This window comes from Taudactylus pleione, unplaced genomic scaffold (genome assembly GCF_031769625.1).
Source record: "Taudactylus pleione unplaced genomic scaffold, aTauple2 ptg000002l, whole genome shotgun sequence".
Lineage (NCBI taxonomy): Eukaryota > Metazoa > Chordata > Amphibia > Anura > Myobatrachidae > Taudactylus > Taudactylus pleione.
This window is the reverse complement of record NW_028284405.1, coordinates 98,324-170,412: the sequence shown is the minus strand read 5'-3', so window position 1 is coordinate 170,412 and position 72,089 is coordinate 98,324. Positions and strand designations below refer to the sequence as shown.

Genomic DNA, 72,089 nt, shown 5'->3' with positions numbered 1-72,089 from the left:
TGTATACATACCAAGGATAAACCATCATATTTGAAATAAAAAAATACCCCATACAAACTAGTATGGACCCACCCCTTAAAACACCCCCCACCCTGTATACCACACCCAACCTAGGCATACCTTGTACCTAAATACCCCTAACCCTTACAACTAAACTAAACTATGCAATATAAATAAGATATTACCTTACCTCAAACAAGATAAATGGAGCAAAATATATAATGACAACAAAGCATAACACAGGGAGGCCTCCGTACACGGAGTCATCCTCCGGGAGCAAATAACAAAACCATAAATATTGTGTTATAGAATAATCTGGTGAACAGTCAGCAAAAGAATAAAAAATATTCTACTCATAAAGGACTATATAGCCCAACAACAATATTAGCTTAGTAAATAGATTATACAATGAATATTGAAGAGCAAACAATAAAAGTATGAAATCTTAACTCGCTGAAAAAGCCATGAGAATACTGTAGGTAGATGACACCAACAAAGGTTGGCCCTCATTAGTATATACCCAGACTACATAGACAGCGGAAGCATCAAAACATAAAACACATTAAATATATCAGAAACAAATTAGACATTAGCCATATGGAAATGTAGAATTATTAAAGCTCAGGATATCAATCATTAGCCAATGCATCCCTGGCTGGTCTGTGGCGGTCAAGCCATAGTGCCGCCTCCCTCGGTGGCATGAAGAATTTGGTTTCACCATCGGCAACTACACAAAGCTTAGATGGATATAGCATTGCGTAGGAGATATTAAGATCACGAAGGCACCTTTTAATTGCAAGAAATTGGGCCCTGTCTTTCTGTATGTCTATGTCAAAGTCAGGGAATACAGAGATCCGAGTTCCGTTCCACTGTAAAGGACCATTAGTATGGGCCAATCTAAGAACAGAGTCCCGGTCACGGAAATGAAGGAATTTCGCTATGAAATTCCGTGGTGGCGCCCCAGGTGGCAAAGGTCTAGACGGCACAATGTGGGCTCTCTCGATTGTTATATATGTAGAAAAAGAAGTAGAACCATGTCTAAGGGCCATTTTTCCAGGAACTTTTCAGGATCAGTACCCTCCTCCTTCTCAGGTAACCCAACGAATCGCACATTATTTCGCCTGAGCCGTCCCACCATGTCAAACATTTTCCTCTGTATGGATGTAAGCTGCAAATCAAGAGAGTTAACTCGAGCACCCAAAGTTGTTACTTTATCCTCCAGAGTGGATGTACGGGTCTCCACCTCACCGGCTCTCTCACGAACACATTGCAGATCGTGATGTATAATGGATAGATCTGACTGCACTTTGCCAATCTTTTCTGAGAGCCTGGTCTCACAAGCAGTCACGGCTTTAAGAACTCGCTGATGTCCAGCATCAGAGGACTCAGCTGAAGTCACCAACTCTGCGGGAGATGCAGGAGGAGAATTACCTTTCTGATCAGTAGAAGTGGATTGAGCAGGTGGTACTCTAGAGAACTTCTCCAGCTTAGCCGCTGCAGCAGAGTTATGATGTTTCACCATCATGCAGTATATATGAGAGGCTCCAACAGAGTATATATATATATATATATATATATATATAGCAGACCACAGTAGTAATAAAGGAGGGTTAAAGAAAGTTCCTTTTGTATATAGCTCAGAGTCAGGTTAAACTGGTATCAACAGCAGCTTACAGGCAGGATATAGTAAGCACAGGCTCCTCATGCATGTCTGTACAGAATTGGAGGAGCGCAGCAGCAGCATGTAAAGGAGCCCTGCACATGACTACCACGGCCAGCAGGGAAGGACTCACCAGCAGCCCCGTATGGGAGATTCCAGTCAGCCCTCCCCCTGATCACCGGAGATGAGCTGAGAGCAAAGTGCGGAGGCGCCGCTCAGACATAGAAGATGGCGCCGGCATCTCACGTGGACAGCCCCCACCGCCGCGATCTCCAACTTTCCGGGTAAGCCAGTCTCCACAGCCGTGACAGGACGGGACAGCTCAATCTGCACACCAACTACCACCAGGTTGCCGAATAATAAGCCCGGGGGAGCAGGCAGGATGTGGAAAGCGGATATTTGGGTCCGGAGAGCGCACCAGAAAGTGTGCTATTCCATGCTCTCCGTGGCCATACCCCATCATGCCAACTGATTACTTCCTCCCACTCCTGCCTCCAAGATTTTGCACGCGCTGCTCCCCACCTTTGGAACCCTCTCCCTTTTCCCATCAGACTCTCCACCTCTCTAAAATCCTTCAAACAGGCTCTCAAGACCCACTACTTCATCAAAGCCTTCCAGCTCTCATCTTAACTTGCTGCTACAGACTCCTTCCTCCTTGACTACCCCATCTGTGTCACCCCTGTTTGTTTGCCCCCTCCCCTTTAGTATGTAAGCTCAAGCTAGCATGGCCCTCTACCCTCCTGTGGTTCTCCTTACTTTACTTTCATCTACTTCTTACTCCCCAGTAGGGAACCTAACACTTGGTTGTTTATGCTCTGTAGCTTATCTGGGTGTTATGGTCGGCAATGTAGCAATGTATATTATCCATGTCCTTGTCCTGTATTGTACAGTAAGTCACTGGTCAACCTATTTGTTTATGTACTTTGTAAGGCGCTGAGGAACACCTGTGGCTCCATATAAATAAATGATAATAATAATAATAATAATAATAATAATAATAATAATAATAATAATAATAATAATAATGGTTGATGTGATCCATTGTGGATCAGAAGATCGGCCAATATATATTGTATAGTCCAGAGTTTGCTAAACTCTGCCATCACAGTCCAGGTTTTTTGTTTTCAAAAACATTTTATTAAATTCTCTCAAAAGGAATCTTGTAATATATATAGAGTAATATATTTTACATAAAATTGTCAGAGTTTAAACTGAGTGTTGGTTACAAAATTACAGTATCAAAATCAGATATTCTTTTGTTATATAATACAGAAAGAAAAATTACACAAATAAACAAATATAGAAAATATCAATAAAAGAAAAAAAGGGCATAGGCAAACGTAGGGGGGTTTCCGTCTGCCTGGAAACCCCCCCTCTCTAGCACACACTATGACCACATTAGTAATATAATAGAATGTTACTAGTGCTGCATGTTCTTCTCAGTATCACAAATGAAATGATTAACACCAACTGTGGATCTTTCAAAATGTGTCAGCCAGTAATAAATATACCTGTGCACCAACTAGGAGATGTGGAAAACATGCACTGCTATAGACCGTCAATAGGGTTAATTATTAATACTGTATAATAATACACTATCCAGTACATAAGGAGACCAATATGTACATATATGTCCAGGGCGGTGCTAGGTTCCTCTGCTGCTTCCCCTGACTCCCAGACTTGCTCCAATGCTCTGGAATGATGCCCACATCTGAAAAAAAACATTCTGCTCAGACAGGATGGACCTTCTGCCGCATATAATAGCTTACTGTGATCGCTGGTCCTGTATATGCTGGAATTATGCAACACAATATACTTTGTATGTAACATATTAAAGCTGGATAAGTGCTATTTATATCCCCTTCATGGACTGGCCACACTCGCTCCAAAATCAAGTATTTGGAAACCCCCCTCTAGAAATCCTGCATTTGCCACTGTAGGGGTTGTATTTAGGAACACGCAAGAGGGAGGGGGAGGTATGTTAATAGACTATGAACATATGGTTTACTTTCTACTTCTTTAGATAGGGAATACGTGGGCAGTAATCACATTTTAATGTTTTGCGACTGAAAACATCTGTATGTCTCTGATTATGACACAGGAGAGGTCAGTTGTCTATGCAAGAACCACGTTGTGGATCCAAATAATTTATAGATATGTGTTTGAACTGACATTTCTAAAGCTGCAATATAGTGTTCCCATTTTTTGTGGAATTTAGTTACACCCTTTTCTATATGCGGAATTGTAGCTTGTCTTTCAAAATAAATGATGCGGAGAAGAATATTTTTCAGCTCAGCCAGAGAGGGTGTAGACCTCTTGATCCAGTATTTCAGTATCAACTTTTTTGCAACAGTGAGGATAACAGTTATGACAGGAATAACTTCTTTTCCCAACAAACCCAGGTCCCACACCGACAAATTTACCAACATACATGCTATTGGATCTCTAGATAAATTCAAATTGAATATCTGATTGATATAATTAATAATTTTATGCCAAAATATTGCTATCTTCCCACATTGCCAAAAATTGTGAAAGAATGTAGCTCCTTGCATTTTATACTTTGGGCATTTGCCGGTTTCATCTGGAACAATATGTGCTCTCTGAGCCTGTGATATAAATGCTCTGTGTATTGTTTTGAGATGTGTTTCCTGCAGTGAAGCAGTTTGTAGATATTTAAATACCATTAAATTATGACTTAATAAGGCATCTAAATCTGAGATATCAGCAATATCAGCTGTCCATTTTTATTTTTTTTTCATCAATAAATTTTTATTGAATATCTTGCAAAATGTTTATAGGGGTACAGAATAAAGAAAAGGGAAAATGCAGGTAAAAAGAAAAATAAAATACAAGGGGGGAAAGATTGACAGTACATTCATAGACATTAATCATAAACAACCATAAATATAAAAGCACATAATGTATTAGGTGTTGTGGTCCTACTGTGGAAGCTCATTAAGACCAAAAGGAGAAGGACTCTGCGGGTTTGGGGACGATATGGACACAGCCGCACTTCCTCCATTCGTAACATATAGATACCAGGGGTTCCACTTCATAGTGGAAGACGAAGCGGCCACAGAATAAGTGACCTCTCTCGTCTCCATCTCAAAATGGAATTGTGTTTTTGTTATAACCTTAGCAAATGGAGGAGGAGAAGGGGACTTCCAGTGCTGGGCTATAGTGGCTTTAGCGGATATCAGTATATGGCCAAGAACATACCGAGCAGGTTTAGGAACAGAATTTGGATACCAATAGAGAAGAGCAAGGGAGGGGTCTAAGGTCAATTGGAGGCCGAGTACGTCATTAATGAGACTGAATACTTCCTCCCAAAAGGGGCGTATAAGGGGGCAATCCCAGAAAACGTGGAAAATAGAGCCTTCAGAGTTACAAAGGCGCCAACAAAACTTAGAGACAGTGGGCCATATTCTATGTAACCTAGAGGGAGTTAAATATAATCTATTTAAAAGTTTTACATACATTTCAATATGGTTGGTACATGTGGATATAGAGAAAGAAGAAAGATATATACTCTCCCATTGTGGAAAGGTAAAGGTACGCTGGAGATCTGTTTCCCAGTGGAGTTGGGCAGGGGACTTAATTGGGAGAACTATGGGAGATAATAAAGAATACCAATAAGATATGGCTCCACTAGATGAGGGTTTAGAGAATTTACTCAGAATATGATCCGGCGGTGTTTGGTACAACGCGGGACCTGTACTCATCTTGGTATACCAATGTATTAATTGTTGGTAAAAAAAACCATGCAGAAGGTCCTAGTGAGTATTTAGCACAGAGATCTATGGGGGTCATTCAGACCCACTCGCGAGCAGCAGTACGCTCACAAGTGGGTCGATGTTCCCCACTGCGCATGCGCACGACGGAGGGAGCTCCGTCGTGCGCATGCGTGAGACCCGGCGAGCGAAGGACTTTCCTTCGCTCGGAGTTTCTCATCAAAGGGGGCGTGCTGTCGATGGTGACTGACAGCACGCCCCCTTTGGTGGGCGTGCCGGGGGCGTGCCTGCCAGATGGAGGCGTTCCCAAGGGAACGCCTACCGTCTGAAGCCGGCCCCACTGACATCACTAGTGATGTCAGTGGGAGTGATTTTGGCTCTGATAGAGCCAAAATCACTCCTGGCCTTGCGGTTGGGAAACCCAACCGCAGGCTTTCACTCGCAAGTCCAATGGTCGCGATGGTCAAGACCATCGCGACCATCTTTTTGCATGCTCGTATATGCTGTGGGTGGTGACCCACAGCTATACGAGCGTCCAGGAGGACGCTCCATTTTAATGGAGGTGGGCCCTGATTCAGAGCGAGCGCTCTGGTCAGAGCGTTCGGCTCTGAATCAGGGCTAATGTATGTTAAAATTGAGGATGGGGAGAAAAAGTCTGCCAAAGACTCCATACCCAGACTTATCCAGTAGGACATATGGAGATTGGGCAATACTATATTTAATGCTCGAAGGGAAACAGTTCTAGCAGGGAGGGTAAAATCGAAATGGGTTGAGAGGTTACAGTCCCAAACTTTTAAGGCATCTAGGATTGTTTTAGATATCAAGGGGAATCTCGGTCTATGCTGTTGGGGTAGCCAAAGAAGATCGGGGAGAGGGAATCGCCGGATAAGGGCATGTTCTAAGTCTACCCAAACTTTAACAGAAGGGGGAAGAAACCAATCACATATTTGAGATAGAAGGGCCGCTTCATGGTATCTATTCAGATCAGGTAGGTTAAGGCCACCCAGGGATTTAGGCCGAACCATATGGCTATAAGCGATTCTAGAGGGCTTACCCCTCCACACATAAGAAATCATCAGGCGGCGCATCTGCTGCAATAATTTGCGAGGAATAGCATAGGGAATGGCATGGAATAAATACATCAATCTTGGTAATAACATAATTTTGAACGCCGCTATGCGACCCAACCAGGATATCTCGTGACTCATCCAAGCAGTGGCCAGGGAAGATAGTTGGGTCAAGAGGGGAACATAATTTTCATTAAATACGGCATTAATAGAGGATGGTATGTTAAATCCTAAATAGGACATAGAAGAATTTTTCCAAACAAATGGAAAACGTCTCTTTAAAGAGCATAAGGATAAAGGTGCAATATTAATAGGTAAAGCTTCGGTTTTCGTAACATTCAATTTATAGAAGGAAGCAGCACTATAAGTATCTAAAATAGTGTAAAGAGGAAGCAACGAGATCTCCGGATCGGTTACAAACAGCAAAACATCATCTACAAACAGACATAACTTGTGGGAGGTATTGTGGATGGAGAGCCCTGGAAACTCAGATGATTGGCGGATTTTTTGTGCAAGGGGTTCGATGGCCAACACATATATCAGTGGAGAGAGAGGACACCCCTGTCTGGTACCGTTAGAGATCGGGAAAGGTAAGGAGAGAAACCCATTACTAAAAACACGGGCAGAAGGGCCAGAATAAAGGGCATTGATAGACCGAAGGATGTCACCCTGGATTCCATATCTACACAACACCTGGCGCATGTAGTCCCAATGTAGCCGGTCAAATGCTTTTTCAGCATCAAGAGAGAGAAGGAGGAGTTGCAGCTTATTAAACATCACCCATTCAACCAAGTCTAAAACCCTGCGGGTGTTATCGGGAGCCTGTCGCCCATGAACAAAACCCACCTGGTCAGGATGGATCAATTGTGGGAGCAATAGATTCAGACGATAGGCTATCAGTTTAGCAAAAAATTTTACGTCCGTGTTAAGGAGCGCAATGGGTCTATAGTTTTTACACACTGAGGGGTCTTTACCAGGTTTCGGAAATGGTGACAATTTGTGCCTCTACCATTTCGGATGGGAAAGAACCTTTATCAGAAGCTTCTGTGAAAAAATTTAAAAGAATCGGGGACAAGGTCTCAGTGAATACAGAATAGAAAGAATTTGAGAAACCATCAGGACCAGGGGCTTTGCCCTTGGGTAGATTCTTAAGTACTTCCTGAATTTCCTTCAAAGACCAGGGGGCATTCAGGGACGCCAGACCATCCGCATCTAAGGTAGGGAAAGATAAATCGTCCAAAAAGGAGGAAATTACATTAATCGAAGGCTGAGGGATTGAGGAGTCATCGGCATAAGTTATATAATTTTGCATAATAGTCCGAAAATAAGTTTGCTATATCAAGGGGGTTAAGACATTTCGAACCAGAGGGGGTTAAAAGGCACTTAATTCTGTTACGAACTTGATGCCCACGAAGCTTACGCGCTAAAAGACGAGAGGCTTTATTGCCTGCCGTATAGAATTTGTGGTGTAATCTGGTAAAAGCCACTTGCATTCGTGACAAAAAAAGTTTTTGGAGCTGTGATCTAACCTTTTGGAGTTGTTTGCGTAGCACTCTAGTAGGGCGAAGCTGATTTTGGGACTCCAGGGACCGTAAAGTGGATTCTAAGCCAGTTTGTAATTCGTGAGAGCGAGCCTTAAGTTGAGCTCCTTTTTGAATAGAGGTACCACGGAGGACCGCTTATAAGGCGCACCAGTGTGTGAAAATAGAGGTATCAGAGGGAGAGTTAGTCTGAGTATATAACATAAGGGAGTCGGTAAGGGCCTTCAAAATCTCCGGGTTTTTTAATTGATACTCAGGAAGACGCCAGGGATGGTTGGGAGTCAGATGATAACCTATATCCCAAATCCATAGGACCGGCGTGTGATCTGACCAAGTAATGGGGAGAATTTTAACCTTTTTTGTAGATTGGAGAATTCTTTTATCTAAAAGGACAAGGTCTATTCTGGAGTAGCTATTGTGAACTGAGGAAAAAAAGGTATAGTCTCTCTCGTCCGGTAATAGGGTGCGCCAGGCATCATATAGATCATACTCTGCCAGCAATTTCTTAAAAGCCAGCGAGGGGCCTATATCACGAGGGGTGGAGGAAAGGCCCTGGGGGGAAGATCTGTCTATTTTAGGGTCTAAGACCAAATTAAAGTCGCCCAACACAATAAGTGCTCCCTGTCTAGCTTTAGATATCTCCTCAAAAGTTTCTCGTAGAAAGGGGATCTGGCGAGAATTAGGGGCATAGAGGGAAACCAGGGTGACAAGAGTCTCTTCAATTTTACCAATAAGAATGAGAAATCTACCATTCCCATCCGCTATCTTCCTTTGTAATATAAATGGGGTGTTAGCATGAAACAGTATGGCAACACCATTACGTTTAAGTGGACTATTAGCCGTGTAGCATAAAGGATATCTGTGATCCTTAAATATGGGGGGAGCTAAGGATGAGAAATGCGTCTCCTGAAGAGCCACAACATTGGCCCCATGTTGGTGGAATGTAGAAAGGGCCAGATGTCTCTTATGAGGAGAGTTAAGGCCCTTGACATTCAATGAAAGGACTTTAACCATTAGGCGTAATAAGATATTGTGTAAGTAAAAATGCCCCAAATGTACCTGTCATATAACGAAAAAGAAATAAAATAAAAAGAAAATAAAACACAAAAAGATAAAAAAAAAAAATGGGAAGAAAAACCAAAACACGTAAAACAGAAGACAAAAACACATATAGAGAATATAGAACCCAAAAGACCCAGTATATCGGGTCTTAGTAGTTGCCGCGAAAAAACAATACGGCAAATTAGTTAACATGTGGGGGAGGGGGGCGTGGCTTGGAAGCCGAAGGGGACAGCTGCATGGAGTCGGGGCTCCGTCAAACCTGAGCCTGCTGAGACAGTTCCTCCGGCCGTGCGCGGTGCTTCCCGGCTTACCTACCGCCACAGACCATCTCTGCCCCCTGGGCGGGTGTTCCTGGTGCCTAGCGGGACTCTGGCTCCCGGATTCGGGCTGCCGGATCTCGCGGCCTACTGCAGCCGCGGTGCGTGGTGCTGGGTTCCGGCCCTCACCTCCCAGCTCTTGCATCGCGCCTGTTCCGCTGCCAAACCTCGCGGCGCTGGCTCACCAAGAATCAGCTGGTGGATCGCGAGCAGCGAGGGGAACATACGGGGACGCCGCTGGACGGGTCCTCGCGACCGCACACCACAACTGCAGAGGGCAGACGCTTGCTCCCTTCAAGACCATCTTACAGACGGCGCCATTTTGCAGACACAGGAGACAAGGTACTGTGTATTACCAGTTAAAGCCTTATACTGGTGAGTGTGCAGCTGCTTGTAACCAGAAATTCTGCAACTCTATACTTCTTTTAAGACCCCAGCTACAGCTGATGATATATTTGGCAATACCTATATACATATCCTTTACTCTGGGGAATTGTTGCAGTGTCAGCTTCTACCACCAGATGGTGCTCCAGCCCTATTCTTCAAGTTACTTCACAATCATTTGAAATGTAAAGGATCTCCTGTCTGTGATCACAGCCATTTCTAAGCAACATACTCCTTAGTATTATCATAACCTGGTGAAAATTAGGTCCCATCTCTACATGGATAAATTCATGGCTCCGCAGCCCACCCCCAAGGCAAATCGAGCCAGGGGTAGTAACAAACGTACAGATCAACCTACAGACTCTGTGGAAAACATGCCACATACACATAGTTCTGAATCCGCTACTACCCATAACACAATAAGCCCGGTTCCTGCTCCTCTCTCATACGCAGAGATAGTTAGAGCCATTAAAGAAACAGTGGAACCACTACTGCAAAATCAAGCGGATAAATTCATGGGAGCACTGGCGGATATTAAGACACAAATGTCTTCTATCTCACAACAAGTGCATGAGAATGAAAACAGGATCGGAGTCAACTTTCATGATCTCTCGGAACTAAAACAACAAGTTGCTACCATGTCGACCACTCAACAACAATTACTATCCAAGGTAGACGATCTGGAAAATAGGTCCAGACGCAACAACCTGCGACTTCTGGGTCTTAAGGAAACGATTAAAGGCACTGATCTCACTAAATTTCTTCAAACCGATCTCCCTGAGCTACTCGGCATCTCGGCTGAACTGAATAATTTTGAGATAGAACGAGCACATAGATTAGGTCCCTTTCGAGATTTTAACACCACACGCCCTAGAGCTGTTATCTTCAAGTGCTTAAATTTTCGTCACAAGGATCTTATATGGTCAACTGCTCGACAGAAGGGCCCTCTTCAGTGGGACGGCCAACGTATTCTCTTGTTCCAGGACTACTCCGCGGAGGTTGCCAGAGCACGCAGAAATATGTCCCCTGTCTGTTCTCAGCTCATCAAATCAGGGACTCGCTTCGCTCTCCTTTTCCCAGCTAGACTTCGCATTTTCTCATCTCAAGGCCCTAAAGATTTCACAGAGGTTGCTGACGCCCAAGCTTTCCTTAATGAAGAAAAAGAGTCCTCAGATCCCTCCACGATGGATCATAATGACTGATTCAGGGAAGGTGTCCCATATCTATTTTGATGCTTTTATCAGGTTTTACCTTACTCTTCAAAATATGTTTATAGTCCGATTTAGGATTATACTTACATATATATTTGTGATGTTGCTTTACAGTTATTATTAATATTACTGTTTTTTTTTTTTCAATAGGCTGAGATCAATGACCATAGTTTTGATTATATGTTTGCATTTGACTTGCAATCTTTGCACATATGTGTTTATTTTTATTTTCTTTTTACGTCTATGTCTATCTGTCTATTTGTTTTTTTACATTGTATGAATCACGAAGCTCATGACCTTTATAGCTTATTTATGACTCACACTAGGGCCGACATTCATATTATCATGAACCTGCCTAGTTCCAACCGGTATTATGGGGAGTACATTAACATTTATGCTACACTTTTTTACTATTTGCATTACCTAATTTCCACATCTTGCGATGCCTTCCCACCTTAGGTTTTGCACCTGGAACGTCAGGGGGATTCACTCACCAGTGAAAAGAAAGCGCATACTGACATATCTTAATAAGCTTAAATCCGATATCACTTATTTGCAGGAGACTCATTTAACTCCCATAGAACACGCCAAGCTAAACACACTACACCACCAGGTATTGGCGTCATCATCATATGGTTCTAAATCACGTGGAGTTGTAATCCTAATACGCAAGGGTGTTCAGTTTGATATTCATTCTTCTGATGTAGATCAAGGGGGCCGATACATTCTTATGGATGTTACGCTAGACGGCACTAGATATTGTTTATGTAATGTTTATGGTCCCAATATATATTATAAATCTTTTTTCCTAGGATTGATTAACAAATTATATTCTTTTGCAGATTCTAAGATTATTTTAGGGGGTGATTTTAATCTGGTCGCTTTCCCAACCTTGGATAGGAAAACTCTATCTCATTCCTCCCCCAAACAACCAAAAATAGGTTTAAATTATATGGCCAAAGAATTGAATTTATTAGATGTGTGGAGAATGAGACACCCCACTGATCTGGAATATACGTACTACTCAGCCACCCATAACGCCTTTTCTAGGCTTGATTATTTTTACTTATCTAACTCAATATCCCCAATGATTATTGATACATCGATTGAAACTATAGCTATTTCGGATCATGCACCGGTGTGGGTGGATGTACAGGGGAAATTCCTTTTGGGTTCTCACTCCCAGTGGCGATTTCCGGCAAAATTAGCCTCATCTCTTAAATTTAAGTCGATGCTAGAGTCAGTTTGGGCCAGTTACGAAATGAACAACCAAATACATAAAGATAACCCAGGTTTATATTGGCAAACTGCTAAGGCGGTGATAAGGGGGGAAATTATCTCCTTTATGACAAAATATAAGGCTGAACAGGACGCCACTTATAGATCTGCACAGACGGCCTTAACATCTGCATTTCAAGCTCTAAGAGCTTCACCCTCACCGGTGACTAGAGCCGCATATGGTGAGTGCAGGTTACACTTTGACCAAGTCCTCACTCAAATGGATGATAAATATGTATATTCAGGTAAATTACATTTCTTTAGATACGGCAATAAACCTAGCCGACTCTTATCAAATATGCTGAGAGGAACCAAGCCACATAATAACATTGCAGCGCTCAAAGATGAAAGCTCTGTCATACAATTCAATGGCAAAGATATTGCGAATATCTTCTTCCGTTATTACCAAAACCTCTACTCCCAAGACCCAATAGATATCACTAAAAAAGAGGCTTTTTGGGATTCACATACTCTGCCACAGATTTCATCTGTACAGGCTGATATATTGATTGGCAAAATTACACATGAAGAGGTAGACCAAGCTGTTAGATCTCTCAAGACGTTTAAAGCCTCAGGCCCAGATGGTCTGAGTGGGGAGTTTTTCAAAATATTACGTCCCCAAATCACAGAGACTTTAACCAATGTATTTAATTCTATAATGGATAGTAAAACAATCCCTCACTATTTTAATTCGGCCATTATAAAAGTTCTGCCGAAGTCGGGTAGAGACCCCCTTTTGCCTTCGTCATACAGACCAATTTCTCTACTTAACGTAGACTATAAATTATTGACAAAAATTTTAGCAGAGCGGTTGAAGTCGATTCTCCCGTCCATCATACACCCGGACCAAACCGGGTTTATTTGTGGCAGAAACTCTGTCACAAACATTAGGAAGGTCCTTACGGTGTTGCAGTCTCTGCATATCGGCGAGGCGGGTGATCCCAGGTTCTTGCTGTCTTTAGACGCAGAAAAGGCGTTTGATCTGGTAACCTGGGATCACCTGTTTGAGTCTCTGCGTCGGTTCGGCATGCCCACCCTTTTTGTTGAGATCATACGATCCTTATATACTTCTCCCCTTACTCAGATTCTCACTAATAGATATTTGTCACCTGTATTTTGTACACAGAGAGGGACGAGACAGGGTTGCCCGCTCTCTCCACTTTTGTTTGCAATTGCGCTAGAGCCATTGGCGATAGCAATAAGACAGGAAACAGAGGTAAAGGGTATTACTATCAGAAACCAAACATGTAAGTTGTCTTTATTTGCAGACGATATGATGCTTTTTATATCTGATCCCCTACGATCTATCCCTACACTTCTGGATCTAATTAACACGTTTGGATCATTTGCAGGTTATCGCATCAATGTGAGTAAATCTGAGTTGCTCCCTATTGATGCAGCTACTTTTTTAGCTACACATCCCCACATAGCCTCTCTTTTCACAATTGCAACACATAAATTAAAATATTTAGGTATATTTATACCAGCCCAATTATCCTCCCTATATGCTTTTAATTTCTCTCCATTGCTAAATAGATTAAACTCCCAACTCCAGAATTGGAAAGATCTTAAACTCTCTCTACTCGGACGAGTAACTGTAATAAAGAGTGTGGTGTTCCCGAAACTAGCCTATCTTTTACAAACTTTACCCATTACTTTAACAAGGGCGGATGTACTGAAGTTTACGCAGATCTTCTTTAAATTTATTTCGCAGTACAAGAAACCCAGAATGCCGCGTTCCCGAGCTTATTTACTGAAAAAAAATGGAGGGCTGAGCATCCCATGCATCTCTGCCTTTGCAAAGGCTGCAATATTCCGATATATAACTGACTGGCTATTACATACCGACCACTATACTAATCCTGACTTGGAGGAAGCGTTATTTCACCCATATGCCCCAGCAGCCTTGTTACACACCCCCAAAATACACATTCCTAAGATATTTCGCTCTAATATTTTATTCTGGGACACTTACACTACGTGGCTGAAGGTTAATACACATCTGGGGAAAAATCCTTTTTCGTCCCCGTACATCCCCTTATGGGGTAACCCATGTTTTCCCCCTTCACTTGACATTCCTCTTTTTAAAATGTGGAATCAAAAAGGAATCATGTCCATCAAAGATGTATTTGATCCGGGTGGCAATTTGTTCTCCTTTGTACAATTACAGGATAAATATGACATCCCTCGTACACAATTTTTTATGTTCCTACAAGTACGTCATTTCATTCAATCCTTAGATAATCCTTTATGGGTCTCAGTTAACACAGACACAATGGGTCGCATTCTACTTTTATGTCGCTCAACCAAATTCAGAATAGCTCATTTATATAAATACCTGATTGAAATTCCTATACATGCTTGGGCAGCAGTTGCGGAGGCTTGGCACGCAGAGATACCCGAATTGTGTGACTTGGAGCCATTTATTGTGAATCTGGATTGTGTTTTACCCTGCCTTAAGTCAGCGAGACTTCAAGAAATTCATCTTAGAATTTTAAATCGTACATATATGTCTCCGGCCCAACGGAGACATTTTGTGCCACTGGAGGAGGGAAATTGTGTGAAATGTGACTGCTCTAATGCCTCTCTCTCGCATAACTTCTGGTACTGCAGAAAGATCCATAGATTTTGGAATAAAATTCTGTACTATCTAAACAATACGATACATCTTAAATTATCCAAAAATGCGGCAGCTCTTATTTTCGCAGAATTTTCAATATGGGAGTCTGAGTCCTCCTTGGGCCCATGGAAACCTGCTCTGAGAGTCATGGTTACAGTAGCTAAACAACTTATCCTTAATTATTGGATCTCGAAATCAGCACCCACACTAACGGAATGGAAAACTGCGCTGCTGGAGGTTATTTATGCGGAGAGACGTATGGCTATCTTTAACATCGAAAGAGGGGTGCGGATTTTTTCCAAAAAGTGGGAACCATACATACAATGTTTACCGGTCCAGACTCAGAATAACATATGGAAAGTCTTTGATCACACGGAATGGTTTATACTGAGAAGTATCACTTAAAATTATCCCTATTGTTGCTATTTATGTGTCTCTCTCTGTGAATCCCCCCAGACAAGGTATCTCTCACCTTTTGTTAATGATTTCCCCTCTATTTCATATTTCACCTTTCTTTCTTCTGTTTCTTTTATTACTTTATTCTAACTCTCCCCTTCTTCTAATATAATCCTACATTGATGTAGATTATGTTGATGTAACGATTGACTGATATACCGAAGCTGATGTGATAATTTGTTAACTCAAAATTCAATCGCTGCTTATACTGGCTCTATAAGTTGTATAGTTTGAGTGATACCGTTTGTATATTTACTTGCATTTCTATACGGTGTACTATATCGATTTTTTTTTTTATACAGTATTTGTAATTTTGTAATTTTCTATATTATATTATATTCAAGTACTTTGTTTCTTTGTACTTTGACATAATTTCAATCTATATTTGTACTACTTTCTAAAAAAGTTTGAAAAGATTAACAGTAGTTTGTATATTGTTTGTTCCAAGAAACAGACTAGTCGCTTATCAGATCATTTTATTTTACTTAATTCTTGGATTGTGCAATGTATAATTGTTTTATTGCTGTTCAATAAAAAGATATTTAAAAAAAAAAAAACATGTGGGGGAGGACTGTGTCATTCCTCATCCCCGAAACCTATTATAAAACATAGTATAACAAAGACCAATAAATCACATTTACCATCCCTCTCTTGTCCTAAATACAGAAAAATAATCATAGTAAAAAAATGTAATTTTAAAGGAGGAAGGGGAGAGGGAGGAATCTATGGTCATAATTCTGAAAACATTTACTTTAAGCAAAACATTAATCTGAAATTGTAAGGATACAACAAACCTTACACCGGGAACACTCGCATCGTATAAAATGCAGCAGAGAATGTTCACTTTAATGAACCAAAGCTAAATATACAAAAATAATAATGTTCTTGAGGAAGGAACTTAATTGTAGCAAATGCTAAAATGTTCCAAAATGGCCCAATGTTGAACCGCTCTTGGCCAGTAGGAAACCAGGAAATATTGAAAAAGTCCTAAAAGGCCAAAACGACCAAAACGATACTGCCTCATCCCACTCGAGACCATTCCGGTTGTAGAAGGGGACCCTGGGAGGATGTTGGGATCGAGACAGGTATTTCCCATTCAGCCAGCAATTTGGCGCCAGCTTCCAAGGAGGAGAAAATAAACGTGGAGCCATCCTTTCGCACCAAAAGCTTTACCGGGAAACCCCATCTATATTGAATATCATTATCCCGGAGTGCTTTCATGAGAGGTTAGAATGTTATTCGCTTATTACTAGTGTGGACCGAGAGATCAGGAAATAATTGAAGGTTATTAAGAACTTCTGTATCCTCCGATTCGCGGGCAGCCCTTAATATATCTTCTTTGATGTGGAAGAAATGAAGCCGTAGAAGGACATCTCTAGAAGAACCTGCCGGAGCTGATCGGGGCTTAGGTAGGTGGTGGATGCGATCGATCAGCAAATCACGAGCTTCCACGGAGGGCAACAATTTTTGAAAGATATTCAAAGCAAAGTTCTGGAGGTCGGCATTAATTATGGACTCCGGGATGCCTCTGATTTTAATATTATTCCTCCTGGATCTATCCTCGAGGTCCGCCAATTTATCTTTAACAGCAACCAACTCCGTTAAGACAGAGTTATGGGATGTCAGCAGGTCATTGTGGGAGGAAACTAATTCTTGCATCTTAGTCTCCAAGTTATTCGTGTGATCCTCGATACCGGTCACTTCACTGGTCAGCTGTTTAATGGAGACTTGAAAGTCGGAGGTAAGGTCCGTATGGAATGCCTGAAGCATTTGATGGAGTGTACGGACTGTCAGCGGAGCATCAGTAGTTAGATCAAGAGAATCTGCAGGGCTAGGAGTGGGAGTGGCTTTAGTTGTCAGTGAAGATCTTCCCGCAGACAATGAATCGGCGGTTTTCTGGGGTACAAATTTGATTGGAGGCGCAAGAGTGGCTAGCTTACTCCGTTTGTTAGGCATGATGGCTTCTTCGGTAATTAAGTATAAACGATGATGAAAAGGCAAATGGTTTCCGTTGCGGTCAGTGCATTAAGTAAACATGAACTGTAGAGGTCTCATAGGGATGGAAAATAGATATCACTGAAAAAACATGGCAAAGTAGAATATTTGTACCTTGCTGGTAGAGGAGTGTTGAGGAAACATTTATTCAGCCACAAATAGCCATATCATATTTTGGTAAGGCAGCCATGTAGACTGCATGGAGAAGTGTCGAAGACAAGGCAGGATATGTGCTGCTTGCAGGTGAGCAGTAACTGGGATGCCCAGATCCAAGATGGCACCCACAGCTTCCCAGGGAGAACTCCAGCAGCCACCAAGTCCAGCAGCCCCTGAGAGGGAAGGAATCAGCCCAGCAGGTCGACAGGCAAGCGTGGAGGCTGTGTCAGGTAAGACCTCTATGCAGAGGAGCAAGGCGGCGTCTGCAGGAGTGACGTCACCCGGGTGTCCGCCGGGCTCCAAACCTGAATCCGCGGCCTCTGATCGGCAGGTAGGCCGCGAACCACCGGGGGTCACAGCGCAGCGCCGGAGTCAGCGAGGACTCAGGGAACACGGAGGGCCATGCAGGGGGAATTCGGAGCCTCCAGGGAGGGAGTCAACCAGTCGGCGGTCACAGCTTCAGCCGCACTCGGGACCCGGGCAAGGCTCCAAACTCAAGGCAGCGGCTTCTGGGTGGCAGGTAGGCCACAATCCACCGGGGATCACAGCGGCCACAGGGGAGAAGGAGATCCAGGCAGGAGGGCAGCAGGCACCCCCAGTCATACAGGAGCGCAGCGCTGGTCATAAAATAATAGGATAAAAAGCGCTTTTATATGTTAATTATCAGGAGCTCCAGCAAGGCACGTCTGTGCTGAAAGACCATCAGGCCACGCCCTCAGCTGTCCATTTTTTAAGAGTGTTTTTCCAAAATTTACCATACTGAGAATATCTGAGATACATATTATAATATCTAAGTCTATAAGGACTGGTACGGGAAAATGAAAAAATAGTCTGCAAAGGGTCAGGTGTCTCAGCGTTGGACATAGGTTTGGGCATAGACTTAATGAAATGTCTAATTTGCAAATACATGAACAAATGTCTGTCTACTAACTCATACTTATTTTTTAATTCAGAAAAAGACATCAAGACTCCCCCCGGATCAAAAACATCTCTGATCGATACAATGCCAGCCTCTTTCCATCTCTTATATACATAATTTTGCAGGCCTGGAATAAAAGCTGGATTTCCCCAAAAGGTCGTAAACCTGGAGGAGCAAGGATTTCTTTGTAATTTGATATTGGTGTACCTCCAGGAATGATATGTAGTAAAAAATAAAGTACTGAAAAAATATCTGTGCTGGAATGTCTTTTTTGGGTGAGTGAAGTAGTGCCCCCGGGGAGAAAGGGAAAAATAGTTCTACTTCTAGGTTAAAATTTACAAATATAGATCTACACCAAAACCAATCCAGAATATATCTAAAATGTGATGCTCTACTAAATGATTGTAAATCGGGTAAATTTACCCCACCTTCAGAGCGGGGCAGCTGCATCTTAGAATAAGCTATTCTTGGTTTTTTATTATTCCATGGAAATTTTGAGAATAAAGAGTCCACATGGGAAGCATCTTTCTTAGTGAGGTCCAAAGGAAGCATCTGCAACAAATATGCTAGTTTGGGAAAGGCAATACTTTTAATCACAGTAGTTCTGCTTAACAAAGACAAGGGCAAATTCATCCAACCAGACAATATCTTAGAAATGGTTGATAATACAGGTCTAAAGTTAGCCGTGTATAAATTTATTAATAACCTAGCAATCTGAATTCCCAGGTATGTGAGAGTAGTTGTGACCACTGGAAACAGGGAAAGTATTGGGTGCAAATCAAATCCTGTTACATCTCCTGATAAGGGAAGCATTTCAGACATAGTATAATTTACTTTATAACCAGCAAACTTCCCAAAATCTTCAATTAAAGAAACAATTACTGGAATAGATTCACTAGGCTTAGATATTAGTAGAAGCATGTCACCTGCGAACAGTGCCATCTTAGCCTCTACCTTCCCCACCATAATACCAGTAAAAAGTGAGGATTCTCGTAGAGCAATCGCCTGGGGTTCCAAAGCTAGTGCAAAAAGTAGGGGCGACAGTGGGCAACCCTGGCGTGTACCCCTCTTTATATAGAACGGTGAGGACAGATATCCATTATTCATTACCTGTGTCATAGGATCTGAGTATAGATTAGCTATTAATTGAGTGAACTCCGCCGGTTACCCAAACCTTCGCAATGACTCAAGTAGGTGGTCCCACGTGATTAAATCAAACGCCTTTTCAGAATCAATTGATAGTATTACATTGGCATGGTGAGAACCAGTGAATTCCACCCATTGCATAACTGAAAATACCTTCCTAATGTTTGCAACAGACTGGTGGCCGTGGATGAATCCAGTTTGATCAGCGTGGATGATGGATGGTAGGACTAATTTAAGTTTATTTGCTAGTAACTTTGTGAAGATCTTATAGTCCGTGTTTAATAATGATATCGGACGGTATGAACTGGGGAGTTCTGGATCCCGACCTGGTTTTGGTAGAACTCTGATGGTGGCAGAATTAAAATTTTGTGGAGGACTATTACCCATTAGAATTGAATTATATATTACCATAAGGGTTTCAGAAATTTTTGAGGAGAGAATCTTATAGTAATCATTAGAATGGCCATCAGTAATCTGTCTCTCCGATCAATAGCCAATTTGATCCCTGATATGCACTTAGGTTCCTGGGCGAGGGCGGGCCTCTCTTCTTTGGGGGATGTATTCGCCGGGGAGGATTTGGCTCCTTTTGTGTACCTTCAAACGCAATTTGGTTTAACGAGGCAGGACTTTCATAAATACTTACAGCTGAGACATTGGTTGCACAGTCACCTCCCTTCTCCACTTAAAAAACCTGCCTTCCCATCACTGCTGCTGACTCGCCTACGATCCTCTAATCACAAAGGTGGTATATCTTGGTGGTATCAGTATCAGATAATGTTAATGTTAAAAAAAAAGGGAAACTTCCGTGTCGGCTTAAATGGGAGAGGGATCTGGCTGTGAACCTTTCTGATGAGGACTGGAATATTATTTTTTGTTCCAGTTTTACTATATCCAAATGTATCAACCATTCAGAAATGTATTACAAATTACTTCAGAGAGCATATTTTACTCCTGAAAGGCTGCATAAGATCTGGCCCTCTGTCTCGCAATATTGCTGGAGAGGTTGTGGTTTGGTGGGAGACATCTTTCATGTCTTTTGGTCCTGTCCTCTACTTCGCCCCTTGTGGAATGCGTTTTTTTTTATGAATAGTAAAATAGTTGGTGTAACTATTCAGGCGGAGCCTCTAGTTGCCTTATTCCACTTTTATCCTGGGGAATTATCACGTGGCGAGAGATATATTATGGGTCATGTGCTGATTGCTACAAAAGCTACAATTGCTCAGGGGTGGAAGACAGCCTCTCTCCCCAACATCAGATTCATAGAAAACAAGATCCATAAGCATTTTGTTTTTGAAACAACGGGTGAGAAATACTCCTCCTCCGTCAATTCCATCCATATGAAATGGTTTAAATGGGGAGAATATAGGGAAAAACATGGCCATTCCACCATTTATAGTGTTCCGGTTGTTCCCGGTGTTCTCTGTTCACCTCACGCAGATCGGGGGTAGCTCCATTAACTGAATATTTAGTATTTTGTCTATATGTGTTGTGAAGTGTTTTATAAAACATTTTTCTTGTCCTAAAAAGTTTAAGTATCAATTATATGTACAAGGACCAAGATCGATTGATTTATATTGTGATATGCTATATGTCTGGCTTACCCCTTTTCCCTTCTTTTTCCTTCTGTATCTCCATTTCTTTGTATTAAACTTTCAATAAAAACTATTATGAAAAAAAAAAAAGAATGGCCATCAGGACCTGGGGCTTTATCATTTTTTAGAGAAGAAATTATTGCTATTATTTCATCTGTGGTTACTGGTTTTATCAAAGATAGAGCCTGATCTGTGGACATAGCCGGTACATGCAAGTTGGACCAAAAAGCTGTTTTTTTTACTCATCCAGGACCGGATCAGAATATAGTTGAGAGTAAAATTATTTAAGAATTGCTATCATCTCTGCATTGGATCTGACCAATGTACCGTCATCTTTTTTTAAGGCTTTAATAATTGTAGGGGAGTGATGTCCTTTTATTAAGTTAGATAATAATCTACTTGATTTATTTCCATGGGTATAATATCTCGATTCTTTACTGAAAGTATATTTAGACTCCATAGAGGATAAAACATTGTCAAACTGGGCTTTTTGAAGATAATATGATTGTTTGGATATCAGATTATGATTACTTTTAAAATCTTGGTATGCAGATGTAAATTTTGCCTGGGATTCCAAGTAATCTGATCCTATTTGTTTTTCTCTATGTTTGCAATAAGATAAAATAGCACCTCTCATCACAGGTTTGGAGGCCTGCCAAAAGAGGAACGGGTCAGTATGTTCACAATCTGAGTTATTAAGTTTAAAATCACTCCATGTGGACTCCAACATATTACGAAACTTAATAGAACTAGAAAAGTAAGATGGAAAACGCCACTGGCAGATAGGATCCCTATCTGTAGTACCCGATATCGGTATCCAACACAAAGCGTGATCCGATATATGTATTGGTTCTATTTTAGAGTTTATTACTCTGGAGAACAAATGGTTGGAGATCAATAAGTAATCGATGCGGGAGAGAGTGCCATGAGCCGCAGACAAGCATGTAAAATCCTTCTCCACTGGATGGCACACCCTCCACACATCTACCAATCCCAGCTGATCACATACATAGGGCACACCAATCTTTGGGGGGGAAGGTCTTGTTAACATAGTATTTCTGTCTAATACATTTGAGGTAACTAAATTGAAATCTCCTCCAAGAATAAGAGGTGCATCTGAGTACATATGTAATTTAGAAAGAATATGTAGAAAAAATTTCTTGGATTGTGAATTAGCAGCATATATATTACATAGAGTAAATCTAGAATTATTGATTGATACGTCTGCAATAACATAACGGCCACGTGGGTCGGTAGTAGTCGAGTGGACAATTATATTAAGATTTTTGTTTACCAAGATGACTACCCCCCTAGCCTTAGAAGAATATGTGGAGGAGGCTAAGACTGACCATCCCAGCATGTTTAATTTAATCACTTCAGGAGGGAGGAGATGTGTCTCTTGTAAGAAAACAACATCAAGTTTAAGTTTTTTCGTATAAAGGAGGATTTTCTTTCTTTTTATCGGGGAGCTAATCCCACCCACATTCCAGGTACCATAAACAAAACTAGTCATGATGAAATACGGAAGAAGCGTAGTAACCACTGAGCCACTTTAATATCATCAGATAGTGAGAACACCATATAGATCGTATCATAAGATAAGCAAGACAAGACACATGAGGATTACTAAAATGAAAAAAAAGGGGGAAGACAAACAAAAAACTGTTAGGGTCAAGAAGTTCCCTAAGATTTGAATACAGACAGATTTTCAACGCATTAGAGCGCAAAAACATCTCTTTAACAATTTAGGTATGCATTTGACATACCCCGGCATTTGAAGACAAATAAATCGTCATACAGCATAACATAATATAACGTTACCATTATACTTATTAGAACTTCCTAGTCTAATTTTAATAAAAAAGATATGTCTAAGAAATTTATAGAGACCTCTAATAATCAGACAGCATAGAAATAAGTCCCCTTACGTTAGCTTTTTGTATTAAATTAGACTTCAAAAACAAATATATGAAGACATATGAAGAAAACTAAACTGCACTTTGACTTCAGCTCACGTGGATGGCTTAATAGATTCATGGGTCAAATGAAGAGGAAGACACCATCTCCTCGGAAATGAATAGATCCGCATCAGCAACCAAAGTGAAGTCCTTAAAGGAATCTCCATTAAACAATCGCAGTCTCGCAGGGTAAAGCAGAGCAAATTTGCGATTGGCCTTGTATAAACGGGAACAAAGAGGAGAAAACTCTCTTCTTGCCGGTGTCACCTCTGCAGAATAGTCTTGAAATATATGGAATTTAGATCCCTCCCACTGAAGCTCTCCAAATGGCATCCTTGTGGAGAAAGTTTAAGCATCTGAGGATAATAACACGTGGTCTAGAGTCCTTAGAGTCATGCACTGGGCCAATTCTATGCGCCCTTTCCACTACCATATCAGAACATATATCCGTTATATTCAGTAGTTCCGGTAAGGTCGACATAAGAAATCGAGACAGTTTTGTGCCCTTAAGGGTTTCGGGTAGGCCAGTGATGCGAAGGTTGTTCCTTCGTGATCTATTTTCTAAATCATCAAGTTTACTCAATACTTGGTAATGTGATTTTTGTAGAGAAGCAGTATTGGTTTTTAACTCCTCAACATCGTGGAACATGACTTCCTGTCTATTCTCATTGGTCTGAAATCTGAGATTTTATGTCCGAGACCGCTTGTGTTAGTTTAGCTGAATGAGTGTCCATTATAGGGCCCATAGCCTCCTGGATCGCTTTAACCACTTCTCCATAGGTAACAGGGTTATCTTGACGATCTGAAGCAGGGGAAGCGGGCTGAGATATAGCAGTGCTTGTATCCATGTCTGCAATGGAGCACTGTGTCTCAGAGGCAGAGGCCATGTTGATTTCAGCTCTTCTTTTCTCAGAGCGAGCTCTTTGTTGTTTGGGCTGCCTTTGAGAAGGGCCAGAACGCTCCATCTGATGTTAGAGCCTCAACTCCTTTTAACACTGGGATATCTTGCTGTATTTAAGGTGCTGCTAGTGCAGCTTTATGGATTGGAATGCCGGGGTTAATGTAGAGCTCTTTAGGTGCCTATTAATTAGGAGCACTAAGGCTGTTGTGGTAATTAATTAGAGAACTTTCAGATAATATTGTGCTCAAATGCCACTCTGAAAATAGAAGGGGAGCGCTTAGTGAGAAAGTGAGAGTTTGTATAAACTTAAAATGGCACCCAGAACTCCTTTCTCCCCAGGGGGTTCCCTCTCTTGAATAACTGTCACCTGTAATGTTGGGACAGGAATGAGGGCCTGACCGGCGGCGTTCTCGCGTGTCTCCGCAAGCTGTGGTGAGTAATGAGCGGGGATATAAATCGGCGGCGGGGGATGCGGCAGCTTTTTATCCCGGCGTGTCAGGGAGAAGTTCAGAGCCTCAGCACTGGCGTCTCCGCTGCTGCTGGCTCCCAGGGCCCTTTGTCTGGAGGCTAGAGAGGCTGTCTGGCAGGTGAATTATCTGCCCAGGGGTCTTTAATATGTTAGAAAGTGCAGGACTGACCCGGGGAATGGGATAGCACGGCGGCAGGCGCTGTTTGAAGATTAAAAATAGCGGAGCTCCGGCGCCATGCTGCCGTAATCTTCAGCGTCCAAGCCACCCCGCCACAGTCAAGGTTTTAAGGATAAACATGCTTGAGTCCAGAAAGATAAATCAAATTGACTAAGCTACTAATTATGTCACCTGTGCTCAAACATAGATATCCTTAAAACTTTGTATGTAGAGGCGGAGTTTGATAAACTCTGGTATAGTGTGTGCCCATGTTTAGACTATATCAGTTTTTCTGTACTCCAGGAGGTCTATTTAGTAAAGTGAGAGTTTTTAGAAATGGAGATGTTGCCCATAGCAACCAATCAGATTCTAGCTATAACCTTCTAGAATATTGGTGGGCAATAAGCGGCCCCGCAGCTGTTGTAGAACTATATATCCCATCATGTCCTGCCATAGTTTTTCTATTTGGCCATGCTAAAACTGTTGCAAGGCATGCTGGGATTTGTAGTTCAACAACAGCTGAAGAGCCGCTTATTGCCCACCCCTGTTCTAGAAGGTGCTAGTTAAATGTTAAGTAGATTCTGATTGGTTTCTATTGGCAACATCTCCACTTCTAAAAAATATATCCCCAGGTCTCAGGAAACAGTGCATGATTCCCATACTCTGTGCTGGATCACAAGTGTATTCATTACTGACTGACTTAACATATTTTAAAATGTACTATTTATTTAACTTGTGATTCTATGAGAAGACCTGGAAAACATGCATTAGGATTACATTTTGGATCAGGTTATTGGCTGCAGCTCATAGTAGAGCAGTGCTCCTCAAATCCAGCCCTCGGGATATACTTACAGTGCATGTTTTCAATATATCCTTGTTGGAGACAGGTGTATTCATTACCAACTGATGTGTTTTGAAAGATCCACAGGTAGTTCTAATTATTTCACTTGTGAGACCTGGAAAACATGCACTGTTAGTGTGTCCGTGTATTGAATTTGAGAAGCACTGAGTACAGTAACCTATCCATACCTCAGTAACACTGCTGTGTTGTAAATAGGTGAACCATCTGCAGTTCAAGACATGAGGGGAGGCCCATGAGTAAATGTTCAAGTCCTCTCAGATCCATTCCGATACATGACTATTCATTTTAATTTTTAGTATATATGTAGCTTTATAAGTTTTTATGGCATCTGGTTTGTATGTTGACTAGTGCTGTAGTTCGTTTTCACCCTAAAGGCAAACTAGGCACATGCAAATATCAGCACATTTCAGGGGGCATTCTTACAGTTCTTTTTTATTACCATATCATTTTCATCTTGACACTTGGGGCTATATATATGAAGCAGCAGCTTCTCGGCGGATACAGTTACACACTTGTCTGTGGCAGCTGTTCTCCAACACTCAGTAATGATGCGCACACACGTAGCTATCTGCCAGTGATACGATATCGATGGCAGATCGTTATGCACCCTCCCTGGTATGCTGGATGATCAATATCGATCATCCAGCACACCACCAACTTACTGATGACTGTAGCGACCCGCGATCGTCGATCGCAGGTCCCTACAGTAACTTATGTGAAAATAACCATAAGGTTACTGATTGTGCTCTTCCCTTGGTGGATTGGTACTTGTCATTGGACAGGAAACTAATGTGTACAATACTAAATGTCTCTAGACCTGTGTTACTCAATCATGACTATGAGATTCAGTGTTATTTTAAGTTCCTTACCATTGCTAGTGAGTGTTATTGCATGTATGGGTGTTGTGCTTCTTTGGTTGTTTTGCATGCTATGCATGTCCCACAGTAGTAGAAACCCCCTGTAATTGGTTTTGGTTTTAGTGTTGTTTGGATAGTTTTGGTGGGGGGAATGTGATTTTTGATTACTTAGCTTCTCACATCAGGTGCTTTACGAAACACTATCTTTGGTACAGGTGGTAGGATGTCCCCCAAGGTCTCGTCTTGGAGTAATATGTGCCAGTGTTTTTTCAGTACGTGTTTGATTTGACTTGCTTGTCTATTGTACTGTGTGATGAAGAGGACTTTGTTTTGCTTATTTGATTCTGTCTTTGATTTATATTCTAGAAGTGGTTCTCTATTTTGTTCTCTCACTTCTTTGTATGCTTGTTGTTCTAGGTCTTTGTTGTAGTTCTTCTCCAGAAATTGTGATCTTACTGTCGTGCTTTGTTTGTCATAGTCTGTTAGCTTTGAACAGTTACGTCTTAGCCTCTTGAACTGCCCAACTGGTATGTTATTCAACCAGTTGGGGTGGTGTTCACTTGAGGCTAAGATCATACTGTTCACATCAACTGTTTTGCGGAACGTGTTTGTCTGGATTTTGTTGTTCTTGATAAAGATGTTTAAGTCTAGGAACTCTACTAGGGATTTGCTATATTTGGTGGGGAATACAAGGTTGTTTTCATTGTCATTGACGTATGTAATGAAGTTTGTGAGTGAAATGATGTCTCCTTTCCAAATAAAAAAGACATTGTCTATGAATCTCGTCCATGTAACGAGGTTCGCGTCGAGTTTAGGATGGGACCAGATGTTTTTGTCCTCCCAGTAACTCATAAAGAGATTTGCAAAGCTTGGCGTGAACCTTGTTCTCATAGCGGTTCCCTTGGTCTGTATGTAGAACTCATCGCCGAACCAAAAGTAGTTGTGTGTTAGGATAAAATTTATGCTTTCAATGATGAAGTCTATTTGTTTTTCTTCCATTTCTGGGTCCAAAGTGAGGTAGTGTCTGGTGCTCTCTAAACCCTGTTCATGATCTATGATGGAATATAAAGATGCCACATCACAAGTAACTAACCAATAGTCTTCATTCCATTTCATGCTTTTTAGTCAGTTGAGAATGTCTGTTGTGTCTCGGAGGTATGCTCTTTGCGCCTTTAGATATGGTTGTAGGTAGATATCAAAATATTGTGAGAGGTTGGCGGTGAGTGAGTTAATTCCGGATATGATGGGCCTGCTTGGTGGTTGTGTCTGGTCTTTATGAATTTTGAGTAAGTAGTAAAATACAGGAATTACCAAATTTTTTATATTAATGAATTCATGTTCTTGTTTCGTGAGTATTCTTTCAAGAAGTCCCTTTTTAAGTAATCTCTGAAGTACTGACTAAAAATTTTTGGTGGGGTCCTGTTTCAGATTACTATATGTGTTTTCATCGCTAAGTATTCTTAACGCTTCTTTAAGGTAGTCAGCTTTGTCTAGTAGGACTATTCCACCCCATTTGTCTGCCGGTTTGATAATGATGTTTTTGTTCCTTTGTATATGGTTCTCCATGATGTAACTAGGGTAGAATTGATAGGTGGGTTTATGATTGGTGTGTTTGTATATGTCGTTACTTGTTGGTTTGTGTTGGGGGCATGGGTGTCTTAGCAAATAATTATTTGAGGTCCATGTATGTGTCAAACTTGTCCATCTTGGCTGTTGGTGCGAATTTTAGTTAGAGATGAGCGGTTCGGATTCTGTGGAATCCGAACCCCTCAGAACAGTAGGGATCCGAGTCCACCTGAGCTGAGGCTCGGGTGTTCCTGCCATCTCTGATCCCCACTGCGAGCCAGACGTCTACGTCCTGACATGGGATCTTGCAAGAGTGCTGAACTCTCGCGAGAGGCGAGAGTTCGCCTCTACATAAGGTGCCAAGTCCCGTGACTCAGCGCCATTTGTCCTGCACACTCCGATAGTGCACTACTCTGCAACTGGGCTGAGGGGGCACCGAGTGGCTAGATCACTAGCGTTGATCACTGAGTGGCTGTATAAGGGGACACACACTGATGCTGCATTATACTCTGCTAAGTGGCTCTGCTGGCAAAAGTGACAGTGTATGTAAGGGGGCACACTGCATGCTGATGTATGCTGCACTATACTCTGCTGATTAAGTGCGGTGTCCAGAGACTCACAAGTGGCGGTGACTGTGTAAGGGGGCACACTGACTGCAAGAAGTGGCTGTGTGTAAAAAAAATAAAAAATAGCCCTCTGTGTATAACAAATACAAGCACCGTGACTTTGTGGGCCATAGCCCTCTGTGTATAACAAATACAAGCACCATGACTTTGTGGGCCATAGCCCTCTGTGTATAACAAATACAACCACCTTGACTGTGGGCCATAGCCCACTGTGTATAACAAATACAAGCACAATGACTTTGTTGGCCATAGCCCTCTGTGTATAACAAATACAAGCACTGTGACTTTGTTGGCCATAGCCCTCTGTGTATAAAAAATACAAGCACCGTGACTTTGTGGGCCATAGCCCTCTGTGTATAACAAATACAAGCACTGTGACTTTGTGGGCCATAGCCCTCTGTGTATAACAAATACAAGTACCATGACTGTGGGCCATAGCCCTCTGTGTATAACAAATACAAGCACCGTGACTTTGTGGGCAGTAGCCCTCTGTGTATAACAAATACAAGCAATGTGACTTGTGGGCCATAGCCCTCTGTGTATAACAAATACAAGTACTGTGACTTTGTGTGCCATAGCCCTCTGTGTATAACAAATACAAGCACCGTGACTTTGTGGGCCATAGCCCTCTGTGTATGACAAATACAAGCACCGTGACTGTGGGCCATAGCCCTCTGTGTATAAAATATACAAGCACCGTGACTTTGTGAGCCATAGCCCTCTGTGTATAACAAATACAAGCACTGTGCCATTGTGGGCCATAGCCCTCTGTGTATAACAAATACAAGCACCGTGACTGTGGGTCATAGCACTCTCTGTATAACAAATACAAGCACCGTGACTTTGTGGGCCATAGCCCACTGTGTATAACAAATACAAGCACCGTGACTGTGGGCCATAGCCCTCTGTGTATAACAAATACAAGCAATGTGACTTGTGGGCCATAGCCTTCTGTGTATAACAAATACAAGCACTGTGACTTTGTGGGCCATAGCCACTGTATATAACAAATACAAGCACCGTGACTGTGGGTCATAGCCCTCTGTGTATAACAAATACAAGCACCGTGACTGTGGGTCAAAGCCCTCTGTGTATAACAAATACAAGCACCGTGACTTTGTGGACTCTAGCCCACTGTGTATAACAAATACAAGCAATGTGACTTGTGGGCCATAGCCCTCTGTGTATAACAAATACAAGCACCGTGACTTTGTGGGCCCAAAAATACAAGCACCATGACTTTGTGGGCAAAGCTCTTTCATCAATTGATATCAATGATTCAAAGGAGATCACAGTAAGATCCTAGGTGCTATACTTAAATAAGCAGTGTCAAAGCAGCTACCCATTAATGTCAGATAGTGCATAACTAAAATGTTCTATTACCAATAGGACCTCAGTGCCCAGATACTGGATACTGCCACTGTTTGCTGTTTTTACTCTTCACTCCAGTATTCCCCCGCAGGCTTGCCATACCCCACTAGCTCGGTTCAGTACAGGGAGTGTGTGTGCAGGGGGGTGGGTGCTATGACATACACTTTTTACGGGCGCCATGGTCCCAACTCTGGTAACAACTGACACAGTGTTGGGCAGCCGACCAGGCAGCACTCTGGGTTAGCGTAGCCAGGACTGCCTAATTCTATGCATAGGAGACTAAATAACTGCTGGCGTAACTGCGTACTGCGGTAGTGGAGAGCCCACCGCTACTGGTCACACACGCGACCTCTGCTAAATATATGTAGGAGGGGCCTGCCTGTGCCTCCCGCTTGGGCAAACCTAACAGCCCTTGTTTGTAAAGGGAGACAGGGCTCAGAGGCAAACGCAGAATTTCTACAGAGGGGCTTTCAAATGCCTGATTTTTAGCATGTTCCCACTAAGAGGGCATAATCAGCGCTGAAAACCAGCTATAACAGGCATCATACGAATATACGGAATTAAATAATTCTTGCATATACAGCCAGGACAAACAGACACAGTAATCAATTCAATGTAAAAAGTAGAGTCATCCTGTCTGAGCTGAATCTTTTTATTACATATGTGGGCTCTATTACAGATCATTTGAGGAAGTTGGGGAATCTGGGGGAGGGCAGAAAAAGAAACATGTACTGCCGTGGACATAGATGCACAGATTGGTCTCTTTATGTACTGGATAGGGTATTATTCAGTATTAATAATTGATCCTATAGATGGGCTATATCAGTGCACCCCGAACAGTACATGTTTTCCAGGTCACCTTGTCGGTGCTCAACTATATTCATTACTGGCTTTCCAATTTATTTACTACTTGCTGCACCACTATATTCATTACATGTTTTCCAGATCCCCTAGTCGGTGCACCACGTTATTTATTACTGGCTGTCCAATTTATTTACTACCGGCTGCACAACCATATTCATTGCATGTTTTCCAGATCTCCTAGTAACACATTTTAAAAGATCAACAGGGACTGAAGTGTGCCAGTTAGTTAATTAGTGACATTACTAAGGGGATCCTAATTTTGTATGGTCCCTTATACTATGGGGCACAAATAGGGCAGACTGTGGAACCTGAGAGGATTTCCTGCCGCGCCTAGAGCAGGCAGCAGAAGCCGCCCAGTATTAAGATGGCGGCCACACTCGGGGCAAAGCCATGCCCCCTTCGCCACCCCACTAGCGTGTGCCCAACGGCCCGCAGGCCGCTCATTGAATCAAACCAGTGGAGCAGCCAACGCTGCCTGCCTCTGGTTAAATAAAATAGAGACGGAGCCAGCGGCAACATGCTGAGCCGCGCTCCGTCTCACAGCACAGGCGGGGCCGAAGTTTCTGGCCTCGGCTCTGCTAAGGTGCGCGGCCACGCCGGGCACCATGTGGAGGCAGCATCGGAGGCGGTGGATACCGCCAGTTGCCTCCGTACAGCAAAGATAAAGGTCAGGACTGACAGCCACGGCCATAGCTGCGGCCCTGCCCTACTGCACAAGCGCTGCCTCAGGCCCTGTCCACGATAAGCGCGGTGGCCTGCTCGGGGGGGGGAGAGAAAGAGCTGGGCAGCACGGGAGCCTGCTGTTTTAGCCCAGCAGCACACATAGCGGGCAGTGTTAACAGGAGTGATGGGGGGACATTATGAAGGGCAAGAGGGAGAGACCAGGAAGGAATCCCAGGGGTATAGAAGATTGAGGGAAAGCATGGAAGAATAGGGGAAAAGAATGAAAGTATAGGGTAAGAGAACAAAAGAATAGCTGGAGGGTAGAGAACAGGAGAAAGAGAAAAGGAAAAAAGGAGATTTATACAGGAGATTCACATCACACATTGTACTTCCCTGTCCTGGAAAAAAACTGTAACAAAGAGGCAGATTTCCATACATCACTCCATTATATACTCTTCGACCACTCCTCATGAAACATTCATTGGCTGCATAAGACCAGCTACACTTAAAGTGGCAATAACCAACACGTTATTAAACTGGCAACACTCAAAACACTTGTGGTTTAATGTCCCTTAGGCTTAAATTGACAGCCTTCGGTCTTACTTAGGTTAGTATAGAGGTAGTTGTGTGGGCGGCTGTGTAATATCTCCTCACAGGTGCTGACTGACCCTCAATCAAGGTGACAAGTATTACAATGGTGAGTATACACTCCGTGTGTGTGTCCTGTCCTTGTCCCCTTCCTTCCGGTATCAGTGATCCTTGCACACCCACATTTCACCCTCAGTGCACAAGTACTATTAGGTGATACCTGGGTGGCTGAGGCACCAGTGCTTGTGATGACCGTTTATCCTCCCGGTGAAGGTCACCATCACCCGTGACTATTCCCTTGCTTGTCACCCTAAAGGACGAAACGCGCTGAATAGTTAATTCTATTCTTTTTTTCCTTAGTGACAACGGCCGGAGGTCCCTACTGATGGTCTTCAATGGCGCTTAGGATGAGGACCCTACTAGGGACACTATGACAGTGAGCACCTGTCAGGGATCTTCTCTCCCCGAGTTCTAACATTTCAATAATAAATATTCTATTAAATACTTACAGACATAAGAAATAAAACTTATTGAAGCACCAATAGCACAATGCATGTCAGTATCACCACTGTGTAATATAATTCTCACATATATAATGGTGGACACACCCCATAATATTATTTAGGTATTTGAATTACAAAAATAAAACATAATCAATATTTTGGAAAACTGGGTCCATTTAAGGATCACTCAGTGACCAGACTTACCATCAGTGTTCCCCCTGAGATAAGTAACACACGGCCTGATTCATTACAATTGCTATTGCGATCGTAGCTGCAATTATGCACGGAGATCCACTGCGAAAATATGCTAATGTTTGCAATCACAATCCCATTACAGCCTAACATAAGGACGCCCACTTCACCTTATTCACATCCGTAACACATTGCAAGTCTGCAAAACCATCGGTAACATCGAGCACCATCGGAGCCTCACACACAATTACAGGTCTGACTCAGAATTTGCTAACCTCATCGCATGCAATGTAACCTCAGGCTGTGTCATACTTGCCGACAATCAGCTACCTCCTTCCGGGATGGAGCTGATTGTCGGCTAACAGCGGGGGTCATGTCCGGACAGCTGTTTGGGGGTGGAGCCGAGAGCGGGGCTGTGCGATCGCACCATCGTGGCCCCGCCCCCTCTTCACAATGCCATTATTTTCAGCACTGTGAAGCAGGGACAGGGCCACGATGACGCGATTCAGCGCGAATCGCGTCAACAGCCCCCCCGCTGTGGGGATTTCTAGTGTATTCTGGGGGGAGGTTGGGAGGGTTGGGGAATGTCGGGATGCTTGCCTGCCTTTCCAGGGGGCCGGGAGCGGCACCCGATATTCGGGAGGCTCCCGGCCAAATCAGGAGAGTAGGCAAGCCTGAGCTGTGTACAGGGCTGCCATCAGAAATCGTGGGGCCCAGGACTGAGAGAATAGACAGGGCCCCCACCAAGGAGGGTGGGGGGGTTGGCAGAGGTGGGTGGAGCTACACCAGAGGGTCGGACACCAATTTGCGTAAACCAATTTGAAAAGCAGTAAAGCAGCATATATATATATATATATAAAGAGAGTCACGAGCGGCACTCACAGGTCTTAGTAGCAATAGTAGTAAATAAAGAGACACTACTCCATATACTTATTTACTACAATTGCTACTAAGACTGTGAGGAGGGGGCAGGACAGGGAAGGCTGGTAGGACTAGGGAGAAGCACAGGGCAAGGAAGAATGGCAGGGACAGCTTGCTGGACTGGGGGGTGAGTAGTATGGTATCTTTTTTCGATTTTTTTTCAACTGGCTGCGTTGGTGCAGCCAGCCAACCAGAGTCAGCGCTGATAGAGCAGAGAGAGGGAGGGGCCGGGGTGGCTCTAGTAGTAGCGCTGCATCCGTGCATCGGCATTTCCAATATGGCGTGACTGTGAGCCAATCACAGCTTGCGGACCAGCAGCCAATCAGGAGCAGCTGCTCCTGATTGGCTGCCGGTCTGCGAGCTCCGGCTGGCTCGCGGCGGCACAATAAATGACAAGCAGCCAGCAGTGTTGTATTTCCAATGAACAGGGCTGCAAGTGCAGGACTGCAGCACCCGGGCCCCCTCTCTTTCCGCTGTCTCCGGGCCCGGGACTCAAGGCCTGCCAGTCCCCCCCTGATTTCGGCCCTGGATTTGTATGGCATCGCAGTGGCTAATTTATGCAGTTGTGATCTATGATGAATCAGGCCCAATACAGGGGTACAAATTCAAAAGATTTACTACACCCACATGTTTCCAGTTCTTAGTGAAGTGCATGCAGTTTATTGTCTCATTGTACAAGTTTTCATCTACATTTTTTACTCATAGTCATTCTTTCTACCATGGAAATCACATAGAGGGCCTGATTCAGAGCTGCAATTTTGCATGGGTCGCAATTGCAGAAATATGCTAATGTCTCCAAACCTTGCACAAGCATAGAGACGCTCACTGCTGCCTTCTCATATGCATCCGATGTCTCATACCAGCATAAACATCGGTAACATCGATGTAGATCGGGCAGCAATGCAGCATAGGTGGCAAGTCTGACCTGTCTCAAACACAGCGACTGACACACAGAGAGCTCTCATGCTGCGAAGGAGATCGCAATGGCTTATTTATGCACACCCATGAAATGACATTTAAACGGTCAGACACACCTGCATATGCCTAGTCGCCCCCCCCTTACCTCCCCAAATGCTGACTACCTGTCACTCACTCTGCGATTGACTCCTCTGTGCGAGCGCAGTCACAAAATAATCTATGCACATGCACAGTGCAGGTTACATGCATGTGCGATGGTAAACAATCGCTCAATCTGCATAAATAATAGCATGGCGTACATCTCTGTATAAGGCTCAGAGTTCGGGAAGTTCTTTCCAACACTGTTGCTGAAGTTCTCACAAATGTATTGAGCTTATTGGTTAGTTATTTTTACCCTTCTGTGCAGTTTATCCCAAGCCAGCTCAATTGGGTTTAACAGGCTGATTCAGCCTTGGGAATATAGTAAGATATAGCAAGTAACTGTGCACCTTGGTAAAACCATGCTGCACTGCAGGTCGGGCAGATGTAAAATGTGCAGATAGATTTAGATTTGGGAGGGATGAGCCCAAACTGTCATCTAAGTTGCAGTGTAAAAATAAAGTTGTGCAGTATTTGTGGGCTACATTAAAAAGCAGCCAGTATTTACCACACAAAATATATGTATTACTATTTGCACCCCTTACATTGTAACATGGTTTGTCCAGGTTCACAGTTACTTGCTATATCTTACTCTATTCCCAAAGCTGAATCAGGCCCTAAGTCTGGAGACTGTGCTGTCCATTCCATGATATGAAGCCTACCGTCTAATTCTTTTCCTCGGAAGGCAGTTCTGACATAGGGGGAGATGTACTAAGCTCTGGAAAGTGATAAATTGGAGAGTGATAAACTACCAGCCAGTCAGCTCCTGTCATGGTTACAGGCTGTGTTTGAAAAATGACAGTTAGGAGCTGATTGGTTAGTAGTTTATCACTCTCCAATTTATCACTTTCCAGAGCTTAGTACATCTGCCCCATAGCCTGGACATATGTTTCAGGTTAATGTTATAGGATGAACTCTTGACCAATTAGATGCAGAGCAGTGGGTATTGCATGGCACTGCAAAATGCTGAGGTCACCCTTTTGGTTCCTGACAGTAACTTCATGCAAGTTGCTGGCTTCGGTTCCAGCAAAAGAGTCCCAGACGATCTCGCTTCCTACTCTGGTGTGTTTCAGCCTGAAATTTAAAAAGGTCAATACTTTTACTACAAAACATGGAGAGCTTTGCTATTAAAAGCATTGGCCTTTTAAATATTTGGCTAAAACATGTGTGGAAGTGGTGGCTATTACAAGCCAACGCTTAGTAAATAAACCCCACATATTGATAAACCATCCTTTTGTCTACTCGATTGTGTACAAAACCCTGCATGATGAGCCAAAGATTTAAAGTGTGGATTCATCAGCCCAAAAGACCTTCTCCCAGTCTTCAGTAGTACACTGGCTGTGCATCATGGCCCAGGCAAGTCTCTTTGTCATTGCTGCAGAACAGCTGTAAGGTCTTAGGGCCTGATTCAGAGCCGGACGCAATTAGCGCTCGCTCGTCCAGAAAAAGGGGGTGGCTATTCAAATGAACCGTTCGCTCCTTGCGGTCTGTTGACACCTCCATGTCTGAACGAGCGAACAAAACATGCAGACGTTTATTTGAAAAATAAGCCCCCCTGGCCGCTCGCATCATACGTCATGTCCGCTATTTATTAGATTAATCGAGTACATCGAACAGCGTATGAACTGCTCGCTATTCTTGTGGATGGTTTTTCCTACCACTATATTGCGAGCAGTTCAGACTATAAAACAACCAACTGACGTGGTCAATGACGCTGCTGTATTAATTATGCACACCCATAAAACGCCCGTTTTGCCTTTAAGCACGCCTGCGTTCTGATCTCCACTCCCCGTTTTCAAGCACCTTCCCCTGTTATCACCCACATATGCCTCATTCTGTCACTCAAAATAGCAGGCATTCGCTATATAGCGAACAAACGATTTTCGGCCGCACTGACTGGTTCGCGCATGCGTATTAAAAACCCTACGCATGTGCAGATGGGCGAACATCGCTCAGAATGAGCGTACTGCCGCTTACGAGCGGCTCTGAATCAGGCCCTCAGCCCATTGCTTGTTCCCTGAAAAAGGTGTTTTCTTATAACTGTAACATTTACACAGTTTTGGCTAAGCTAAACTCTTTTCCATATCCTCTAACAGCTCAGGGCTTCCCTGTGTAAGGTTATTAACTAGACTTGAATTGCAAAAAAAATGTCAATAAAAACTGAAAAAATGGGGGTGTTGTAAATCTTTTGACCCCTAGTGTAGATATTAAAGTATCTTGGCCAAATGTAATAGCCTGCGATTTACAGGAGCCGGCACAATTCTGGTGAGATAGTCACTAGGTTTAAAGCTGATATTGCCTTTAAACTAATTATCACTTTAAATGTAAAGACTATCTCGCCGGAATCATGGCAGCTTCCACAATTCGCTTGCAATTACATTTGGTCCTTATTTGCAACACCCCTAACATGAGATAAATGGGCTGATTCTAAATTTGGAGCAACGTCAACTAAAACAAAGCCAGTAACTTTGCACCTGGACAAACCATGTTACAATGCAAAGGTGCAAATGCATGTATTTTATTAAACTCCCTAATGGTTGATATGTGCACTATACCTTACAGACTTAAAATGACTAAAAACGTATCTAAAAATAAACACACGGACAACAACAGTTGGATTTAAAATTAAAGGTCAATTTTATTTGACAACAGATTATTAATAATTAATAATAATTAATTAAATATTGAATTTGGGCTATCGAATTAGACCATTAGATCTTGCCAATTGAAATTGATTGTGAGCTTAAAGTTAGTATGGTGGTGGACAACAAAGAACGGACACTCCCACAAAAAACAGGCAGACCAAACACATCACTCGTTAGAGTTCAACTCTCCAGAAAAAGCACGCCCGGACGGGCTGTGTCATTTCCCTGTAGGACATTTTGGCCTATAATTGAACAAGGAGAACGCACCCATCTAACTTGTATAACGACTAAAAACACACTACCGTTCTTTCCACCACAATACTCATAGCAAACAAACATGCAAAAACAAAAACATTATTTCCAGAAACAAAGAGGCTGAATCTACTGTATGCATATCAGACCGAATATACCAGCAAGACCACACCCCCTAGCAACCCTATAGGCTAATTCTAATGTCTGACACTAACAACAACATTCTCATAGGTATACTGCTATCACAACCACGGGGTTTAACCTGGCTCAGTCAGATTGCACCTGCCTTATGCTGTCCTTCTGAATGCAGGGTAAATAATGGCTGATTTAGCATGTAGCCTACAAATGCTGGGCAGCTTTATTTTTACACTTCAAATTAGAGTTCAGATAGGACACGCCCCTCCCAAAATTAAATATCTCTGCATATTATAAATCCGCCCCACCTGCAGTACAATATGGTTTGTCCTGGTGCAAAGTGATTCCTTTTTTCTTTGCGTTGCACCCAACTCTGAAACAGCCCCAGAAAGTTTTTGAGATATCTCAGGAATAAAAATACAGTAGTTTTTATTTCATAATTTCCTATCTTTTTGACACTAAGGCCCCCATTTCCAAACGAGTTTTATAATCAAAACGAGTGATAAGTTTCACTGTGTATGATAAATGGTGCTCCAGCCAATCAGCTCCCTCCCAACTGTCATTTTTCTAACAGTTGACAGTTGGGAGCTGATTGGCTGGAGCACCATTTATCATACACAGTGACATTTATCACTCATTTTGGTGATAAAACTCGTTAATAAATGAGGCCCTAAGATTGCTCTATTATTATATTTTGCTAAATTTTAATAATTTTGTATATAATTTTACTGATATAAAATAAAAGCTGAATGTAACCTGTGGATCACACTATAGCAGCCCATTTTTATTGCTTTTTACAAGCAGACAGGTATCACCTGACCCTGATAGGCTAAATAAGTACAGTAATTACATATGAGATTTGGGTGACACATTGGACCCCAAAGATTCCCATCACAGTGCTTGGGACAGGGCCCACCAGTAATTTATATAAACATGGTTGTATTATAGGCACTGTGGGTAACAGGCAGTGACACTGGGCCTACAGCAGCTGGTGATGTCACAAAGCTTTATGATGTCATAGAGCTGCTGGCTCAGTTGCTTACCTGCACAAGATACGTTTGTGTGTTTTCACCTATTGCAGTGTGAAGGCGATTTTATTCGTGCTTAGCGAATTTTTGTTTATTTTTCTTGATTTATCTTGATATGAGATCAAGAAAGAGGAAAAGGCGACCGGATAACAACAGGTCTCCTATTAAGGAGAGTAGTAGGAGTAATAAGGAGGATATCTGTGTGGGAAGAGGAGATTCTCCCAATATCACAGAGGGAGGAGATATTGAGGTGAGAGAGGACCATCAGTGTAAGAACAACAGGAACCAGGCTAGAACATCAAAGCAGCCAGGTAAGGCCCCTAATAAGAGGCCCAAGGTAGACAGCACCATCAGCAAGAGATCAGCTGTAAAGAGACCCTTAGACAAGACCGGGGACACTGGCTGCAATAAGAAAAAGAAGGAGGAGCTGAGACATGACAGCCCAGGAGAGGGACCCAGTGCTCCCATCATAGAGCTCACAGCTCGGAGGGGCAATAAGAGAACTCACAAAAGTGAAGCCCCAGACCATCAAAAGAAATTAAAAAAGGGAAGAGCAGGTAAAAAGCCTTTTGCTTGAAAGCACTAACAAGGGAGAGATGTATCAAATTGTCTAACGATAAAAAGCTTTAAAATGACAGAAGCTGATTGGTTGCTATAGGTTTGATACATCTCCCCTCACATGTAATGTAATAGAGAAGTAAGTGAGGTGTAGGTTAGTACTTACATGGTAAGTGTGGCTCCTGCACCTCCTGTGTGTAAGTGCTGAGCATATGGCTACAGAGTGCACAGGTCTGACATAACTCTGACCCTAATATGTGTGATGCTCAGGGAGATGCCAGATACAGGACTGTGCTGCACTTACCTATAACACCCCTGATCCCCACCACACAGCACAAGGGGTGATAAGTGTTTGATGCTCACAATACTGGTGCAAATTGTGCACATGTGCAATACGGTGACGTCATGTTCTCACCTCTCACCACCATTCACGTCCTTTCCCTATCACCTAACTCTGCAATGTCTTTATACCTTGTTATTACTATTCTGCAGCACCTGTGACTGTTACATTGTCCTATCCAATGCTGGCAGCTATTCCCTATTCATTTATTTCATTTCTCTTACACCACAACAACATATAATTAGGCAACATAACAATATTCTTACCAGATACTATATAATACAGAGTATAAATACTTTCTATGATATAATAATCTCAAATCTTTAAATGAAATATTGCCAAATATCTATGTTTATATCAGTCAATAAATGTGATTTCTCTTTATGCCACAAGGTGTAAGTGGGACCACTCCAGCCAGCCCCCCGGAAACAGCCGCTGCCTCTCATATATTGGAATGTTTGATCTACCACAGTATTATTGGAGAGGGCGGTTTCGGGAAGGTAAGTGATTAGTACATATTTGGTGACTTACCTGTAAACAATGCAGCAAATATATCTTAAGAACTTTGCTTTAATAACTATATAATATAATTAGGAATGTGCGCAGGACCATTTTTGCCGGATTTGGATTTGGTTCTAATTCGTCGTCTTGCTTTGGATTTGGATTTGGATTTTTTTACAAAACTTGACAAACAAAAGCTAAAATCACATAAATTGGGCTTTTTTTTCTTCCTAGAGTATTATTAACCTAAATAACCTTGATTTCCAGTCATTTACAGCCAATTTAGACCACCTCACAGTTTAAATTATAGTTTTCACCATTATTGGCCAAAGGTTGCAGTGATCTGACTGGTTACCAAGCGACAAAGCAGCGGCGCAGACACCACAGTATAAAGCACATCAATGACAGATTGCCACACAGCAGTGGCAGAAATGAAAAGTAGTGCACCCACCCAGTGGGGTACGGCCAGCAGAATCACAGTACTTGTTTACAAAGTGGGCTACGGCCTTAGGAGTCACAGTGCACAATCTTATTCACATTACACAGCACATAGTGCCCCTGATTCACATTACACCATAAAGTAGTGTCTCTTATTTATGTTACGACACAGTAGTGCCCCTTTTACACAATGCCCACAGTAGTGACCCTTTTACACAATGCCCACAGGAGTGCTCCTTTTACACAATGCCCACAGGAGTGCTCCTTTTACACAATGCCAACAGTAGTGACCATTTTACACATTGCCCACAGTAGTGACCCTTATACACAAAGCCCACAGTAGTGACCCTTTTACACAATGCCCACAGTAGTGACCATTTTACACAATGTCCACAGTAATGACCCTTATACACAAAGCCCAAAGTAGTAATGCCCCTTATACAATGCCCACAGTAGTAGTGCCACTTATACAATGCCCACAGCAGTGGTGTCCCTTACACAATGCCCCCAGTAGTGGTGCCCCCTATGCAGTCCCCTTAGTAGTAGGGCTCCCTATGCAGTGCCCCCAGTAGTAGTATGCCCCCCAGTAGCAGTGCCCCCAGTAGTATGCCCCCCATTAGCAGGCCCCCAGTAGTATGCCCCCCAGTAGCAGTGCCCCCAGTAGTAGTATGCCACCCAGTAGCAGTGCCCCCATTAGCAGGCCCCCAGTAGTAGTGCCCCCATTAGCAGGTCCTCAGTAGTAGTGCCCCCATTAGCAGGCCCCCAGTAGTATGCCCCCTAGTAGTAGTGCCCCCATTAGCATTCCCCCAGTAGTATGCCCCATAGTAGTATGCCCTCCGTAGCAGGCCCCCAGCAGTAGTCCCCCATATGCCTGCCCCCAGTAGTAGTATGCCCCCCAGTATCAGTGACCGCATTAGCATGCCCCCAGTAGTATGCCCCCCAGTAGTAGTGCCCCCAGTAGTAGGCCCCCAGTAGTAGTGCCCCCATTAGCAGGCCCCCAGTAGTACTTACCTGAATCCCCACTCCTGTCTTCGTACACTCTGCTCTACTCTGTTACGCGTGGAGGGAGGCGGAAGACGGAGCTCATGAGTGAGCTCCAACCATCTCCCTCCGTGCAGCAGCCAATAAGAGTCTGCCTGACTCTCATTGGCTGCTTTTACAAACACACAGCTGCCGCTGGCGGCTGTGTGTTTGTGCCTGTGTAGGGCAGACAGCTATCACAGTGGTCTGCCCTACACTAGAGGAGCCCTGACATTGGATTCTCTCGCGAGAATCCGACATCAGGAGGCTGCGGCTCGGCCTCTAACGGGGATCCGAGTCAGACAGGTAACACTTGAACAGGGTTCGGGTGGACTCGGATTCCCTATGTTCAGAGCGATTTGGATTCCACAGAATGTGTACCGCTCATATCTAAATATAATTATCATTACATGCACATAGGTGTTTACATTGGGAGCAAGGCAAAATATAGAGGATACAGTGGCACATTCCCACACTCACCTCCATATATGGTTTTGGACTGTTGCTTATTACAGCTGACAGAGGCGTGGCCAGTGTAGGTGTCAGGGCGCAGCTAGGGCACACATGCATGGCAATAATATTAGTTATTATCATACAGCCTGTTGTACCACTCCCTGCTCTGAAATCCTCTGTTACCTCTGAGGTGCTAGGGGACAGTTCTGCTCTGCGTTTTAACAGAGCTGAGCTACAGTACATGTAATAGGCCAATGTTAGATATGGCATACCTCCCAACATTTGTGACTGGAGATGCGTGCCCGAAAAGGGGGCATTACGAGATGGTAAAGGGGGTGTGGCCTAATGGCACCCCCCCATTTACATCACTAAAAGGCGTGCCCAGCATCTCCGAGATGCTGGGCTGCCCCCGGGCTTCTCCCCCATGCTGTGAATAGATGCTGTGCTCTGCATATCCGCTGCTCTGCTATGCAGAGCAGCGGTGTATGCTTCCCCCAACTTCCCCCTACCGCTAGACACTACGGCCCGCGGGTGGGACAGCGGGACAGTCCCAGAAAAACCGGACTGTCCCGCTGAATGCGGGACAGTTGGGAGGTATGGATATGGTGCTGTCTGCTCAAAACTGGGGCTCCATTGTCCTTACATTTTGTTGCCCAGAACAGTCACCAAATAAGCTCACTTCAATGTCCTGCTTGTGTACAGGCTATTACAGAGACTAAGGGGCTGAGAAGCTGGTGATGGTTGGTATCTCAGGAACAAGTGAAGACCCACAAGGATCTACTAGATGGGGAGATTGGGCTTTTTGTAATAAATGTTGGGCACAAAAGATCTACAATCCTGGGCTCAGGGAAGACGCTCATCCCCTGTACTTTCCCTACGGGGGAATGGGACAGTCTCACCTTGCTGTTGTCAATTTATCTTGCTGTCTCCTGTTTGTACAATGATCTTTGGGAGTGTCAGCCAGGCAGGTTCCACAGCTAAATAACATTGCAAATTGCTTCTAACTCTTATACCCTATCCCACCAAAAACCCAGCTGTGAGCACTGAGCACAGAGTAAGCACGGGTCAGAGCCAGGTTTTACCCCTTTTACACCAGCAGCTGGACCTGAGTTATATCCCGGGTCCAGCATTACAGTGGACTTTTGAAGCTGATGTATTCTCCTAGCGTTACTGAAGCCAGGACATCCCCTGGTTTGAGGAATGACCCGGGTCATCGTGACTCTGGTCATGCTGTTTATAGTGGACCGATACTCAGTTTCTTTCTGATATCAACTCTGGTCGTGACCTGGGTTAGATTCCTCGGTCACTTGACTTGGGTTATTTTTCCAGGACCATTTTCCACTCAGCAGTGACCTGGATTGACCCGGCAATAACCAGGGTTATTGCAGCAGTGGGAAAGGGGTATTCATACCAGTAAAATTATCTGTCTCATGCAGGTACTGCTGGCATCCCACCCCAACAGCAGAGAGCAGCTGGCAGTAAAACTGGTGAAGAAGAGGACACTACTCAGGGGCAAGAACCCTATATTTATAGAGCGGGACATCCTGCAAGTCACTGGCAACAGCACTTTCTTCACCCATGGCTATGCAGCATCCCAGACCCCGGTAAGAGTCTCTGTATCTGTCATAATTGTAACTAACTTCCGAATATCGCAGCTTCTGTAATATAAGAGAATTATTTTACCATTACTGGACCCCCGCATAATTCCAATGGCACATATTGTATGACGCATTACTCTGACACAGAGGTTTATTATCCTAATTCTGTACATTTGTGTAGTATCTGGGATCCTTCATCCCGTGCTCCTTACTGTCCAGCACTGACTCAATCACTTACCCCGTGTCCTGTGGGCATTATATATGTAGAGGCCCATCTCAGACAGAAGACGGGCTGTATACAGCGTATACATTGGGCCTCATTCACATCACTGTGGTGACTGAGTATTACTGATTATAATCTGCTGTGTGTCAGAGTAATGTCCATAATGTAACTTATATCATACTCTCTGATTCCTATACAGGAACACATCATATTCATCATGGAGTACCTGAGTGGGGGAGATCTATACCAGCTAATAGAGAAGAGTGCCCCATTAGGTGATGCCACTAGCAGGTAAGAGAGAACGTGGGTATGTTATTACTATTATTATTGATATGACAAATAGTAACATCAGTGTTTCCATCCCTGCACCTGGGCTGCAGTAGGACCCGGCCTATGCGGCCTAACAAATCCAGGATGGGCCTTTATAGGTGTCCATGGTGACAGGTCTGTGTATAATACAGAGTCTCCTGGACACAGGGGCTCCATTGTGTTACTCAGCTATACAAAGAGCATGGGCGGGATGCATCAAGGGCAGAAATGTGGTCGAAAATGTGCATTTCTCATATGCACCTAGCCTCGGAGAGCGCGGTGGGTAACGACATCTTCCTGTTGGGAATACCAATAGGAGCCCATGGGCTTCTCTCAGCAGAGTGCTGAGAGAGGTTTCCAATTGAATCCTTCCCAGCATCCTCCACAGCACATGCCAGAGGGGCTTCTGGGTCAAAGACCCGAATGTCCCTCCATCGCAAAGGGACGCTCTTACCGACAGAGCGGTCCTTTGCGGTGATCGTCATGCATACCAGCTATACCAACACCAGCATGCATGCGATGACCGGTGGAATACATCGCGAGTGCAATGCATCATGCATCCCGCCCCAAGTGTGATAATAATATGTCACGTGTCATTCTTATACTCTGATACTATATCAGGGGGAATGTACTATCTCATTATTGGTCATTTTACTTTAAAAATATTTGCTATTAATATTTATGTTCTTTCTTCCTCATCAGATTTTTAACAGCAGAAATCCTTTGTGGGCTCCAATTCCTCCACTCAAGGGGCATTATCCATAGGTAACTCGTTATTTCTAATGATCACATACAGTAACCCCCTATATGCAGTTACAGTATAGCTATTATGTTGCTGGGGGTCAGGCTATAGAGAAGTGTCTCTGCCCTTTTCTGCAAATGGGGGATCATTCATTCTTGAGTTACATGATATGTAGGGCGAGGTTCTTGTGACTGCTTCACACATCCTCTTATCTCCATCTTTATCCCACCACATACATAGGGGCCTATTTATCATAGATTTCCCCTGAAAATACCAATTTTTAGGTGGTACCTGCAAATATTAAGTAACCCCTGAATGTATGTATAGGGAATCTCAGCACATATTGGGGATATCTGCTGCAATCCCCCAGTTTAATCACAAAAGCAGCCCCCATAGGTTTCTATAGGTTTCTATGGGGGCTGCATACTGTATATGCTGATTTTACCAAGCTCTGGAATGTGAAGTATTCTGGAGCTTGGCCCCATTAGCTAACACCTTCTTCAGATAGTTATTCGGAATGGGATCCATAGGATGTCTGCACGGCAATGGCTGCCACTATAGATATAGATAAGAAATTATGTTTATTAGGTCTAAAACCTGATAACTAATAAATAGGCCCCATAGTGACTCTATGCAGCTGTAAGTCACAGTGATTGCCTCCCTACACTCACCATGTTTTACACCACTGATCCCTTTTTCCCACTGTGATGCTGACATGGTTCTTATTGTGTCTCTGGGAATCTTTCTCTGCAACAAACAAAGTTGTACAGCTGGTAGCTGTCTGACAGGCAGAACTTACACTCATTCTCCTCGCAGGGACATCAAACCGGAGAACGTGCTCCTGGATGCTGTTGGCCATGCCAAAATTGGTGATTTTGGCCTCGCAGTTAAAAACACCAATGGCCAGAAGATATCAGGAGCTGCTGGGACGGTGGGTTACATGGCCCCTGAGGTGAGTAACAGATTAATTGTCTACAGGCTTCTCATACTGTATCTCCATTTCACTATTAATCGGACAACATCTTGGTTCTTAATGATATCTAAACACAGGGTCTTAGTCAGGGATGGATGCAGGGTCTGAGTCAGGGATGGACGCAGGGCCTGAGTCAGGGATGGACGCAGGGTCTGAGTCAGGGATGGACGCAGGGTCTGAGTCAGGGATGGACGCAAGTGCTGAGTCAGGGATGGACGCTGGGTCTGAGTAAGGGATGGACGCAGGGTCTGAGTCAGGGATGGATGCAGGGTCTGAGTCAGGGATGGAGGCAGGGTCTAAGTCAGGGATGGACGCAGGGTCTGAGTCAGGGATGGATACAGGGCCTAAGCCAGCATTGTGTGGTATTGCACAGCTGCAGGGAATTAGCTGTGCAATACCGTACAACTGATATACTAATGCAGCAGGAAGCGTCTGGGTTTGCATATTACTTTGAATCAGGACAGCAATGCAGATGTTTGCGCAATTATCGGAATCTGAGCATGTATCAAGTTCCATTACCGCCAGCTGTCGGAGCGACTATTTTCTTGCAGTGTAATTGACAGGCCGGGAACATTTGGGGGGAGTAAAGGGGGAGGCATTTGGTGACCATTTTGGGTGCATGTCGCTGTCTGTGATCCCGTACGCCGAAAAATGGTTCTCAGTTGCCGTGGACACTCTGTGTGACAATAGGGTTACTCAGGACTCCGATAATCAACTGATCTATGACTAATGCTGGGTCTTTGTACAGTCACTTGGATTTGTGAAGTCACCGGTGGGCGGCTCAATACAAATCTAGGTGACTGTGACATTTGCATATTCTTGCACAGTCGCTGTGTACACATTTGCAGCACGATTAGGGTCCATCTCTGAATCTGGTTATAGTCCAGAAGAATATTTTGAAGAGAAAGAGAAGTGACACAAAATTATATAAGTACAGACTAAAATATCCAAGTAAGCAATGTTACATAGGGGCTGATGCAGAGGTGGCAGCTGTTGCATTCGTACTGTAACTGAGATTTCGGATGCAGCGGACTTGTGAAAATATGTTAATGACTCAGCCGCTGTCTTGTGTACAGAGATGCCCACCGGCTGGTGTCTCGGATGCGCCGCTTACATACAATAGCCCCAACATCGGTGCCAGAATTTAACTTCTGAGCAACCCTATGGTGTCTGACTAGGAGGGGCCCAGAATACGGTGGTGACATGCCTGTGTTTTTGTATCCTCACCCCCGTTACCTCCCCCCATCGTTACTAATCAATCACAGTATGTGGAAAAAAATCGCTCCACTGCATTCACCTCTGTATTAGGCCCATAGTCACATAGGGGTGTAATTATTAGGCAGTGAAGTAGAGTTTTTGGCCAGAGAAAGAGGCTATCACCGCTTCTTCCTATATAAGATGTCACATTGCTATCACTGTGATATGCGGCAACATGGTGTGGGAACATTGTTATTTATGAATAGACCCAAGCATTGCAATGTTCACTTAGCATAATTATGTAGAGATGAAAAAAGTGAAGAGGGCCCTGCTCTCACGATCTTATGATCTATAGGGGATATGGGTGGACACAATAGGGGGCAGAGGGTAAAGTACAGATGGGCAGAGACTATAGAGGTAGTAGGGAGGGTAGTAGGGTAGAATGAAAACAATACATGTAAAGCCTGGGAAGCAGGTGAAAGACTAATGGAGTGAGGGAGGGAGTTCCAGAGGTTAGGAGAGGCCCAGGAGAAGTCCTGACTGTGAGAGTGGGAAGTGGTGATCAGGGAGATTAGCAGAGAGATGAGGGTGGGAGGAAGCATGTGAGGAGACGAGGCTGGAGATGTAGGGAGGAGAGGTGTGGGTGAGAGCTTAGTAGATGAGTAAGTTTACATTAATAAAAACCTTTTACCAAAGAGTAAAAGCCTATACCAGGAATGATTCAGTAACAATATTAAGTAGGCAGTACAGTGTATGAATGGCTTCCACAGGGTATTCATTCCCCAAATGAGTCTTATGACCTTGTGGTACATTCAGTCAGGGAGCTCTCACCCCTCTTGATGTTCCCACTTCCATATTTAAATAGCTTCCAAAAAGATGGCCAAGCTGTCCTTCCTCTGCAGTCCCCCAGGTGTACTTCTGCACGCTGCAGCTTATCCAGCACTTCCTGTGACATAAGCGGCTGAAAGTATCAGTAGCTTCCCCGTCACTTGTGTCTTCTGTCTTCCATCATTCACAGAGGATTCCACTGACGAGTAATGCTGCCAAGTCTCTCCACCCACTAATGTGCCAGCATCACGCTGCAGCTCCATGTATACCAACTGCTGACTACTCTACTGGGCACCACAGCTTTATGTACATGATCATATTCCTATATAACAGTAACCATTGCACTTTCTCCATATTTATTGCTGTGATTGCCTCATTTGCCTCGGTGTTTGCTTTGGCTCTCTAGTATAATATACACGGTCATTATTTATCATAACAGTTATTTTAATTTAGTAATTGATTTCCCTCACATAAACCCTCAGCTGAATGCTGTCTGTGTAATTGCCTGTATATGTTCATTGATATTCTTCCTTCCATCAGATGTTTCATTGTGCACAAAAAGGAGAGGTGTCAGCATAACCCGGTGCCTCCTGCCAGGTTGGACAATGTACTAATCATCTGTTTCTCCATCATGTTTTTACAGATGCTTAGAAAGAAGCCGTATGATGCCATGGCAGACATTTTTTCCTTGGGTGTCATGGTATTTGAGATGGCCACAGGAGACCAACCCTTTTACTGTGGTGAAGAGTCTGTTGAGGTTATAAAATCTGTCCTCAACGATAACCCAGTCTACCCAAAGGAGCTCAGTCCTGGCATCAGTAACATCCTAAAGCGAGTGAGTATGCAGTATACAGGCTTATCACAGGGTCAGGAGATTATACAGTCACAGGGGAAATAAGGCACAGGTCTGAGAACATACATTAATACTAATGAATACACTCTCAGCAAATGTACAGCCATGGCCAAATGTTTTGAATGACAAGTATTGGTTTTCACAAAGTTTGCTGCTTCTGTGTTTTTGTCAGATGTTACTATGGTATACTGAAGTAAAATTACAAGCATTTCATAAGTGTCAGGCTTTTATTGGCAATTACATTAAGTTTATTTATGCAATGAGTCAATATTTGCAGTGCTGACCCTTCTTTTTCAAGACCTCTGCAATTCGCCCTGGCATGCTGTCAATCAACTTCTGGGCCACATACTGACTGATGGCCGCCCATTCTTGCCTAATCAATGCTTGGAGTTTGTCAGAATTTGTGGCTTTTTGTTTGTCCACTCGCCTCTTGAGGATTGACCAAAAGTTCTCAATGGGATTAAGATCTGGGGAGCAGGGCTGTAACTAGGGCACCGCAGGACAAGCGGCAATGTTCAGGCCTGTTAATTTTCTGTTTATTATCATTCTCACTTCTAGCTTCCTCTTATTTCATCCAAGCATTTTCTGGCCTACCCCATCTCTTCCCTGGTCCTTCCCCATGAGGCCTTTCCCCTTTTTTTGGGTGCGTTATGTCCCTATTTGAAAAATGGGGGGTGCTAATGTCCTTTCTGGCTCAGGGCACCAAAAAGTCTAGTTACAGCTCTGCTGGGGAGTTTCCTGGCCATGGACCTGTTCCCCTAGCCACTTAGTTATCACTTTTGCCTTATGGCAAGGTGCTCCATCATGCTGGAAAAGGCATTGTTTGTCACCAAACTGTTCTTGGGAGAAGTTGCTCTTGGAGGATGTTTTGGTACCATTCTTTATTCATGGCTGCGCTCTTAGGCAAAATTGTGAGTGAGCCCACTCCCTTGGCTGAGAAGCAACCCCACACATGAATGGTCTCAGGATGCTTTACTGTTGGCATGACACAGGACTGAAGGTAGTGCTCACCTTTCCTTCTCCAGACAAGTGATTTTCCAGATGCCCTAAACAATCTGAAAGGGGATTCATCAGAGAAAATAACTTTACCCCAGTCCTCAGCAGTCAATCCCTGTACCTTTTGCAGAATATCAGTCTGTCCCTGATGTTTTTTCTAGAGAGAAGTGGCTTCTTTGCTGCACTTCTTGACACCAGGCCATCCTTCAAAAGTCGTCGCCTCACTGTGCGTTAATATGCACTCACACCTGCCTGCTGCCATTCCTGAGCAAGCTCTGCACTGGTGGTGCCCCGATCCCGCTGCATCAACTTTAGGAGATGGTCCTGGTGCATGCTGGACTTTCTTGGGCACCCCGAAGCCTTCTTCACAACTATTGAACCTCTCTCCTTGAAGTTCTTCATGATCCGATAAATGGTTGATTTAGGTGCAATCTTGTTACTAGCAGCAATATCCTTGCCTGTGAAGCCCTTTTTGTACAAAGCAACGATGACTGCATGTGTTTCCTTGCAGGTAACCATGGTTGACAGAAGAAGAACAATGATTTCAAGCACAACCCTCCTTTTAAAGCTTTCAGTCTGTTAATTCTAACTCAATCAGCATCACCTGTGTTAACGAGAGAATCACTGACATGTCGCCAGCTGGTCCTTTTGTGGCAGGGGTGAAATGCAGTGGAAATTTTGTTTTTGGGATTAAGGAGCTCATTCAGACCCACTTGCTAAGATGCAAACGTTCACTGCTGCCGATGGTATGCAGTGTGTATGCATCGCAGTGCGCATACCTTAGCGAAAGCTCACAATGTGTTCGCTCACTGCGCATAGACAGCCCAGCAGAGTGAGTGACAGGGGAAGCAGTTTGTAGGTGGTAACAGGGGCTGGCCATTAAAACAAGGGAGTGGAGGTGCAAACACAGGCATGCCTGAGCATCTCAACTGCATTTTAGTAGTGTGCATAATTATAAGACAGCATCATAGTACACGTCACCTGGCTTGTATTTACACAGAAGTGCTCGCAGTGCTTGCGGCAGGGTATGGTCATGTACCGATGGTTGGATACACTTCTTGGGCATGATGTGCACAAGTGAGGATCTTAAGACAGGCTGGGGGGTGTCTGCATACACTATGTGATCGCTCTCTAAAGCTGCATACACACACAACGATTTTTTTAATGATTATCGTTAAACGATATCGTTTAACAAAAATTGATGGCAAAAATCGTTCACTTTCTGAGTCAAACGATGAACGATTATCGTTCATGCGCGTTCACGTTTGTAGTTTGTCGTTCAGTCAGACTTGTCAACTCAACGATTTTCATTAAGGGAATATGCAAAAATCATTTGTAGTTCATAAAAATCGTTCATGACACTTAGTAAATGAACAACTTTAGTAAACGATTTTAGTACATTTTTTCAAGGGAAAAAGCATTTACTCAAATCGTTCATTAAAAAAATCGTTGTGTGTGTATGCAGCTTAAGAAATACTGGGCGTGCAAATGCATTGCTGTGCGATTGCACTGCCTACGCAATTTGCATACACATCTAGCGAGCGGCTCTGAATCAGCTCTTAAGTTCATTGTCATGGCAAAGAGGGACTTTGCAATTAATTGCAAATCATCTGATCACTCTTCATGACATTCTGGAGTATATGCAAAAACTGAAGCAGCAGACTTTGTGAAAACCAATACGTGTGTCATTCTCAAAACTTTTGGCCATGGCTGTAGTTGTAAGACAAAATGTAATATTTTATACATGTCATCCTGAGAATAAAGTAGCATAAGGAAAAGGTATGACATTGGTCAGCTAGTGCTTATCTACCATTAACACTCTATACTTTTCTGTTTATTCCTTTGATAGTTCCTATGCAAATCCCCAGAAAGAAGGCAGCGACTATATATTAACATCAAAGATCATCAGTTTTTCTGGCCCATTAACTGGGAAGACCTGGAGGCTGGCAGGATATGTCCCCCATTCATAATGCCACCGGTAAGTATATGTACAATATAGGAATGTACACAATATGTGCTCCATCATACAGTCCTATTATCTCATAGACAATGCTGGTGATCAGGAGAGATGCATGTTATTGTACAAATGGTCACACAAATGCCAATCTAGAGGGACAATGGGCCTGATTCATTACAGATCGCAACTGCAACAGTGTATGCAGATCGGCCGATGGTGCGTACTGCGCATGCACTGCACGAGTTAGCATTGCGATCACACTGCGTTCACCTACACAGATAGGAATCCATCGCAGAGTGAGTGACAGGCCGTGAGCATTTGGGGATGGTGGCGGGGGAGTGGTTGGTGAAACGCAGGCGTGTCTGTCCATTTTCATGGGCGTGCATAAACTAGCCACTGCAACGACATACACAGCTTGTGCACACACTGCGTGCGATGAGGTTAGCAATTTCTGAGTAAGGTCAACCCTGCTGTAATTGTGCGTGAGGGGCCGATGTTACTCGGTAGCAGTAGGCATCTCTATGCTGGCTGTGTGATGGCATTGAGATAACATTCATTAGCATATTCTCGCAGCGGACAAGTACATGCAATCTCTTACTTGTCATCCTTGCTGGATCAGGCCCACAGTATGGCTAAATTACTGCAGTAAAAATGTTGTGGCCAAATGCAGAATGTGGAGAATATTTTGTGGAATGTTTTTGAAATTCAATTGTAAACACATGGACAGTATATGTTTATTATCAGCCGTATATGTTACTTTCAGCCAATTTATTGCAATCGGTGGCAAATGCAGAATTTCTAGAGGGAGTTTAGAAATCCTTGATTTTGAGCGAGTGTGGCCAGTCCATGGAGAGGGCATCATTAGCACTTACACTGTGTCATACAAAGGGCCTGATTCAGCAAGGATCGTAACTGCGAATGCAATAGCGATTATGCACGCAGACTCACTGCGATAGTAGTATGCTAATCCATTGCGATCACTATGCCATCGCAGAACATAAGGACGCCCACTTTACCTTACACACATACATATGTACTGTTTAGTACGACTGCAAAACCATCTGTACTATTGAGTATCATCGCAGCCTCACGCACACTTGCACAAGCTCTGACCTTACTCAGGAATTGCTAACTTCAGCTCACGCTATGAGGCCTCAGGCTACATACGGCATTGCAGTGGATAATTTTTACATGCCCAGGCAACGGCGTTCCAACGCACTGGCACGCCTGTGTTTCGCCAACCACCCCGCGTGACCACCCACAAACGGCACTTTCTATCAATCACTCTGCAATGGATCTGCATAGTCACTGCGATCGCAGTGTTCAGTTCACACACTGCGTTCCATGCGCAGAATGCAACGATCGGTCGATTGCGTAAGTAATCTCAGATGCGATCGGTAGTGAATCAGGCCCAAAGTACTGTGTGTGTCATAATTCTGACATATAAAAGGCCAGCAAACATAGTTAACCCATTAGATGTGGCAGTAGGGCCATCCTGCCTGAGCTGAATGTTTTTATTTCAGATGTGGGCACAATTCCAGAGTATTGGAGCAAGTCCAGGAGTCTAGGCGAGCAGCAGAAGAACCTAGCACTGCCCTGGGCATATATGTACACATTAGTTTCCTTGTGCACTTGATTAATGATCCCTATAGATGGTCTGTAGTAGTGCACCCCTTAGTGCATGTTTTCCAGATCTCCTAGTTTGTGCACAGGTGTATTTATTTCTGGCTGACACATTAAAAGATCCACAGATGGTGCTGACCATTTCTGATACCGAGAAGAACATGCAACACTAGTATAATTCTATTAGTTTACAATTTCTATTGTGGTCATGGTGTGGGCTGGAGAGGGGCAACCAAAAAAACCCTTGCATTTGCCTATGGCAATATTCTTCCTTTCACATGCAACATGCATTGATATTGTAGAAGGGTAAATCCAAACTACAATGTAATTATACAGCAACCCAAAGTCAGTGAGGCATCTAGCTACCATCATACATATATCTGCCACCTAATGTGCAGGTTACAGTATTATCTAATATTAATATACTGATTGCTTATATAATCACACAACATACAGGTATAGCATAATATTAGTAAGCAGAGTTTGCACATTACCTAATTATTTTTCATTATGACACAGTGACAAAGAGCCCAATTACTGTGTATTTATTTTGTGTTTACATGATGGATCTGATTTGTCTCCTTTTCATAGACCCCAGTTACCACCTGTGAACATCATAAACTGGATGACTTGGTACCACCTCAAGCATCACGGGAGCCACCAATATCTAAGGTGGAGGAGCGCCGGTTCCGTGGATTCTCGTTTGTAAGTGACCGGTGGAGAACCATGGACAACCAGTGATCGGCATAACATCCTGCCTGGTTCCATCACAGCAATTTTCACCTGCTGATTAACATCAAATACAGCAATACCATCTGCAGAATAACAACAATACAGCAATAACACCTGCTGATTAACAACAATACAGTAATAACACCTGCTGATTATCAACAATACAGTAGTAACATCTGCTGATTATCAACAATACAGTAGTAACATCTGCTGATTATCAACAATACAGTAGTAACATCTGCTGATTATCAACAATACAGTAGTAACATCTGCTGATTAACAACAATACAGTAGTAACATCTGCTGATTATCAACAATACAGTAGTAACATCTGCTGTTTACCAACAATCACAGTAGTAACATCTGCTGTTTACCAACAATCACAGTAGTAACATCTGCTGATTAACAAGAATACAGCAATAACACCTGCTGATTATCAACAATACAGTAGTAACATCTGCTGTTTACCAACAATCACAGTAGTAACATCTGCTGTTTACCAACAATCACAGTAGTAACATCTGCTGTTTACCAACAATCACAGTAGTAACATCTGCTGATTAACAACAATACAGCAATAACACCTGCTGATTAACAACAATACAGTAGTAACATCTGCTGATTATCAACAATACAGTAGTAACACCTGCTGTTTACCAACAATCACAGTAGTAACACCTGCTGTTTACCAATAATCACAGTAGTAACATCTGTTGTTTACCAATAATCACAGTAGTAACTTCTGCTGTGTCCTCCTCAAGTCTGTAGCAGCATTATTTCTTGCACCTGGATAATCTCGGCATTCCATAAAACTGGCATGTTAGTTGCAGCAGCAGTTCCTCTGTACTTCAAAACTTGGGACAGCAGAGGTAATATTTTTATATACAATCAACTCTATTACAGTATTTGACTAAATTATAACATTTAGATTGTAGAATGATTTGCTGTGTACACAACTCTGTATTTGCTGAGGTCCACCAGTCACCAGCATCTCTACACCCTAATCACACCATGTACAGGATGTGTATAATGGTGCACACCCCAACACAATATACCACATTATAGCGACACTGATGTATCTATGGTCAATATTCCAACAAAATTACTAATAGGAAATAAATGTTCAGTATTATCAGATTACAGAATACATTATTTACCCTAATTCAATGACTGGCTACTCGTACTCATAAATCACAGATATAAACAAGCCTATAATCTAGTCCCATGTAATAAATTGTCTGCTCGACAGGTGTAAGATAGAGAGAGAAGAACTGTAAATATATATTACTGCTTTGTACATAAGACCTTTCCATACTATGGGCTAAAGTTACTAAGAGTCAGTTTTGGTTGATTTTGCATTCTTGTGCATTTTGCTGTCTTGTGTGCAAAGTGGAGATTTACTCAAGTAAAAAAACGACGCAAAACCAACCAGAAATCTGACCTTACAACAGTTTAGAACATTGGACCAACAAATGATACTTTCACATAGACGACTATAGAAACTGAAGATTTACTAACAGTCGGTTTTGAAATTGACCATTAGCCGTCCACAAACCGACTGAAAAACCTGAACTACTAATAGTATAATAAGTGACAGGTGGGGCAGTATAATGAGGGTTAACTGTACTTAGTTGTGGCTAGAGGTAAGTGTGAGGGTCAGTATAATGAGGAATCACTGTACTTAGTTATGGCTGGATGTAAGTGTGAGGGGCAGTATAATGAGGGATAATTGTACTTAGTTATGGCTGGAGGTAAGTGTGAGGGTCAGTATAATGAGGAATCACTGTACTTAGTTATGGCTGGAAGTAAGTGTGAGGGGCAGTATAATGACTGATCACTGTACTTAGTTATGGCTGGAGGTAAGTGTGAGGGGCAGTATAATGAGGGATCATTGTGCTTAGTTATGGCTGGAGGTAAGTGTGAGGGGCAGTATAATGAGGGATCATTGTACTTGGTTGTGGCTGGAGGTAAGTGTGAGAGGCATTATAATGAGGGATCATTGTACTTAGTTGTGGCTGGAGATAAGTGTGAGGGGCAGCATAATGAGTGATCACTGATGGTAAGTGTGAGAAGCAGTATAATGAGGGATCACTGTACTTAGTTATGGCTGGATGTAAGTGTGAGGGGCAGTATAATGAGGGATCACTGTTGGTAAGTGTGAGAAGCAGTATAATGAGGGATCACTGTACTTAGTTATGGCTGGATGTAAGTGTGAGGGGCAGTATAATGAGGGATCACTGATGGTAAGTGTGAGAAGCAGTATAATGAGGGATCACTGTACTTAGTTATGGCTGGATGTAAGTGTGAGGGGCAATATAATGAGGGATCACTGATGGTAAGTGTGAGAAGCAGTATAATGAGGGATCACTGTACTTAGTTATGGCTGGATGTAAGTGTGAGGGTCAGTATAATGAGGGATCACTGATGGTAAGTGTGAGGGGCAGCATAATGAGGGATCACTGTACTTATTATGGCTGGAGGTAAGTGTGAGGGGCAGTATAATAAGGGATCACTGTACTTATTATGGCTGGAGGTAAGTGTGAGGGGCAGTATAATGAGGGATAATGGTACATGGTTATGAATGGGGGTAAGAGGGCAGGTATAAAGCACTGTTAATGGTTCATGGAGTCATCTTTCAAAAATTATTGGGTTTTGCTTATGCCCCCTGTATGAATAAGAAATGCCATACATAGTGTGATGTTCTGGGGTATTCTGCTCAGTAGTGTGGTCAGTGGTACAGTATTTGGGTGCTAAAAGAAGAGTCACCATACAGCTTTTCCATGTTTAAATAAACTAATGATTTAATGTCAGTCTCAGAGTAGCCCCATATAAACATGACTGATTTATAACAAAACAATCCTGCCTTCATCTTGCAGAGCAGAGGAGCATTTGGCAGCGGAGAATGACGTCGGGTCTACATGGGAACAGGAGTCACAGAAGAGTCTACTATAAAAGGGGAGTCTGGCCTGGACAGTAAACCTATAGTGATCACTGCAATAAGTCCTGGCTCACACTGACACACTCACACAGACTACAGACACACACACTGACACAGACACACACACACTGACACAGACACACACACTGACACAGGCACACACTCACACACTGACACAGACTACAGACATACACACACTGACACAGACACACACACACTGACACAGACACACACACTGACACAGACTACAGACACACACACTGACAAAGACTACAGACACACACACTGACAAAGACTACACTGACACACACCTCTCACTTAAAAACACAAATAAATACAGCTCTGGCATCATTGCACCCCACATGTTATACACAGACCTGCAGTGCAGCTCGAGTCCAGGAGAGACTGCCGGCAGTACCATCAGATCTCTGTCACCCGGCAGCAGCTCCCTCTCAGCCTCTCACAATGCTGGTGCTGCCATGTGAACTGCCTAGGAGGGACTGTGCGCTGCCGCTGCAGCTCCCCCTACAGCCAGCACAGTATGACAGCAGGCACAGTTGCCTGAGCTTCTCTTTAAAAAAAAAAAAAATAGTTCAGCTGCGCAGCGATGGAGCAGCTGGCAGGGGGGGTTTCTAGGTACTCAGAAACCCCCCTCCGGGCGCGGGTGCGCACCCACCACAGGCCGGACCCAATTTCCACTGGCTTCTGCTTTATATACTGTGTGAGCTGCTGATATTTGCACTATGTCCAGTTATTATAATAAAAAAATGATATTCTCTATGGTGTAATGACTATCTGTCCATGATTAATGCCCATTTCTTTGTTATCACCCATAAATGTGACCTTCTGAGGACATAGCACTGATTTCCGGATGTAGTTTATATCCTGGCGGTCCAGATGACAGTGCTCAGAATGCCGGTGCCAGAATCCTGACACCAGCATCCCGACCGCCAGAATCCTACTGGTAAGTATTGGGGTTAGGGGGAGGGTTAGACACTAGGGGAAGGGTTAGAATTAGGCTGTGGGGGGGTTAGATTTAGGCTGTGGGGGGAGGGTTTGGTTTAGGCTGCGGGGAGGGAGGGCTAGGTTTAGGGATAGAGGCAGGGTTAGGATACATACCAACAGTTGTCGGTTTCCTAACCCTGTCGGGATGCTGGCATTGGGATTGTGACTGCCGGTATCCTGAGCAGGGTTGCCAACAGCTCTGCCGGGCCCAGGTATAGGGAGGGGGCATGGCCTACTGGGGAGGTGTGGCCAGACCCCCTCCATCCCCCAAAAAAGACTACATTTGCTGCGCACGTACTGCATAGGATGGGCAGGTGTTAGGGGGTGGGGGCGCAATTGTTCCCCACTCCCGCATATAATACAGGAAGTGAGGTCTGACTAACGCATGGAGAGAGGTCTCCCTAGCCCAGCAAACATCGTGACAGCAGCGTGTGTGCTGGGGAGAGGCTGCTTCAGTAGCAGTCAGTCCCCTCTCTCTGCTGTCCATAAGTTGATGGCAGCAACGGCAGCTTGGATGGGGTGGGGGGCGGGCTGCAGGACCCGGGTCCCCACCGGGCCCCTTCAACAGGCCCGGGCTTGGGTAAAAGAGATGATGGCGCTGGGGGCAATCTGTATAAATATGTGTGAAATAGACAGAAATTAATAGAAATCACTATTTAATAATATTGAAAAGTACATGGAGTGCATATATTACTACACACATGTACCATAATCTATAAACCTGAATATCCAAGCTGTATTAGAACATGCCCTATTTTCATATTATCACAGAAGTTAATAACTGTTATAGTTAGTCATATTTCTCTCTCAGATTGATCAAACAACAGATTCAGTAATTTCTTAGGTCAACCATTAATATCGGGGATGATTTAGGAGAGGAGAGGGCCCGTGTGCAGCCCACAGGCGGGCCTCCTCTTCTCCGGCAGTATAGTAGACTCTGGCTTTCTACAACGTGATGATGTCACCTGGAAAATGGCTGCCACGCCATTTTCCCAGTGATTTCAGTATACAGAACCGACCGATGTGGAACTCTGGAAAAGTAATTATAATAATTATATGAGTGCATGGTGTGCAGTGTAGGCCCCCCAGGATTGTGGTGCCTGTGTGTACCCTTCTCACAAGAACATATGGACCCCTGCACATTTAGTTACCTTCTGTTCTGCCGATAGCTCATTAGTACCTAAATTTAGTCCTCAGCTTTTCAGTTTCCACTTTTCGAGCTACTAGAATCTGTTGACCTCAAATTCCTTACATGGAAATCAGACTTCATTTTAGCTTTATGCTCAGCATTATGTCTGGATTGGGAGCTCCCCCATCTTTTCCTTGAAGTAGAGACCCTACCTGAGTAGACTTTATTTTCTGACCTACTTTTACTCCTGTGCAATTGTTTTTCCAAGTCTTCCCCTCTTCCTTCCTTTTTAATTGACATTATGTCATCGTCAACATTGTAAATGTTGACACCCCTTCTATGTCGACACTCTGAACATATACCACCCTAACCTTAATTGCAGCCTATTCCTAACCCTAATTGCAGCCTATATTTAACCTTAATTTCAGCCTATTCCTAACCCTAATGGCAGTTTATACATAACTCTAATTGCAGCCTAACCCTTATTGCAGCTTATCCATAACCCAAATTGCAGCCTAACCATAATTGCAGTTTATAACGCTATTTTCAGCCTAACCCTAATTGCAATTTATCCGTAACTCTAATTGCAGCCTAACCCTAATTGCAGCATATCAATAACTCTAATTGCAGCCTAACCCTAATTGAAGCTTATCCATAACCGTAATTGCAGCCTAACCGTAATTGCAGCTGATCCATAACCCTATTTTTTTTTTTTAAATGGTGGCTTTGGTGTAAGCCAGATGTAATAGATTTTCAATCTCAATTACCTGACAAACCCAGTAGTGATTCTGGTGCAGAAATGTACTACATGTGTAAAAAGTCAATACGCGTAAAGAGCTCACTGTGGGCCTGAGTAAGAGTCGTACGCAAATTGGCTGCATCTGCAAGTTTTCGCACTGCGGATGTGTCCGAGGCGGGCATATGTACCTCTGTGGACCTGCAGGCTATTTAGCCACATCTCCACTTCTGGCTAAATGGGTGTAACTGGGTGACAATGAACCCCTGTGGTCCAGTTCTTCTACTGGGGGGGGGTGCAAGAGGTGTGGACTGTGTTGTGTGCAGTGTGCCGGCTCCCTCACAATGTCAGGAGCCGAGTGCTGCACTTAATACTACAGTGCAGCACTCGGCTTCTGTCACTGAGGGGGAGTCTGTACTTTGGTGTCACCCCGGGTGACATCCGGGTGCGGCCCGCACCCCTCTTGTGACGCCACTCGTGTCTGTGCACCGATAATGAAGAGTGCTACTCTCACAAACGGATGTATAGGGCTGTCTAGTTACATACTGTACAGTAGATGAAGCAAACTCTGAATACAGGCAAAGATCCCCAAATGTTTTAGAGCACGAAATGTGGGCTAATTGCTCACCCCTATCTCCTACTTACTTACTCTCCAGGAATGGTCGGGATACTGACTCATTTTGGGGAACTGTCCTGGCCTCCTAAGAGGTATAATTACTAAATTGTGGGTTTTAGAAGTGGTGTTGTTGCACATAGCAACCAATCAGCTTCTAGCCTTTATCTTCTAGAAGATGCTAGATAAATAAGTAGAATCTGATTGGTTGCTATGGGCAACAACTCCACTTCTAATAACCCGCACTTTAGTAAATATACCCCTTTAGAGTGCTAGCCACCTTCCTGAATCCTGCCCATTTCCTGAGTGAAGTGGGCAGTCCGGGGGCTTGATGACGCAATTTATTGCGAATCACATTATCCTGGTCCTGCTCACATTGCACAATATTACATAACGTGACTTTATACCGCGGCGTGATGAGCAACAATGACGCAATTGTGACGCCGTGCCCACCTTCACACCTGCACCTCACATCTGGTTGCCCCCTACGGGATTCTCCCGAATTCTTTGTATTGAAAGTAGGTAAGTTTGCCCCATGATTCTGTGCAAAAATGTAGACCTGAATAAATGAAGCTCCTCAGTGGGGTGAGAGCCGTAAGAAATGACATTTTTAAATTTGATCACACCAAATATTACACGATGATGGATTCTCATTTTAGGTCATAGAAATCTTTGGCGCCTTGGACATTATTGGAGAAGCTGACCATACCAATATATCTTACCACTCTCCCATCCCGTGTTGAGTGCTTCAATTATTGAATACATTTTTGTGGAGGAACATGGGCTGAGTTCATTGCAAGTCTGTCTGACAAGCATTACTTGCGTTTTTTTGTACTGCACGTGCGCTGGAACCAATCGTACACAAGTATGGATCATACAGAGTCGTACACGATCCAGTTGCATCTCCACTTGCAGCTGGTGGGGAGTAACTGGATTGCAACGGGGTGTAGGCAAAATTTGGAGGGGGATCGTCAACAGAATAGCAGGATATGTAGAGCATACATGCCTACTCTCCCGGAAGTCACCGTTTTTTTGGGTACCCCCCTGCACCCTCGGTAGAGTAGGCATTTCTCCCGCATTGCTGCCCACTTCCTAGTGAAGTGGGCAGAATGGGGAGAATTTCTACGGCGATCGCGGGTCCCCATGTATGGGGCGGGGTTTAATAGAATCTTGTCATTTGGCTCCACCCCGTATTTAAATATGCGTGCATCACAGCAATTTACTGTGAGGGAGCGGGGCTTAATGATGCGGACCGTCATGTCCCCAACCCCCATTGCCACCCAGCTGCTTCTACTCCCCGGCAAGTATGATGTAGAGTTGTGTGTAAGCGTAATTATAACTGTTTTCAGACAGATCTGCACCAGTCAAGAGATGGTATAAGTGCACATTGATAACGATGATGGCGGTGAACCAGGCACATGGATAGCTGTGGTCCAGACGCAGATGTATACAAATTTGCATATGAACGAATGTACCCATCTAGGGCCCGGTTCAGAGATGGTGTTTCAATCACAGCTGCGATTTTGTATACTGCGAAGGTGCGATTGTTTGTAAAATAACACCCTCCTCTAAAAGTACTGAGATCCCTCCTCTAACAGTACTGAGATCCCTCCTCCAACAGTACTGAGATCCCTCCTTTAACAGTACTAAGATCCCTCCTTTAACAGTACTGAGACCCTCCTCTAACAGTACTGAGATCCCTCCTCTAACAGTACTGAGATCCCTCCTCTAACAGTACTGAGATCCCTCTAACAGTACTGAGATCTTTACTCGAACAGTTCTGAGATCCCTCCTCTAACAGTACTGAGATCCCTCCTCTAACAGTACTGAGATCCCTCCTCTAACATTACTGAGATCCCTCTAACAGTACTGAGATCCCTCCTCTAACAGTATTGAGATCTCCACTCTAACAGTACTGAGATCCCTCCTCTAACAGTACTGAGATCTCTCCACTAACATTACTGAGAGCTCTCCTCTAACAGTACAGAGATCCTTCCTCTAACAGTACTGAGATCCCTCCTCTAACAGTACTGAGATCCCTCCTTTAACAGTACTGAGACCCTCCTCTAACAGTACTGAGATCCCTCCTCTAACAGTACTGAGATCCTCCTCTAACAGTAATGAGATCCCTCCTCTAACAGTACTGAGACCCTCCTCTAACATTACTGAGATCTTTACTCTAACAGTACTGAGATCCCTCCTCTAACAGTACAGAGATCCCTCCTCTAACATTACTGAGATCCCTCCTCTAACAGTACTGAGATCTCTCCTCTAACAGTACTGAGATCCCTCCTCTAACATTACTGAGATTTCTCCTCTAACATTACTGAGATCCCTCCTCTAATGGTACTGAGATCCTTCCTCTAAGAGTACTGACATCCCTCCTCTAACAGTACTGAGATGACTCATCTAACAGTACTGAGATCTCTCTAATAGTACTGAGATCCCCCTCTAACAGTACTGAGATCTCTCCTCTAACAGTACTGAGATCCTTCCTCTAACAGTACTGAGATCCCTCCTCTAACAGTACTGAGATCCCTCATCTAACAGTACAGAGATCCCTCCTCTAACACTACTGAGATCTTTCCTCTAACATTACTGAGATCCCTCTTCTAATGGTACTGAGATGCCTCCTCTAATGGTACTGAGATGCCTCCTCTATTGGTACTGAGATCCCTCCTTTAACAGTACTGAGATCTCTCCTCTAACAGTACTGAGATCTCTCCTCTAACAGTACTGAGATCCCTCCTCTAACAGTACTGCGATCCTTCCTCTAACAGTACTGAGATCCCTCCTCTAACAGTACTGAGATCCCTCCTATAAAAGTACTGAGATCCCTCCTCTAACAGCACTGAGATCCCTCCTCTAACAGTACTGAGATCCCTCCTCTAACAGTACTGAGATCTCTCCTCTAACAGTACTGAGATCTATCCTCTAACAGTACTGAGATCTATCCTCTAACAGTACTGAGATCTCTCCTCTAACAGTACTGAGATGCCTCCTCTAACGGTACTGAGATCCTTCCTCTAATGGTACTGAGATTCCTCCTCTAATGGTACTGAGATCTTTCCTCTAACATTACTGAGATCCCTCTTCTAACGGTACTGAGATCCCTCCTCTAATGGTACTGAGATGCCTCCTCTAATGGTACTGAGATCTCCCCTCTAACGGTACTGAGATCCCTCCTCTAACAGTACTGAGAACCCTCCTCTAACAGTACTGAGATCCTTCCTCTAACAGTACTGAGATCGCTCTTCTAACAGTACTGAGATCCCTCCTCTGACAGTACTGAGATCTCTCCTCTAACAGTACTGAGATCTCTCCTCTAACAGTACTGACATCCCTCGTCTAATAGTACTGAGATCCTTACTCTAACAGTACTGAGATCCCTCTTCTAACGGTACTGAGATCCTTCCTCTAACAGTACTGAGATCCGTCCTCTAAAAGTACTGAGATCCCTCCTCTAATGGTACTGAGATCCCTCCTCTAACAGTACTGAAACGCCCACTGGAGTAAACGCAAAGAGCACTGTGTACACATTCGCAACCTGTACACAAGATCTCCGATAATAGCCCTTGTGCACAACCTTATGGTCATACAGCATGGCCATCTAGACTGAGACACTGGTGCCATCTTAACGGTACTGAGATCCCTCTTCTAACAGTACTGAGATGCCTCCGCTAACAGTACTGAGATCTCTCCTCTAACAGTACTGAGATCCCTACTCTAACAGTACTGAGATCCCTCCTCTAACGGTACTGAGATCCTTCCTCTAACAGTACTGAGATCCCTCCTATAATGGTACTGAGATCTTTCCTCTAACATTACTGAAATCCCTCTTCTAATGGTACTGAGATCCCTCCTCTAACGGTTCTGAGATGCCTCCTCTAACGGTTCAGAGATGCCTCCTCTAACAGTACTGAGATCTCTCCTCTAACAGTACTGAGATCCCTCCTCTAACAGTACTGAGATCCCTCCTCTAACAGTACTGAGATGCCTCCTCTAACAGTACTGAGATCTCTCCTCTAACAGTACCGAGATCCCTCCTCTAACAGTACTGAGATCTCTCCTCTAACAGTACTGAGATCTCTCCTCTAACAGTACTGAGATCTTTCCTCTAACGGGACTGAGATCCTTCCTTTAACAGTACTGAGATCCCTCCTCTAATGGTACTGAGATCCTTCCTCTAACAGTACTGAGATCCCTCCTCTAACAGTACTGAGACTCCCACCAGAGTAAACGCAAACAGCACTGTGTACACATTCGCAACCTGTACACAGGATCTCCGATAATAGCCCTTGTGCGCAACCTTATGGTCATGCAGCATGGCCATCTAGACTGAGACGCTGGTGCCATCTGATGTCATACTTGCCTACCCTCCCAATTCGGATGAAAATCGGGTGGTGCTCCTGGCCCCCCTCCCGTGCAGTTTTAAGAGAAACCGCCGCAGCCAATGACGCGATTCATGTAATTTTGGCCCCGCCCCTTGCTTCACAATGGCGGTAATCTTTGCATTGTGCATCGGGGCCAAAATGACCTGATTGCGCTGCTCACAAACCTGTCCGGCCACGCCCCCTATTATGGCCACACCCCCTGCCTTCCGGTTTGGTTGCTTCCTCCCGGAAGGGGCAGCCAGACTATCGGCAACCCTGTCTTATGTAGGGAATTAGAGACACCTGCTACGACCCGACCCCAAAACGGCAGCGACCTGGCTGCGTTTTGCCGACCACTCCAAAGTTTCCTCCCCCAAATGATGTCTTATTGTCAGTCACACTGCGATCCCTTTAGGCATAGCACAGGGGGCTTGGCGGCATGCGCATTGCACCAATAATTGCTCAACTGCATAGAAATCGGAACAGCATACATCTCAGAATGAGGCCCTTAGTTCCATGCACACAAATATGGATGACTTGTATTCAACTCTGCATCATACTTGCCTACCCCCCGGAAGTCGCGGGAGGCTCCCGATTCTTTGGGTAACCCCTCGCACCCCCTGAAGGGTAGGCACTTCTCTCGCATACTGCCCACTTCCTAGTGAAGTGGGCAGAATGGGGAGAATATTACCGTGTATCAGCGGGTCCGCGTGTTGGGGGCAGGACCTAATTATGCAATTCTATGAGAGTCGCGTCATTAGGCCTTACCCCCTCTTGGAAATATCTGGCGGTCACGGGCAATACCCATGAGGGGTGCGGGGCTTAATTATGTGACTCGGCCGATCCCATCCCCAGCTCCGCCCACCTGCTTCCCCTCCCCAGGCTTCTCCCGGGGTGGGCAACTCTGCTCTGCATTGAACCCCACAGTGTACACTATACGCTTATTTTCTGTTTCTGTATGCTGTACATTTCTGTGCTGGAACCACTATTGCACAGGTTCTCAAACTGGGTCCTCAAGACCCCAAACAGTGCATGTTTTCCAGTTTGAGAACCACTGCTCTATTGAATCTGCAATAAATAAAATAATGTTTCACTTTTTAAACACTGTTCTGGCTGCCTGAAACGACACCAAAAGCAATGGAAAATGATCCTAAAGTTTTGTACAGGGCAGGTCAGCAGTGGCTACTGCATACAATGGTGACATCTACAGTTGCCTTGAGGTACTGCTCCAATTGACACTATAAGCTTTTTATTAATTATTATTATTATTATAAGTAGTAGTAGTAGCAGTAATATAATGCCAATAAATAGCGCTATAAAGAGAATAATTGTTATGCACATCAGTTTTCAGAGTCTGAGGAACCCAGAGCACCCGGAGGGAGAACACACAAACTTCACACAAAAAAGGTCCTGCTTGGGATTCAAACTATTGACCCTAGGGCAGTGAGGCAGCAATGCTAATCACTGAGCCCCTGGGCTGCCTCCAGTTTTCTGCAAAGCTGCATTTATTTACTGACATAAGAAATAAATAATTTCAACCCCATATTAACCCCAGTCCTCACTATATATTATCTGAAAGCACACAACAGTCCCCACAATATAATATCCGCAAGCACTCAACAGTCCCCACAATATATTATCTGCAAGCACACACCAGTCCCTACAATATATTATCTGCAAGCACACACCAGTCCCCATAATATATTATCCACAAGCACACACCAGTCCCCACAATATATTATCTGCAAGCGCACACCAGTCCCCACAATATATAATCTGCAAGCACACACCAGTCCCCACAATATATTATCCACAAGCACACACCTGTCCACACAATATAATATATGCAAGCCCTCACCAGTCCCCACAATATATTGTCCACAAGCACACACCAGTCCCCACAATATATTATCTGCAAGCGCACACCAGTCCCCACAATATATTATCTGCAAGCACACACGAGTCCCCACAATATATTATCCGCAAGCACACACCTGTCCCCACAATATATTATCCACAACCACTCACCAGTCCCCACAATATATTATCCACAACCACTCACCAGTCCCCACAATATATTATCCGCAAGCACACACCAGTCCCCACAATATATTATCCGCAAGCGCACACCAGTCCCTACCATATATTATCTGCAAGCACACAACAGTCCCCTCAATATATTATCTGCAAGCACACACCAGTCCCCACAATATAATATCTGCAAGCACACACCAGTCCCTACAATATATTATCTGCAAGCGCACACAACAGTCCCCACAATATATTATCTGCAAGCACACACCAGTCCCCACAATATAATATCCGCAAACACTCACCAGTCCCCATAATATATTATCTGCAAGCACACACCAGTCCCCATAATATATTATCTGCAAGCACTCACCAGTCACCACAATATAATATTATCCGCAATCAGGGCTGGATTAAGGTGGGGGGGGCGACAGGAGTAGTCGTCCCAGGGCCCCCACACACAGAGGAGCCCACACACAGGATCGATGTGGCCCTGCCGAGAACAAGTGTCCAGCGGCACCCGGGTAGAGGCTCTGAAGTCATGGCTGTTCGACAAACTGCATGCAGCAGCACAGTTAGTGGGGGGTGAGGAGCCAGCTTTACACTAGCGCATAACCCCCCCCCCACCGATACCTCCTCTCCACTGGCCACATTGGGGTCAGAGCCAATATGTAAAGCCCCTCCCCCATATCCCTGTGAATCGGGTCATAACTTCGTGGGGGCGGAGCCTAACGAATCGAGGAGGTGCCCGGGTCCTTTTGCTGCAGGGTTATAGCAAGATCCCTTTCCATAGATGTACCCTGACGGAGGGAGCGGGAGAGTGAAACATAGATAGAGGGAGGGAGACAGAGAGGGAGGGACAGGGAGGGAGATATAGGGGCGCTGTATATTTATCAAAGTTTGATTTTGCAGTTGATTTTATGTTGAAGCAGGTCTACTATTTTGGGGATTTGAAGTTCGATTTAGTGTTCTTTTTCAAATCAAATATTAGTAGATGTGGGATTTGTATGTTGGTCTATGTAAAAGATACAGATGTTTTTCCGATGTTCGATATTGGGTGGGATTTGGTTTTATGTTGGATTTGACATTCGGTTTTGCCTTTAGTAAATCTACAAAGGCAAAATCAAATGCAAATCTAATGACAAATCACCAGGGCTGCCATCAGAAATTGTGGGGCCCAGGACTGACAAAATCGGCAGGCCCTCCCCCGCTACCTTATTCCTACACAAAAAAAAATTGCCCAAAAAATATCAAGCCTGCCATCTTCTGATTTAAGCCAGCCCCTACTATATGTGCAACCTGCCAAACCCCATTTCTCTGCATCCAGCCAGGCCCCCTAATGTGTGTACTACCAACCCCCCTAATGTGTCCAGTCAGCCCCCCTTATGTGTCCATCCAGCCCCCTTATGTGTCCAGCCCGCCCCCTTGTGTGTCCAGCCAGCCCCCCCTTTTATGTGTATCCAGCCAGCCCCGCCTGTGTCCAGCCAGCCCCCATCTGTGTCCAGCCAGCCCCTGTCTGTGTGTCCAGCCATCCCCCATCTGTGTCCAGCCAGCCCCCTTATGTGAGTCCAGCCAGCCCCTGTCTGTGTGTCCAGCCAGCTCCCATCTGTGTGTCCAGCCAGCCCCCTTATGTGTGTCCAGCCAGCCCCCTTTCATGTGTATCCAGCCAGCCCCCGTCTGTGTCCAGCCAGCCCCCATCTGTGTCCAGCCAGCCCCCTGTCTGTGTGTCCAGCCAGGCCCTGTCTGTGTGTCCATCCAGCCCCTGTCTATGTGTCTAGCCAGGAACCCCTTTCATGAGTTTCCAGCCAGGCCTCCCTTTCATGAGTGTCCAGCCAGGCCTCCCTTTCATGTCTGTCCAGCCAGGCCTCCCTTTCATGTGTATCCAGCCAGCCCCCATCTGTGTCCAGCCAGCCCCATCTGTGTGTCCAGTCAGCCCTCTTCTGTGTGTCCAGCCAGTCCCCTTCTGTGTGTCCAGCCAGCCCGTCTGTGTGTCCATCCAGCCCCTGTCTATGTGTCTAGCCAGGAACCCCTTTCATGAGTGTCCAGCCAGGCCCAATCTCATGAGTGTCCAGCCAGGCCCCCATCTCATGAGTGTACAGCCAGGCCCCTTCTGTGTATCAAGCCCCCTCCCTCCTCTTTTAAAGGCACAGCACTGCATGCTGGCAGTGCATTTGAACTTACCTGCTTTGCGTGCCACTGCAGTGCTGTCTCCTATTCGGGGTGTGAGGGGTGGGTGCGGTGCAATGCCTGCTGCCGTACAGGTGTGCGTCTGTTACTTACTTTGCGTCGCACCCTCTCACCTTCAGGCCGTGTGTTGAGCAGACGGTCCTGGAACCTCCAAATAGAACACGGACACGATGACCTAGGGGGAAGGAGACGAGGTGAGTACCGTCCTTCCTCACGTCGACCGATGCGCCCTACCGAACCGGGGGATAAATTCAGGTTTTAAGTGAAGATCATCATTGGCACTTTTGGCCTCAGATCCCGAATTTTCACCTATCGGTACTTACGCACCAGGTGAAGATCCGTCCTTGCACCGGGTTGCAAGGTTCACCGTCCGCCCAGAAGGAAGGAGAGATAGATAGTGACAAACAAACAAAGAGAGACAGTACACACAGATATCCCTCACCGTGTCCACACTTGCTCTTCGACCGCTCACTCGCCTACAGGTCCCTGTAAGGAGATACACAACACACCCTCAACCTACAGTGTGTGTAGTGCGACAGATATAACAACAACTAAACATTTGCCCTGCACGGAACACCAATCACAGACTAAATATACAAGAGTCAAACACAGTACTGTCTCTTTAAATGTCTGCTACCTACCTATCCAGAGCTGGCCAGCTCCTCTTCTCGGTGACTGGCGAAACCACTACCTCATGGGTGGAAGCCGTACAGCTCTCCACCACTGCTCACACCTCTCATCCGCCTCTGTTAGTGCTGCAGCTAATGGGCTCAGGGCCCTGGGCCTAACGCCCAGGGTCTTACCTGCGGCTCAGGCCTAGGTGCCTGCCAAACGGTGGGCTCTGGTAGTGATCTGGGCCTAATGCCCAGACCACTTATTATGGGGCTCAGGCCTATTTGCCTGCCTATCGGTGGGGCTCATATATAGGGCCTAGTGCCCTCCTGTATGGGTACAGGCCTAGGCCTGATTTATGGTCACGGGCCTGGTGCCAGCCTACTTTATTGAGTGGTGACCTGGGCCTAGTACCCAGGCCACTTATACCTGATTATGGGGAAAATCCTTTTATGGGGCCTAATGCCCGCTACTGTGCCCCGGGCCTTGTGCCCGACTAATTGCCCACGGGCCTAGTGCCCGACAATGCTCCACGGGCCTAGTGCCCGACAACCCTGGCGGTCTAGGGAGGGGGTATATGGTGGGCCTCACGGAGGGCCTACCTGCGACGTTGGAAGAGGCTGCGGGGGGGAACTTCGTGACGCTCTTTTACTTCCCTCCCCCGCAGTCCTCTCCGGTCCTCCTCTTCTGCCGCTGGCCCATCCTGGCCAGCGGCGCCGCCTCTTCTTCTCTTCCTCCAGCCGGCGCCGCCTGTCTTCTCTCTTGACAGCGGCGTCTTCTGGCCTCTTCCGCGGCTGCCGCCCCTGTTGCCGCGCCAATCCTCTGCTCTTCGGGAGGTCTTCTCTCCTCCCTCTCTGCCGCCGAACTAACTTTTCCCGCTCGGCGCCGTCTAATACCAGACGGCGCGAGTGGGCGGGGCTATGATGCGGCGAGCCGCGATTGGCTCGTCGCGTCCGCCTCTGATTGGCAGCTGGCCCGCGAGCCAGGTTTGGCTCGCGGCCAGAGCCAAACGCCCGCCGCACTGACTGCCGCGCCCAACGCCTGACCGGCGCTGGGAGCAGGTACTCTCTCCCAGCGCCGGCTACCCGCCGCTTCTTGGCTGCCGGGCGCCAAGCTCCGCTGAGCTTGCGCCCGGAGCCAAGCTTCTCCCGGCGCCAAAGTACCGCCGGCACTGGTGAAAGGGACCAGGCGGTCCCTTCACCAGGTGCCCGCGGTATCTGCACCGACGCTAGGGACATTACTGTCCCAGCGCCGGCAACGGATGTGTCCCGCAGAGGACACATCCCTTCTGCCTGCCCCTGCACCTCGGCTGAAGCTGGGATCAAACACGTGATCCCAGCACAGCCTTCCACAGGGGCATCGGCGCGCCTGTGCGCTGCAGGATGGAACACGGCTGTTAGAGTCGCGACAGGTCCTAGTGCTCGCAGCTGGCTCAACTTAATCTGAAGGAGACAGCAGCAATGCTGCTGCTGCTCTCCGTAAAAAATAAAAATGCCACAAATGACTTAGTTGTGTGGGGGAAAGTGGGAATGGGAAGGGTGCTGCAGGAGCCAGCCCCCCCCCCTATTTCTGCTAAGTGCCCGGGCCTGGGACTCTAGTCTCAGCCCCCCCCTGATGGCAGCCCTGCAAATCACTAAAAAAAAAATCTAAATTAACATTAGTAAATAATATACCCCATATAGAAAGGTCATGATGGAGATCGAGAGAGGGGGAAGGACGTTTCCCTTCAGCCTGTGAGCTCGCTAAATGGCTCCTGGCACTGTTGTTGCTGGGCTAACTCTGTGGCTGATACTCGCTAACCCCTTGTTCTTCAGCTAGTGTTCCCGCTGTGCGGCAAAAGTATGGTCACATACAACATTGAAGCATTAACATTTCCGGCACTGACTATATCCGGCAAAAGTCTCATTCTAGGTCCCAAAAGGGAAGATTGGAACCCGTGGGTCTATTCAATTGTGAACCCAATCTCACCTCGACGTATTGATTGTCTCTGACAAATTTACACCACTACTGTTAAGACATCTAACGTGAAACTGGAGTGCTCACATCAGTCCCCAAAGTAAGACCCCCCAGCGGGGCACAAGGCGGACAATTTTATCCCATAGAAACATTTCGGAAGTTAGTGGCGTATTCACCATTTATTACTGGAGGACTCTTCTTGGTCTACATTCACCTGGATATTACGTCTCTTCTCCAGTTGTTGGACTGCTGTGTTATATACCTTATAAAAGTACACACAATTTAATTATATTGGATTTGTGCAGCATAACATTACACCTAGGGGTAAATTTACTAAGATGGGAGTTATATTTAAGAAGTGATGTTGCCTAAAGCAGCCAATCAGATTCTACTTCTCATTTATCTAGCACCTTCTA

The 72,089-nt window shown here is 44.5% G+C and overlaps 1 protein-coding gene across 1 annotated transcript; it reads left to right on the top strand.

The window, feature by feature from the left end:
• Positions 1 to 31,286: 31,286 nt before the first annotated feature.
• LOC148543454 (protein kinase C delta type-like) lies at positions 31,287 to 54,102 on the top strand. Its single transcript, XM_088477788.1, has 10 exons — positions 31,287 to 31,436; positions 39,060 to 39,309; positions 40,044 to 40,150; positions 43,499 to 43,666; positions 44,083 to 44,174; positions 44,895 to 44,957; positions 45,751 to 45,886; positions 48,576 to 48,767; positions 51,631 to 51,759; positions 53,953 to 54,102. The coding sequence occupies exons 1-10, from the start codon at positions 31,287 to 31,289 to the stop codon at positions 54,100 to 54,102; spliced, it is 1,437 nt and encodes a 478-aa protein (XP_088333914.1).
• The last annotated feature ends 17,987 nt before the right edge of the window (positions 54,103 to 72,089 follow it).

Coding starts and splice junctions, on each gene's coding strand:
- LOC148543454 (XM_088477788.1), top strand. CDS start 31,287: ATGCTGAGCCGCGCTCCGTCTCACAGCACAGGCGGGGCCGAAGTTTCT. Junction 39,310..40,043: donor ATTAAAAAAGGGAAGAGCAG/GTAAAAAGCCTT, acceptor TTATGCCACAAG/GTGTAAGTGGGACCACTCCA. Junction 43,667..44,082: donor ATGCAGCATCCCAGACCCCG/GTAAGAGTCTCT, acceptor ATTCCTATACAG/GAACACATCATATTCATCAT.